Genomic DNA, 60869 nt, shown 5'->3' with positions numbered 1-60869 from the left:
TTGTAAGTTTTCTTGATTGTAAAAAAACAACCCGACAACAAAAATACCTAATAAAATTGTAGACATTTTTTTAATTTTCCTGGAGAAAAGAGAAAAAATTGTTTAGGGTTTATAATAGGAAAGTAGACAGTAGAGTTCGGAGAAATAAGTTGCATTGTCAAACTTCGGAATAAGCAATTTACGAAGCTTATCTTAGGCTCAAATAAATTACTCAAATAACAATCTGTAAGCGCAAGGATTGAATCTCTAATTTAAGGCTGGTACAAGCCTACATACAGAGCATACCTGCTGACTGATCATGCATTGAACACATCTGCATTGAACTGTTTAAAAATTGGTTAACTGTGGAAATACTGCTGCAAGTTAAAATCACTGAAACAGAACGTTTGTGGGGCATGGTGCTGCGAAACTTCATTAAATTAAAACCTTGGTTGTTGCAATTAGTGAAAAAAAGGCTTTCAGAGTGGTCATGGGATAGACAAAGTTGGTTAGTTGGTTTTGAATCTTTATCCTCGGACTGACAAAACCTTGATATGTTATTCCTGGTAGTTTCGCATACTTGTAGAGGCTCTTGACGAAGAACTGTTGAAGTGTTGTTGTTGGGGAATTATTCCATTCGTTAGATGCCGCTGAATGGAGAGCAGTCCTTAGCACGCGTTGCTCAAGCTCACACCCCGAGAGTCGAACCAGCGCCGCTTGATCTTGAAGCTTCTTCGTTCACGAAGTCACGCGCTAACCAACTGAGATATCAGTCGGACAAGTTTAGCAGTCTAGCTCATAAACCAAGACCAGGTTAAGTTCAGCGCCGGATTAACTATAGTAGCGGATGTAGCAGCTGCTACGGGCCCCGCGCTTCTCAAGGCCCCGCGCTTGGCCAGCAAAGCACTTTTTTTTGCAAAAAAATGTCGAACATGGCAAGTAATTTTTGGCTTGCAAACTGGAATGCCATAGGAGAACATTATAATTACAGAAATAAATTACTAGTCTCAACGGTTTTTTGGAATAGCTTCCTCGATTGCTTCCAGGCAACTCAAGCCTCTCTTCAAGCAAAGCAGCAAAATCTCAACATTGCTTCAGCGTTGTGTGCCAATGCCTCTTTGGCAGGATCTTTACAGACTTTCAGAGAACAATTTGCTAAGTTTGAGTGAGAGGCGCAGAAGCTGACTAAAGTGCCGGATTATTGACCAACAAGCACAAGAAGAATTGTCCGAAATCGAAGGCGCGATGAGGATGAAGGCAGTGGCCGTTCAGTTCCAGAATCAATCACCTAAAGACATATTCCGGGTGGAAGTTTTCCTTGGCTATTGGACAGCCTACAACCTGCCTGGATCAACGTCGCAAGGCATACACCCAATTGAACACACGGTTTAGTTTTTTTGCAAAATCTGCATGACCTAACACCTGCGCAGATCCAAGAAAGTGCTGACAGACTTTTAGAAGCACATTCCCAGGATTTGGAAGACGGATTGAAAGATGAACTACCTCAGTTTTCAGAATTTGTAAATCACATTGCTATTGATTGCTCCTCTCTAGAACTCAACTATTTCACTTTGATTAAAGAAAAAAATATTGACACCACGTTTCCTACCATTGACAATTTGTTGCGCATTTATCTATGTATGATGACAACTAATTGTACTGGAGAGAGATCATTTTCAATGTTTTAGTCTGCCCCGACAGCTCAGTTGGTTAGCGCGTGACTTCTTGAACGAAGAAGCTTCAAGATCAAACCGCGCTGGTTCGACTCTAAGCACAACGCACGTTAAGGACTGCTCTTCATTCAGTGGCATCTAATGGATGGAATAATTCCCCGGCAACAAGACTTCAACAATTGGAAACTTCACTCTGTCAATCTCGGTGACCGGCCTGCGTCACTGCGTCAGTGATTCAAAGCCTTTACAAGTATGCGAAACTGCCAGGATTAAGCTCTGCAAGAAGCTTTCCCAGTCCGAGGATAAAGATTCAATCAATCAATCAAAATTGAAGTTGATTAAAAACTATCTGCGAAACACGATAGGGCAAGAGCGGCTACACTATGTAACTCTTTTGAATATTGAAAATGACATTCTGAAGTCACTGAACTCATCTGAAATAATTGCCAAATTTGCAGAGATCAAAATGCGTCGAAAAGACCTTTGAATGATATTGTTGAAGTTGTATATTTCTCCTTGCCACTAAAACATTACATTAGACTTTTGTTATTTTTGTTGTTGTAGAATGTAGATCAAATCTATAAAATATTCAATTGCTCCCCGGGTATTATCTGTACATCAAATCAATCTGCTACAGGCCCGCACTTGGTTAATCCGGCACTGGTTAAGTCTGATAAAGATTGAGAAAAAAAAGAGAAACCATCAGACCAGACATGCCACTCTGTAATTCAGTCCAAAAGATATTTATTATTTTATCCTCACCGTGTTTATCACAGGCTTACTTTAACATTTTTGATGTTTTTATAGTAAAAATAAGCTTCTGGTATGTCTTCTCATCTAAACCTACAAACAAAAGTATTGGACAAACTACTCTCGCCAAATGATTTAAAAATATTGTTACAAGGCATAGAAATGTTCAAAACGAAAAAGGAAAATACAAAATGGAACGAAAATGCGTTTTCACCTGGATTTTCAGCTGAAACTGGGCAATACTGCTTCAGAAATTTGTGTCTAGAGGAAGGAAATGTTTTGGTTGCAAGCTATCCAAAAACTGGTAAGAAGATTAAGACTTAGGTGATGTTATATGCTACAACTACGCAACAACGCAACAATGCAATACGTGATGGGGAGATGGCGAGACCCCGGCTGAGAAGGGCACTACTTGTGGGTCGATCTATTGAAAGTTTTTTAGTTGAAGAGCTTAGTTTCGCTTGGGTATCGGCCTGCTCGTTTTTCAGTAGGCTTAAGTTAGAATGAAATGCAGCGTGCTGTCATTGAGCTGGCATAGCCACGATTTGAGTGATTTTAAGTAATCTGATTTAGAATAGTTCACGACACAGCCGTATCGCAATACAATACAATACAAGTTCCTTTTTAAAGTGTTTTGTAGACTTTTCAAATGGTTTAAGTTGGAATGTTTTTAACTCACTTAAACCCTAAAAGGCGGTTTTAATGCAGTTTAAGTGGTTTTAGCCTTAAAGTTTTGTTTAACTTTCATCTTAATCTGTAACAAAATTGTCTGATTTAAACGAAACATTTCTTTGTGAACAATGACAATAACTCTTTTTAAAAGTGTTTGATAAACCTTTCACCTCAGGCACAACTTGGACAACTGAAATAATACAACGCATCGTATGTGAAGAGAAGAAAGAGTATCAACTCGCTTCTATATTTCCTCCTCCAATTACATATCTTGAAGTAGCGCCAAGTGGGTACATTACAAAATATTGTACTGAATCTTATATAACTTTTGAAAGCTAAGGTTATGCAACTTAACCCCTTGACTTGAGTTTATAAATTTTTATTTATTTGCTAAAGGTTTGTAAGCAAATTGGAAAATTACCTTCAACAATATTTGGAGACGCGTCAGATATAATTAATATCCAATAAAAATAACTCAAACTGTGAAAACTGGTAGAAAATTTAGGTTTAGAGAAACCGTTTTTTTGTGAAAATTTTAACGTCAGTGCTGCAAGTTGAACTCACCGGAATGGAGGATGAGATTTAAAATTACAAAGCTTAAGAACAAAGCATAAATTGGCCTCAAAAGCGCGGTTGAAAACTGTTAATGATTGATGGCAACCTTTCTTTTCATATTTAACAACCATTTTGTTTTCAAATAATTAGGCTATGCTTGGGAGCAGTAGTTCTAAATCTAAACCATTCTTCTTGACGGTTCCATTTAAAATTACAAGTCAGTTTTCGCAACTCCTTCCAGAATGGCTGAAAAGTAACTGTCACCTACAAATAAAAGTGTTGGGTAAGAATCCTGCGAATAAGTACAGCTTTTCCTACGTCATTTAAAACCTAAATGAACCGAACTGATTCATCTAAATGATTCAGCAACCACGTACCCCTGGAAACATGTTTCTTACTCCTTGATAGTGTATGCACCCCTATTTAGGAATCTCTGATTTACTATTGAGGCTGTGGATTGTCTTTCAATGAACACATTGTAGAAGTATTTTGATATAGGCTCAAAGTTTGAAGTAATCAAAAAGATTCCTTTGAAACGGCGGGTTGCTGTGACTCATATGCAAGCTGATCTTGTCAATGTAGAAAAGTACACAAAGGAAAATGCAAAGGTGCAAATAATTTTTTGTTTGTTTGTTTATAGAGATTAGAAATTGGATATTTGCGACACTAGGAAAATGGCATTCTTTATACGTAAAGCGCAGGATTGATCGGTAAATTAAAACTAAACAATCAAGCTAAAGAGCTTTACCTGAAGATAGTTAATTAATACTTTTGAGAGGCCTGCATATCTGTAGAAAATGTCATGGAATGTTTGTAACTATTTAAACTAACAACATAGTATGTTAAAAGTCTTGGCCATACCCAGGGATTTATAGAATCCCTGGTCATACCACATTTATTTTCTTTTAACAAACACTAATACTACAGTATTTCAGATAGTTTATGTGCTTCGCAATCCAAAGGATCAGATGGTTTCTTATTATAAGTTTCTTCAAATCATACCTTCAGGCCAAGTAGAACCACTTTTATCAATGCGTAATTCCGGCTGGAATACATATTTTGAACACGTAGTTCAAGGTAAGGAGCATTTTTACAGGAAAAACTCCGCTTTTTTGGCCGCATTAACAAAATCAATTCTCAATTTTAGCTTGCCTTCATAATGAAGCTTTAAATTGCTTTAAAATTCATTTCATTACTAGGACAACCAATGGGTTTTCGAGCACTTTTACACTTTTACCACTCGAGAACTTTGGAAGATAAAATTTACTTTCATGTTATTGAAGGCCAGCTAATTTTTTTTTTATGCAAAATTGTTTTATAAATACAAAAGGAAGTTGCTTTGAAGTCCATAAGCTACCCGAAAGAAGCTTTAATAATTGGTAGAGTATACAGTATTGTTCGATAATTCGGTTTCATATGCAAGCGTTGCAAATTCTGACTCTCAAACCTGTGCTGTCAAATGATCGCTTGCTTATCGCAACTTGCACGCAAAACTTTGTCAATTGGAAAAAAAAATGTTCCTTCTGGTGTACCAGATAAACCAATAGCTGTTATAGTTTCTGATCTCTTCATTTGAAATATCTAAATTTAAAGGTAAGCTAGGTATGTTTGTCTCCTCAATAGGTGTCTTGACTTCACAAGGAAGGCGCTTCAAAGTCATTGGATTACAAGGCCATGTTTATTATGAACAGGGTGATCTAAATCTAAATACGATCATACATTACAATATATTAACAGTGATTAACTATTGTTACACTGTTGGTAGTCTAACAAAACGGCACACCCAGTTAAAGTTCTAAAATTTGACAAAAGGATAACAAAAGAACCTTATTTTTATTGATACAGATGCAGCACTTCACATTGCTTATAACAGCACAACATGTATTTATAATTTCAACGAGTTTTCGTTACATTACATAATACTGTAATTTAACAGGAGATTTACCAACGACCATGAAACCAGGAGATTGGTATCCTGACCACATACTCACATGGTACAAGCACAAAGGCAACAAGAATGTCCACTTCATCTACTATGAAGACATGATCATGGTGAGAGCACACTTTCTTCCAAAATGATGGTACTGGAATAGGCCTACCCTTGGTGGTTAGGAGTTAGGACACTGTGTTTCGAAATTTTGTAAAAGAAGCGTTACCACAGCAAACCTACCACAACAAACGTGCAGTTGTTACCACAGCGACCACAGCGAACCTGCAGCAATAAGCTGAAACAGGTTGTTTTTATCCACAGTTGTGTAATAAATTATTATATGATTGTACAGGATCTCGAAGGCGAAATCGAATCATTGGCGACGTTTTTGGATGCACCTGTAACTGATGAAAAAATAAAAACCATAGCAGATGCTTGCAGTTTTAAAAACATGAAAGAAACGCACTCAGCAGGAGAAACATATAAGTCATTCTTCATCAACATTAACTTGCAAAAAGGTGGGTTTAAACGCAGTATATGTTACTGTTGCTTTTAAGTCGAAGTTTGAATGGTTAGTGCAAAGAAAACAGAATGATAGCCTATTCATCTGAAAAAAAAAACGTTTTAATCCAACATTTAGCTGTTGCAAAGTAAATTGTTCACATAAAATTAATCAAAATAATTATAATAAATATCTTCTGTAAACGGTTGACCTTATTAAAAAATAAACTTTCCTTTGTTTTTGTATAACAACTGTACAAATCATATTTATTCTTCTTTTTCATGGCATGTTTTACTATCAATACAAAATTTTTATGGAATAGCAACCTATACTAGACAGTAAAATTCGTAATTTTTACATGAAATCAACGTCTACAGTAGTGATTCCCAACCGCGGCTCTCATTGACCCCTGAAAATCCCACAAAAAATATAAAAAATCTAATTATAATAATTAGGGCGATTACTTTTTGATTTGTCAAAATTATTTACTAAGTCAAAATTGTTAACAAACTGCATTGTCGTGGTGTCGTAGAGGTTGCACTGTCAGTGAACTTTTCATCTTACACCTTGTAGCCTACTTTATAGGCCTACTGTTGTGAATGGCCCATTGTCGGCTTATTGTGAATCATAAACCATTAAGTGAAATAATTAGGTTGATATGGTGTGGTGCTCAAAACGTGCTCAAAACGTCAAAACCTCAAAACGTGTAAAATTTCTGGTAGGTCCTTTAAAACAGACTGAGAAAAGCAGTAAGTTATTGCCGCTATAAAACTGTGATAGGATAATCAGCAATTCGCTTAAGTTTTAGTATATTCAACCAAAAATTATGTCAGATCAGCCTTCAAAAAAAAGCACGTACTCTTCAGCAGGAGAATCGGGTCTTTCAAAGCGCTTGGGAAGAAAAGTATTTTCAAATTGAGGTAGACAACAAAGCGCATTGCCTTCTATGTCCTGTGGTGATAAGTAGTGTAAAATCTGTTAACATCTACTGGCACTACAAGAGGCAAGAGGCACTACAAAACTCATTCTACAAAATATGATTGCTACCAAGGAGAATCAAGGAAAAGAAAGTTGGAATCTCTTAAGTCGGCACGGAATAAGCAAACAAATATGTTCAAGGTTAGTAATAAATCTGAAGGAAAACGCAGCTTGCAGGTGGTGTTACAACACATTTCCCAACGCTATCTGACCATCGAACCAATGGATCATTTGAAGCATACAGCAGACTTACCAGTAACTTGATTGATGAGTTCAACCGCCGCATTAACGGAATGAATTTATTTTTGCCAATGGTTAACGTGTTTGCAAATCCTATTGCAGTTAATGTGGCCACTGCTTCTGATAATTTCCAATTGGAGTTGCTAGACATGCAGTCAGATATCGAGCTCAAACAATTATTTCAAAGTGAAGACCTACTTGAATTTTGGAGTCGATCGAGTTCCAGAGAGGAAAGTATCCCAACTTGAAAACCAATGCCCAGAAAAACGCCTTTGTATTTGCATCAGCTTACGTATGTGAAGCACTTTTCAGGAAAATGATCAGAATCAAAATTAAATGTCGCAATCGGTTGACCGATGACCACCTCAAGCAGCTACTGCATCCTCTGCATTTGCGCCTCGCTTTGACAAACTTGGCTCAAAGCCAATGCCAAGTTGGACATTAAATTGATTTGTGTTATTTTTCTTGTTAGTGTTGCTATTCGTTGGTAGCTTTCATGCTTTAAAATTTTCGTTATAATTACTTAAATGTTTTCATGCGGCTCCATATGTACTCTGAAGTTTCAAATTCGGCTCCGACACCAAAAAAGGTTGGGAACCACTGGTCTACAGGATTTAAATTTGCTGTCTGGGAAGATAGCTGTTTCATATTCAAACTTCGGTGGTAATACTACGAGTCTAGCAAGACTGGTAGGCGTCGGAGGACGAGATTAAAGAACTGATTTGTTAAGTTCACTTAGTAGGCCTGCTAAAAAAACGGAAATATTGTGTTTCCTCACAGGTGGTGTTGGAGGGTGGAAGGATTTCTTTACTGTCAGTCAGTCTGAGAGGATTGACGCAATAATGGAAGAAAAGCTGAAAGATACCGATATCAAGTTTACTTACGAGCTTTGCCCATGTATATAGTTTACATCTTCATCGTCATGAATTGTTTTCTATCTTGATTACATGTATGCCTAGTAAAACTTGCAATATAAATAAGTCTTTAACCTGTTGCCTTATTCTTGCGATATTTTGGCATATCTTACTTGTCATTGTCATCTCTATTCTTCGTCACAATTACTTTACAACTTCAAATTTTTTTTCTGAAGAACTTTCAGCAAGTTTCTACAATTTTGCCTTGACATGTCCAAGTGTGACATGATATTAGTGAACGACGTATGTAAGTGTAGGCTACTACTGCACATTGCACAATGTACATAATGCATATGAGCAATATCTTTCAAATTGTTTTCTCTGAATGCCAGATGTGAAGAGGGGACATTTCATCTTTTGTGTTGGTGGCGTTATATTTTATATGCTTTGATTGATTGCATCTTTATCCTGGGACTGGAAAAGCTTCTTTGAGAGCTTAATTCTGGCAGTTTCGCACACTTGTAGAGGCTTTGAACCACTGACATAGGCTCGGTCACCGAGATTGACAGATCGAAGTGTTTCGATTGTTGAAGTGTTGTTGCAGGGAAATCTTCAGGCAGCCATGCAGTTAGCCATTCTGAAGCTCCATCGCTTAACAGGCTTGCTCGGGGCAGGCATTGTGAGCGTTGGAGGCTTAATGATCAAGGGTCAATGTTGGGACCGGGGAAACTTCTCTAGCACACGTCTGTCCGGTTGGCAATTATCGGGGTCATCACTCGCAAAAGCCAGATCGGCTTTCGTACCAGTGTTCCAGCGTGCGGAGAAGAAGCTCGCTGCACCCTTGGGATCGTGCAGTAGAGTGAGGTTATTATTGGCTGACCACGAGGCCAGGCTATCTCCGTTAGTGTTGGTAGTATTATAGCCCCAGTCAATGTGGTGATAATTAAAATCGCCAGCATAAAAGCTGGGTTGAGGGCACACTGGGATGACTGTTGGTGTTAAGCGTGAGGGTGGTGGCTTATAAACATTGATGATGTGATAGCCTGATATTTGTCTATGCATAGCCACTCTATTTCCGATTGGGCACTGGACTGATCTATTGGCGTCCAGCTCAGTTGCTCATGGACAAACGTGTCGAGGTCGTGTTTCCTGCTGATGGTTGCGCCTGCGAGTGTGAAGTTGGGTAATACCAACTTATCCATAGATGTGCAGTGGGTCTCATGGAGGAGAATAGCGAGGGCCTGATGTTTTGTGGCCAAGTACTCGATGATGCTGAGTTTGTTGGCCGTAATGCCCTCGGTGTTCAGCTGCAGGACGGATGGGTTGTCGGTACTTTTCGACAGAGGAGCTGCCTCGCCCTGAGAAGGGCGTTTCACTATCCACCCTGCGCTGAACCCGGGCCTGGTTTGCTCGGGTGTGACAAGTGCAGTGATGATAATCTTTTAGTCAAATCGTATTGGTAGGCTATTGAAGAAGTCGTTTGTACATTGCCAAATGGAAGTTCCGTTCTGTGTTACAAACTCAAAGTCGTGGCAAAACAATACGAAAAATAAATACATTTATCAGGATATCTAATCCTGCAAAAAATTTCTTTTTTAGGGTGATTGCTATTGCCTACAAAAACATTAAGTTACTAAAGTTTTGACTTTTTCCTTCGGCAAAATTGAAGGTTATTGGTATTTTAAAAATGCACGTTTGTGTCAAAATGATTGAAGTAGCTTATTTATGTTGTCAACTAGATTTGCAAGATAACATTATATTTTTTTTCTAATTTTTCGGACCTGCATTTTGTCGCAAGCTATTTCTTATGCATTGGAAGACTTCTCTTTTCAAATTTTGAAATACAGTAGCATTTTAGATGCGGTTTGCGGTTGACGGCGTGGCTACCAAAGCCATCTTTTGTAATTGATAGCCTACTCTACACAGCAAAAACAAAGCGCGCACAAACTACTGCAGACTGATAGACTACCTCACAATAAAGCATATAAAGATGTTTTTCCGAATCAAAGACCCAGAAAAGCATTTTTTTATATTAGTTCAGACGTCTGCAGACGTTGAACCAATGATAAAAGTGATTTTCTAATTTGAAACAAAGTGATTGCTGTTCCCAATGTGCAAACATTTTGATAAAAAGTAATCAAGTTTCGGCCAAAGCTTCCTTGTCCACTTAGGCTATTCTAGTCAATCGAAAATCGACTCTCGTTGCAAGTAACTTATCGACATTGATGGGTAGGCTCACACTGAAGTTGTTTTGTGTAAAGTCTTATTTGTCAAAAAGTCGAAATAAAAACACAAAAATGAAGTATATTTGCAAAGTATTATATTCTTAAATAAACCATAATTAAAAAAAAAATAGTTTGAACAGCTTCCATCTGACAGAAACTGTATCAATTGATATCATCGCAAGGGATCAAATAGCTATGAAAGTCACTTTGAGCAATTCTTTTTTATGATTTTCATTATGGAAACCAAGGTTAATCTCAACATACATACTTTTGTGTCAAACGATGAAAATTGTTTTTCCCTTGTTTATAGTTAGTTTTATGAAACAAGAAAAACGATCCGTATCAAGAGTAATTCACTTTAACATATTTCCCTTATTTTGTCAGATATGTATTTTTTTGTGCAACAATGCTTTATAAAATTTTATTGAGTATGTTTATAGCGTTTTGGATGCAGTCAGAGAATCCAACTTCGCGGTTGATAGCGTTACAACAAAAGCCAATCTTTTGTCACTGAAATGTATTCGAAAACAAAAAAGAACAAGAGCTGCTGACTGATAGATTACGTTACAAAAACAAGGCATTGAATTCAGATTGTTTCAAGCCAATTAAACAACTCTGCTTCAAATGACATAAACGTCCAAATTTTTTGAGAATAAGTTATAGGTTTACACAGTTTTGAGAAAAGTTTTTGTGAAAATAAGCTTTCAAAGACCAACATTTGAATAAAAAGATTGAATTTATTGAGTTGGTCCGAATAGTGTTTCTGCTAACATGTATCAAAACTTTTAAAACCTCGTCGAGAAAAAATAAGTTGGTTATCTCTCGAGCAATTGCAAAATTATCGTTTAGGCAAACACTCAGTGCTGATACCATATGTGCAATGTTTGTCAACGCACAACTTAGCTGCACGTGTTTTCTCCACAAAAGCAGAGCAGTTTAGATAGCTGATGTCAAGTTCTTTTCAGTATCCTCTAATACATCGGTTTTATAAAAACATTTCAACAACATCCATAAATATTTATGTGAATATAAGTGTACCGGTAAATGCAGAAGTTTATTGGCTGGTCAAGAACTCACTCTTTGGTGCTCTACGACGAGAAATCAACAAAAAGCTTTCCATATCAGTCGGTTTGTTTTATGAGATAAACTGAGTTTTGCAAAAAAAATTTTCTACTGCTCCTTGTTATAAGTTAGAAACAAAATGCACTGGCTATAAAAAAACAAAAACAATGTTAAATGGCATGTTTTTCAGCATGGCTTATCATCAGTGACGATCGGTGAGGGAAAGCAGTGCTTACCTGAGCAAAAACTATGCAAAATATAATGACTGAATTCTAGGTTTAACTTCTTATTATTTTTATCACGTCTATTTTAACTTGAAAATTACTGTGTTCGTGACTAGAATTACTCGTAACGCTTGTGAGTAGTCTAAGTCCTCACCAAACCGCATGTCTTGCCTATAAATGCTAATTAACGCAAACGCTCCTGTCAGAAACAACCACTGAGGCTCCAGGGAAGCAACTATCAAAGTTGCTTTCCCCACGTTCAAAAACGTCAAAAAACGCCTTCGTTTTATCCAATTATCACTCGTTTTGCAAAACGTCACCAGCTGCTTAGCCAATCAGATGTGTTATGGTTAGAGTTGCTTTCCCAGTGACGTCATGCGTTCAATCGCTAGACTAACTGGTCATACGCACAGAATGGTCTCTCGTCACTGTACACAGCACAGCATCATAATTGCGAAAAAATTGTTGCTGTTTTTTGATGTCACCTCGCCATGTACTTTTACTAGCTTTCATAGTTATGCCTTTGCCCTTTTTACATCGTTGATATAACGTTACTTCGCCAATGAACGTTCAGGTGCGGATGCAATATTTAGTTCGTTAAGCTTCTATACGCAGGAGGCAAACTTATCCATCTTTTTGTACAAATTGCTTGCGGTTGTAATGTTTAGGCCTAAGTGTTAGTTTTTGTAGCGTAGGCCTAACTGAATATCTGAGAATGAACATTCATGACGAATTAAATATTTAGACAACTATTAGGCTACTCCATGTCTAACACAGGATTTTGGTCCTGCAACGTTAAAATTAAGATTGTTTATGACTTCTAAACATTAAATGGATGCATGATCACGACATAGGCGAAGCACAATTTAACAGATATTCATTTTTGATTTGTTTTGGAAATGCTCTCAGAGCGCACCAAATTGGAAGTGTTTTTCAAAAATTTCTGGGGGAGGCCCCCCAGACCCCCCGCTAGAAGTGTTGCCTTCGGCAACGCCTTCGGGTTTCGCCCGACGGTTACGCCCTTCGTGCCTACTACCTTGCTGCAGAATATTTCCAAGTTGCTTTCCCAACGGTTTAAGCCACCGAACGTCACTACTTATCATATGTTCTTTGATAATTTCAAAGAAACTCACATGTAATCAAAAGATTAATCAAAGCAACTCAAACCTCTAGTTTGCAAACAAAGGTGTAGCCTAGGCCTAATCACTACGGTTGAATGCTTTACAACAAACACAAACTCACCAGATATCTGCGTCGTTGTTTCACGTAGGTATGGCGGCGCCCTGTAATCCTATATATTATCATTTGAAAACAAAAGAACTAGCTAGTAGCAAGTAAAAGTATCAGAGTAGCCTATGTTATGAAAATCATGTTATATCTCTAAAACTATTGACAATAGCAACGTCATTTAATGCAGAATAAATACCGTACTTGAATAATTTTTAGGAAAAGTCAAAAATTTCAAAGGTGTTGATTGTGTAAATCTTCAGTAATATTGCTTCGAAAAGCACCAAGACCCCACCGACCTCCCTCCCTCCCAACAGGACAAACGGTTAAACAAACAAGAAGTAAAACACTGCTATAGGGACTATAGGGCATTGGTAGGATTCAGCTTTTGGTTCTGCTAGGACTCAAGCCAGAACAGTGCCAACTGCCAAGGTAGCCTATTGCTATTCACCTGCTGGGGCTCAGCTTTTGGCTCAGCCAGAGCAGTGCCATTCAATCTGCTAAATCTCAGGTTTTGCAAGTTGTGTATTATTTATCATTTTGGCTAATCTGACAGTATACCCTGTGCTTTGTTTAGGAATACAGCACTGCAAGGGCTCAGCCAGAACATTGTCAAGGCACTGCTTTTCAATGTGCTAGAGCTCAGCTTTTGGCTCTGCTGGGGGTCAGCTTTTGACTCTGACAAGACTCAGCTTTTGGCTCTGCCAGCAGAGCAGATACTGATCGTATCTTCACCCACTACTTCCTGTTTCTGCACACCTATGTGTATGAATGTGTAGTTAGATTTTTTGTTACTGGGCGGTAACTGACTAAATGACAGGTTATGATCTTTCGCTACTTTTCGTGTCAATCCAACAAACAGCTGTAGCTTACAATTCGTTTTTTCTTTTAAAATTCTTTTACTCTGTTTGTTTATATATGGCGCTATTCAATCAAAATAAATTGACTTGACTTGTGGAGTAGAAAGTAGGGAGATGTGGGACCTTTCGGACACGGGGACCAATCGGACAGCGGCATATTTCTGATACCACGTGACCGTGACGCGCTCTTTTTCTTTTATGGATCCGAGATTTCATTCTTTATCACACCACATGTTTTTGTAAACATTAAGCAAGAGGTGTAAATTTGTAAAGAGAAAAGTGATTTTCACGCTTCAAAGTAAAAATAGTGAACCAGATACTTTTAGAGTTTTGAGGCACTTTTTAAATATTCTTGTAACTTTTTTTATGCTGTTTGGTTAAGTTTTGTTTAATGGTCACAGAAGGAATAGAGTTTAGATAAAAATGCCTTTCTCACTTCAGAAAAAATTGTAAGTTTGGTCAAAATGGAGGTCAAGGGACCTTTCGGACATGATAAAGAGACATTGTCCGAAAGGTCCCCACTGTTTCAAACGCTCCAATAAAAATAGATGCAAGAATGCAATAATTACAGATACTCCAGAAAAAGAAATTATTCTTTCACGTCGCAACAAGCTGCCGGCGAAACGCCCAAAAAGAGCTGTTTCTTCCACCAGCGAAAGTGATATATTTGTAGGCTACACTTATCATCGGACACTGTAAGTGACGATGATTCTATCTTAAGTGGAATAAGTGAAATCTCAGGTGATCCACCTTCTTTGGAGCACAAGGTGGAAGTTGGAGATGTTGCAGTCATTAAAGATTTTTCATCAGAGGGAAAACATAGAAATTTTATCGGAAAAATCTGTGCCGGACCTGATGAAGATGGTGGTTTTGAGGTAAATTTTGTGAAACGATCACAGAAGATCAAAGACAGCTTTCACTTTCCTGAATAAGTAGATGCAGCATCAGTTACGTTGAATAACATTGTTTAAGTGTTTCCCAAACCATCCCAGTTGCCACTACGAAACGACTACGTGAAGTTTTTAGGTTTGGGGCTGATCTGGCTTTGTATGGGTTGTAAATAAAATCGTGTTCTGAAGACGATTTTTATATAGCCAATCTTTACAGTTTTTGTAACTTCGACAATTGTTAAAGCTGTAAAAATATTATTTCATGATATTTTACTTCATTTTTTTATGTCCGGAAGGTCCCCACCCTGTGTCCGAAAGATCCCCACCGGTGGGGACCCTTCGGACATTTGAGTCATCTTTTTCATATGTAAATAAAATTACTGTTCTTATTGGGAACCGCTGTCTATGGGTCAGTATGAGTTCGTTATAAATGTAAGTAAACAAAAACTCATAAGAACATTCAACACCGCTTTGAAAATTAGAAATAATAGGAGTTAGGTCAATTTTGTCTGATAGGTCCCACATCTCCCAACGAAAGAAATGCAGAAACAGGGAATTTTTGGACAAAAAGCGGTCTGCGTTGTGGAGTGGAAATATTCACCTTTTAAGTACGTATTAAAAATTAATAATACAATCCTAAAAGGTGGAAATTTAGACCCCTTAAGGTGGATGATGCTGGGGTAGAAGTTTTCACTTCAGATTAAGGGTGGAATTTGACACCTTTTTTGGTGGAAATATCCACCTTATGAGTGTATAAGATGGAAAGCAAAAACCATCCCTAGAGGTGGAAATTTCCACACTTTAGGGTTGGTTTTGCTGAAGATTTTTATCATTGGTTAAGAATGGAATTATCTATCTATTTTAGTGAATATGTATATAGAGTAGAAAGCAGAGACCACGCCTAGGGATGGAAATTTATACACTTTTCACTTACAAGTGTGATCGGCTAGATTGAAGTGCATTTTGAAAATATTGGCTGATTGGTTGATAAAAGCACGCCTGAACATGTGGAACATGTCTGAACGTAATTTGAAAAAGCGCAAGTGGAGGATTTAGGCTACTACATTACATGAATGTAACTTAACTGAAAATACATAACCGTGAGTTTGTGTTTGCTAGTCAAAAACGATGTTTGCTTAAAACATTGTCGTCAAATTCAAAATCACAGTTAAAGTGTCGCAATGCAACTCAATAAAACTCCAATGAAAGTTTTCTTTAAATTATTTGCAGTCGCATAACCTTTTCTTGTGCTTCATAAAGCGTTGTCACTTGGAGACGTTGCTGCTCCACATGAGTAATATAAGTTTTATCAAAAGTGTGGTAGAAAGTACAAGGAAAGAAATCCTCAGATCGAGAAAATGATCAGGCAGCAAAAACACCAACTCACCGCCGCATAACCCGCAACGCTGCCGCAACAAAAGTGTTAAGTGAAACTATTCCAAAAATAAGCTCCCAAAGAAGCTTTTTCAGATTCCAGTCAGAGGATAACGATTCCCTCAATCAATTATTTTAGCTCAAACCACACCATAGGTGTACGGGAAGCATTCTTGCCCAAAGAATTCTTGCCCAAATATAATTAACTGCGCCTAAACAAAAGTAGGCTACACATCTAAGAAGAAGCAATAATATTACCACACTATATTCAGTTTGTGCAACAAGTAAACTGAAGCATCAAAACTTCCTAAATTTCTCATTTCCCTGAATTTGTTCCTAAGTAGGCATAAAAAACCCAATTAAGGGGCAAATTTCTTTAAAATGTATGTAGCCTACGTTACTGTGGGCTTGTAATAATTCTGTTACCGGTACGTAATAATCATATATAATTTAGAAGAATTTCCGTTTTTTATGCGGAAATTCAAGAGCAAAATGAGTGAATAGTTTATGCATTTCGCTGCACTCGTAAATAACGAAGTGAGGCCCATGGCTACAAAACTTTGGGTACCCCTGATCTAGATGTTGAAAGTTTAGTGAAGCGAAAGCTGCAAAGCGCTTTGTCAAGTCATGGTTATAAAGTTGTTCTTCGTCTCGAGTTTATGCGTGGCAGTGTTGACAGAGCATTGTTTTGAAGGCAAATGACTTGCAGTGCACAAACTGTCCTCAGAACATACAGGGCCAAGACAACGCAGTGCTCTAAAAAGTAGCCTACACAGCAGTCACTGTAAGAATAAATGCAATTGAGCAACACCGTCTGAACAATGCAACTGAAGCCTTGCATGTAAGTGCATCCTATAGTCATTGGCTATAGGCTGCGGTATTATGCAAACAAAACCGTCTGTACCAAACAACTCGAGATTTAGCTACGAATTAGACTGAAGTTTTGACTTTGCAGTTTAGATCAGCTGAAGCAGAAGCTGACATCATGATCGTGTGATTACCAGTGACGATCGGTGAGGGAAAGCAGTGCTTACCTGAGCGAAAACTATGCAAAGTATAATGACTGAATTCTAGGTTTAACTTCTTATTATTTTTATCATGTCTATTTTAACTTGAAAATTACTGTATTCGTGACTAGAATTACTCGTAACGCTAGTGAGTAGTCTAAATCCTCACCAAACCGCATGTCTTGCCTATAAATGCCAATTAACGCAAACGCTTCTGTCAGAAACAATCACTGAGGCTCCAAGGTAAGCAACTATCAAAGTTGCTTACCCAAATTCAAAAATGTCAAAAAACGCCTTCGTTTTATCCAATCATCACTCGTTTTGCAAAACGTCACCAGCTGCTTAGCCAATCAGATGTGTTATGGTGAGACCAGGTGAGTCTTGCTTTCCCAGTGACGTCAATGCATACATTCGCTACAGCGGCTAGACTACCTCGTCAGTATGGTGCTCGTCACGGTACACCGCACAAGCATCATAATGCCGAAATAATTGTTGCTGTTTTTTGGTGTCTCCTCGCCATGTACTGTACTTTAGCCTACTAGCTTTCATAGTCATGCCTTTGCCCTTTTTACAGCGTTGATGTAACGTTACTTCGCCAATGAACGTTCAGGTGCGGTGCAATATTTAGTTTGTTAAGCTTCTATACGCAGGAGGCAAACTTATCCAGCTTTTTGTACAAATTGCTTGCGGTTGTAATGTTTAGACCTAAGTGTTAGTTTTTGTAGTGTAGGCCTAACTGAATATCTCATAATGAGTATTCATGACGAATTAAATATTTAGACAACTATTATTCCATGTCTAACACTGGATTTTGGTCCTGCAACGTTAAAATTAAGATTGTTCATGACTTCTAAACATTAAATGGATGTATGATCACGACAAAGGCAAAGCACAATTTGACAGATTTTTATGTTTGATTTGTTTTGAAAATGCTCTCAGAGCGCACCAAATTGGAAGTGTTTTTCAAAAATTTCTGGGGGAGGCCCCCCAGACACCCCGCTGGAAGTGTTGCCTTCGGCAACACGCCTTCGGGCTTCGCCCGACGGTTACGCCCTTCGTGCCTAGGCCTACTACCTTGCTGCAGCATATTTACAAGTTGCTTTCCCAACGGTTTAAGCCACCGAACGTCACTGGTGATTACGTTTACTTTACATGCATGAATGGCAATAAAGTTACTTTGCTCAAAGCTGTCGTTTTCATGGTTTGTAAAACTATAACATAACTTAGTATGTTTTTTGTTTCCGCCATCATCATTTTTCAAACGTTTAAGATCTTGCGAAAGTTTCTAGCCTGGAAAAAAGAGGCACTTTCGCTAGGTCTCAATTGGAAATAACCCTGACAGCTAGTCACATTTTTGAGTTTTTTAGGTTACAAAAAAATCGTCCTACAGTCATCATCATTAAGTTCCTTAAATCAGGGACGCATATTGAAAACTGCAAAAGAACTTAATATAGGCCTAATACAAAAGAATTTAATGCAACTAATTAATCAATGTGGGCAAATGGCCAATATTATGTAGACCTACTTCACCAACGAAAACAAAAGAACTTAGCCTAATAATATTTATGAGCAAATAAATCAGGCCTAATAGTATTTTTTTGTGCTAACCCTTTGAGAGCCCTTGACGTTTCTCATACGTCATAAGAATGCATTATTTGTATGCCAAGGACGTATGTGATACGTCAAAATATGTAGTTAGTTGTATGCCAGGCTTTTTGTTTTTTTAAGATGGTTAGACGTTTCTGGTAGCCTACGTCCAAAGCAAATGCGAAATTCATGCTGAAGACAAATATTCACTGACGAGATACTTGATAAGGTTGAATTTTACCTCCCAAGTTTATAGCCATAGTACAGGAGCCAAAACAAAATAAATTGCTTTAATCTGTTTCAAAAGTTTATAACTTCTTTGATGATGAAATAAATCATGAGAGTGAAATATTAGGAGTAAATAGTAGTATTCCTCCAAATAAATGCCTTCACTATCAAAGTATGCTGAATAGTTAGAAAAAACAGAGTTTTTAGGGAAAAAAAGGCAAAATCATGACGTCATCAATGATAATTTTTTTTACAACGTCATACAAGCCATCGATGGCGCAAAACATATCCTTGACAGTTCCAAATCTATTTTGACAAAACAACCTAAACCAGCCTTTCAAAAATACGCCGAAATTCGTTTTTCATAAAAGTATCGATTTTGGTAAAATACCCTTGGCACAGAGGTAAACCCAATTGAAAAGAGCTGTGGATTCACACTTCATTTTAATGCTGGTACAAGTACAGAAACGGAACATATCTGCTTGCATTGAACATAACTATGTTTGGTTTCGCATGACTGCGGAAATACTAAGCTAATATCGCTAAACCGGAACGCCTTCTGCTGCAAAACCTATATTTCTTCCAGCGTCTCGTTTGTTCTTTCCAGGATTGTAATTGTCTTACTATTCTTTTTACGTTATTTTATTTTTATTTTCAATAACGTGGTCTGCTTGCTGACGGTAAGCGTGACTCTGTAAAATTAGCGCTTCTGCAGCATGCCTATGGCAATTATGTTAAAGAAAGCCAGGGGTTTTTGTGCTAAGACTTCACTATTCAATAAATTCAGATGATGCCAGGACGTCATTTAGTGAGGACGTGTGTGACATTGGATTTTTGAGCGTGACTGCACCAACGACCACAGTCCTTAGATGCCTTATAAAAATATTTTTTTCATCTCTGTCGTGAACTCACTTTGCATCATCAGAATAAACAATTGTAGGCTCACCAATATACAGTATATTAGGGTGGTCCTTAAAAACACGTTTATGGAATTTTGTAGGTGCCAGGTGTTTAAAGTGTTTTGTTCTGTCGAAAGCTTTCTCTAAAGTTATTATTATGTTTATAATGACATGTTCTATTCTCCGGTTAGGTAGGCCACATAAATCAGATCGGTTATCAGAGGTGTGAGCCTATTGGCGAGATTTTTACTGAGTATTTTGTAGTCAGTGTTGAGGAGAGAAATCGGTCTCCAGTTTTGAAGTTTTTTCTTTTTTACCTTTTTTGAAGATTACTTTTACTTTTGCTTCTCTCATTGAATGAGTCATTTTATTTCTCAGATAGCAGTTGGTAAACATTTTTAATATGTCATGTTTCAAGAAATGCCACACTTTTGGTAAAAAATTGAGCCGAGCCCGTCGGATCCTGGTGAGGAGTCTTTGTTTAAGGAATAAATAGCTGTTTTGACTTATGTTAATGTGATGAGCTGCTCTGTTCGTCCAGCATTTTCTTCATCGATTTTTGTATCTTCCAGTATATTTAGATAAATGTTGTCCTTGAGGTTGATATTATCTTTTACACCCCACCACGAGTGATAGAAGGTGTGGACTTCCTTACGTATTACTTTTTTCCAGTAAGAATTGTATCTTAGCGCTGTGTATTTCTGTAATGGAACTGCTTTTACAATTCTTCTCTTCTACTTTAAAGAAATTTTTAGTCGGTTCCTCATCGTTTACTGGGTTCGTTCTCGATCTGACTTGGGAGCCAGACATTTGGCAGTTTATAGCCTAATGTAGTAGAATTTGTTCACATTCTCCATTAATTCTTTTTGACGCTTCTCCAAGTTGTAATTTCGATGAGCTTCAATAATTTAGACCATGTTTTTTGCTTGGTGGTATTCCATTCGTCGCTTGAAAATGATGTCCTGCGGAAGTTCTATGACGATTTTTGAGCGTTTCTTTGCTTTGATCCCGCCATAAGAGCTTGTCGAGTGGTTCTGTTTGTGGTCTACAAAGTGCCCAATTGAGGGGTGAAATAATTTACGTTGTACCGGCTATAAAAAAACATTTAATGGTTTGTGTTTGAAATATAGTTTTGTAGAAACCTATCACTTGCCCCTGAAGTTTAACAACTTAGCCTACTCTACTAGTGAGGCAAAAGTAGAAAACGACACCTTGATTTCAATTTTAGTTTACAAATAAAGTAGTTAATTTACTCAAAAACAGTTTATGACTGTAAAAATAAGCTCTACGGCTCAACAGGCAAAGCTTCATTAAAATTGAAGATGCATTTCGACCAGGGGGAAAACAAAAAATGTTTAACTTTTTCTCCGGTTTACCCCTACTGTACTTCAAGTTCAGAAACTAAAGATATTATTTTGTTCGAAATAGTTATAGTTTGTCTAAAAATTGATTGAACAAATTTTATTTTTTACGTGTTTTGGCAGGTCTACTGTACATTTGTTTTGTTCTCATAGTCGTCTAAAAATAAGCTTCTGTGATGTCTTCTCATGTGAACTTACAAACTAAATTATTGGAAAAAATACTTTCGGATGATGATTTGAAAGTTTTGCTAAATGGGATAGAAAAATTCAGATCGGATAAGCAAAGTACCAAATGGAACGATCATGCTTTTTCACCAGGATTTTCGGCAGAAACTGGGAAGTACTGCTGTGAAAATTTGTGTCTAAAAGAAGGCAATGTTTTAGTTACAGGCTATCCAAAAACTGGTAAGAAAACAAAGAATTCGGTGAAATTATGTGCTGCAAGTAGGTTTACAACAGGAAATTATTTGTGTTGCAAGAAATGTAGGCTATGCATGGACAGAAGCCAATATAGGCTACTAGTGTAATATTGCAATCCTTACTTCATGAACTATAAAACCGCAGTTCTGTTATTGCTAATGTTAAATCAACACAGCCGCCTGAGGACTTTGCATCGATGAGTTTGCTAACCTTCTGGGTGGGGAACAGATGAATTCATTCAATAAGAGCTCCTAATTGGCAACGACGGTCTACCACAAAACAGAACCTCGATGTCTAAGGTGGTCTGACTACTCATCTTCTTTGCCGCAAAGTATTCACTTATGGTCGTTCGTTAAGCTTGTGAGGTGTGGTATCACCCCGACACAGGAAAAGGTGATCACCACATTGGAAGTGGATAAGACTAGACGCTTCAACAGGGTAGTGGATCACTTGTTTTTTTGATGCAAACTTCCTTAATGCTCGGATGTTCGACAGAAAGAGAGCGGAACTTACGGCTGATAAGGGTACCACGTATGAGTCGATCTGCTGGGATCTCTGAATGAGGGGCCTAAGGAGTCTAGTTTTAACTGGGTGTCGACACGCTTGTTTTTCGTCAAGATGCTGTGCAACATGCTGTTGTTGAGTTGGCATATAGCCACAGATCAACCTAAGTGATTTTAACTTTCAATAAATAAATAGTTTAATTTAGCCAGGACGCAATTCAATAACAATGAATTTTTTTGGAAGCTCTTATAGACTTTTCCATTCAGGTACAACTTGGACCAGTGAAATAATACAGCGCATCGTTTGTAAAGACGAAGAAGAATACCAACTCGCTTCTCTATTTCCTCATCCAACTACTATACTTGAAATAGCACCAAGTGAGTCCATTACACAGAATATCGTAGTCAGTTTTTCAATGGTTTTGGCAATTGAACGTATACGATTTGACCCGCGATTTTAATTTCCAAATTTATCCCTATTTACCAGAGATATGAAAGCAATACGCAAAAATAATAACGCAAGATTTAGAAATGACAGAAAATAAGAAAATATAAGTTTTAAGAGAATGTTTCTGAAATGATAAAGTTTTAACCACGGGAGGGAATTTCTAACTAGGCTACGTTAATTACCAAGAAAGGGGTACGCTAAACAAGTGTGGCCAGTTGTTTTTCTAATTTTAAACAGAAATGCTACTTCAAAGCGGTAGTCGCCCAAATCTTGTTCATTCAAAACTATACCAAAATTTGACGTTAAATAAATTTATTCAAAAACAAATTACATTCATCTCGTAATGATATTTGTAAACTTATTTAACCTGTAAGGAAACTACAAAGTTAGAAAATATTTGACTAAACCTCTAAAACTAAAAAAACTAATTTAAAAATGAAAACTACGTCTTAGGGCAGGTGTGTCCAAAATTTTTTTCCAAGCGGGCCAGATTTGATAATACGGAAGTGCCCGCGGGCCAACAGCTTCTAAAAATCTTATTTTACATAAAGAAAGATACATAGCCTATATTATATAGCAATATTGTGTTACTGCATTTAATGTCATTTTCATGCAACAAAGCAATATGCAGGTTAAACTATTTCATTGTATACATATTCCGAGATATGATGAGTTAGACTGTAGGCTATAGGTTATCTGCCTTTCCATTAGAAATTTGGACATCCAAAAACTTTGCAAAACAAAAACTGAGAAGGTCTGCAGCTCACAAAAATAAGTTGAACCGAAAAAGCTCAACACTTTTTTGCAAATTTTGCATTTCTTGAATTATTTTTATTTAACTGCTGGAAAAAGGCACGAGAGAAAGATGTTGCTGTCGGCATTACAAGGAAGCTCCGCTAGCTGCAGGGTGAACTGGAGCTGGTAATGACTTGAGTCTCATCCGGGTTCAAACAGAAATAAGTGAATAGCAATAAGTCTTTTAGATTTTCGGTACAATAAAACGGCCGTTAAATTTGCTAGCAAGAAAGTTGATGAATGCTCGACTGTCACTCATTATTACCATATTTTCCAGGCAATAATAGTTGATTTCGTAATTATGACCCAAGAATGATTCAAGCTTTTCTCGCCTGACTTTTGTCTGTAAGAAAATACTGTAAAACATGCAAGTTGAATTTGTATGGTCTGTGTGTCAACGGGCTAAAAATAACACATTGTGCTAAGAGATGGGGAGAATAAATCTACTTTCAACTTTAGACCTGATCTTAAAGTACAACAGTATATCCTAAGATCTCTGATATATATATTTTTTAAACTAGTGAATTTTTGTCTAAAAACCCTCCCTAGACTGAAAATTACAATTCTCGTAAAATTTTGTTGCATGGCATGAACGTCATTTTTTTTTTTAGATTTAATGTCAAATATTGTTTGCTATTGTACCGTACTAAATCGCGTTAAAAATGTTGCAGGACAGCTGTAAACAGTTTGTTTTTGGTCTTGGTTTCATCGTAGACACGGTAAAGTGGTCAATTCGATTCGTGCGCATGACCATGCGCATGCGCAAAAGCGTACCAAATATAGAAATATTCTGCATTGAGAAAGTTGGCAATCGCCGACTTGTCATTATAAACAATTCAAATGTGCATCTATTTATGGGGTCAAACTATAGTCAATATCCATAGCTGGCTGGTCTATGGGTATGGGTTTTAACTGGCTGGTCTTCCACAGTTGTACAGTACACAGGTTCACCAAATACTGTGGAGCCAAAGCTTCATATTTGGCTTGTGGATCAAAAAACAATCGGAGAAATACGGTAGGTTTCAAGCAAAACAGCTCATTTATGGATGTTGCCTTTTCTTGCCTGGAGTGCATTGTGAAGGTATTTACAGAAAGACGTTTTGAAAGTTCACTTTATAGTATTGGCGCCTTGTCTACTGTCTAGTGTCCTTTTGATAGAACTTTCTCCACAACCACTTCTCGTCGACCACCAGCCATTTGGCCCACAACAAGTTTACACTCAATATTGTCGTTGAAGCATCTTTAACAGTAAGTGTCAGCATGAGGTTTTCAATTGGTTGTTACGGCAAAAGCGTAGTACCAGAGGCAAGTCGATCCCCATAATGTCATTGTAGGGGAGGCGGCGTGTCGTATGTTGAGACGCCGCTTATACACAGCCATCGACAACATCCCTGGGCACGATGGTGGTGAGGGGTGACCAGGACACAAGTCTTTAATGCTTCACGTTCTGATTTATTCTGAGTCTAGATGTGAAGACGTAAAACAACACAGCAAGCATCATGTCAAGCGAAACATTAGACAGAAATAGAGCAGAGGTCGACCAATCCAACATTGAAATTAATCCATGACCCCTTCTCACCGGCTACTAAACTGAGACCAGCACCAACTAAAATATGGACGGAGATTTCAAATAGTTTTTACGAAAGGTCTTAAAATATACTGTTGTATCTTAAAACAGGGTTAAAGTTTAATTTTAAAACAATCCGATTAACCCCCCCCCCCCCTAATTGTGCAACAACAGGCGAGGGCCTTATGAAAACAAATAGCTGGCTAGATTTAGCCTGTGAGCCGGACTTTAGACACCCCGGATATAAAGTATCGTGTGTCAAGCAATAAATCTTGTTATTTTTTTCTAGTTCTTTATTATTATGCTTTGATGAGCTCGATTAATTTCAATGGGAAAATTTTGGGCTACTATTACTGTAAAATAACACTTTACCGGAGAAGTTTTAACAACATCTGGCAACACTAAAGCTTCCACAAATTCCTGGTTTCAACGTTGATGTTGCAGGTTTAACTCAGTAAAATTAAAGTGGAGATTTAAAAATATCAAAGCTTAAAAACAAAATTTTAATGAAGAACGAAACTACGGGTAAAAAGTCAATTATTAATGGCCCACTGCCTGCTGGTGTCCCAACTAGGAGAGTCATTCTTTTCATTACCACTAACCATGTTGAGTGAAAATCATTATTCTTTAAAGCAGTAATTCTCAACCTTTTTTTGCATGGCTAATTTTTATTATATCACACTTTTGTAGTTCACTATTTTTGCGCAAGGCCACCACTAAGCCCACAAAACAGAATTAGAATCGCATTATTAGATTGTGTTAATTAATAATTACAACACACGAATGAGAATCTTTCCGAAGATTCTATCCGGAGCCAGCACCCACGGATTGAAAACAGCTGCTCTCGAGACGGTTTATTGTTCTTCAATAAGCATAAGCTCTTTATTGATGTACCGATAGCCTTAAAGTTTGAAGTAATGAAAAAGATTCCTTTGAAACGGCGGGATGCTGCTGCGTCTTATATGCAAGCTGATCTAGTCAATGTGGAAAAGTACATAAAAGAAAATGCAAAGGTGCATGCAATTTTTTCTGTTTATAGAGATTAGCAATTGGACATTTGCGACATTAGGAAAATGGCATTATTTCTATGTTAAACGCGGATTGATTGCTAAGTTAAAAGAAAACAATCAAGCTAAAGAGCTTTACCTGAAGATAGTTAACACACTCGCTAACAGTGTGTGCACCCCCTAGTTAGGAGCCTCTGATTTACTTTTGAGGCTGTTGATTGTCCTTTTTCGAACACATTGTAGAAGATGTATGAAGGTGTATTTTGATATAGGCTCAAAGTTTGAAGTAATGGCAAAGGTTCCTTTGAAGCGTCGAGTTTCACAGACTCATATACAAGCTGGTCTTTTCAATGTGGAAATGTACACAAAGGCAAACGTGAAGGTGTGCTTGGACGTATATTATTATTATTTTTTATTATGATACCGTACGCAATTGGAGTTGTGACATTTGAAATGTGATTTTCTGTATCTTTTAAAAATGGATTGATCTCTTACTTGGAACAAAACAGTTTTACTTTTTGTCGTAATTAAACTAAAAAAATTTTCATGAGAAGTAATTAATTTACTACTTTTGAGTGACCAGCATAATTTTAAAATATCATGAGATGTTTCAGTTATAAATATGAAAACCAATTACACAGTATGCGACATACACTCGTCACACCACAATTGGTTTTAACAGAAGCTAACATTACTTCATAGCCATGCATTATTTCAGATAGTTTATATACTTCGCAATCCAAAGGATCAGATGGTTTCTTATTACAAGTTTCTCCAAGTCATACCTTCAGGCCAAAAAGAACCACTTCTGTCGATGCGTAACTCTGGTTGGGATAGATTTTTTGAACACGTAGTTCAAGGTAAGTAATGTTGCATGACGAGATGAGAAGGTTCACTTTTTTAACTACTCTAAAAAATCAATTTGGCAGTGTTTTACTTCTCTTTACAAGTTTATTTCAACCTTAAAGTGCTCTACAACTAATTTAGCTACCGTACTATTAATAGATAATAAACTATTTTTTTCTAATGTACCCTTTGACAAGTTTGAAGATAAAATTTATATCATGTTTAATTTAATGGAGACCACTAATTAGTGTGCTCTTATTTGCAAAAACAAAGGAACGCTGCTTTGAAACCCATAGGCTACACGAATGACGTCATGATACTAAAAAAAAGTAGAAGTGTTTGCTTTTCGACTGTTTTCGATCAACAATTTCAGATATTGTTGGAACAATTTCGAAAAGTTTCCCGGATGTTGTCTTTAGGAAATATGGGCTAACCAAAATTGGTTGTTTGTGTTATGCTTCCAAGTGTAGCGAATCCTGATTCACAGAAGTACGTGGTTGCAAACGTCACAATACTAATAATGATAATAATGCTTTGCTTCGTCGGTAAAGGTTAGCACATGACCATAAATTTAACAAAGCCCCGTTAACTCAGTGGTTACGCGTCCGGTTCAAGATCACGCGGCGTTAGGTTCGGTTTTCGGGGTGTGCGCTTGAACAACGCATTTCAGGTCTGCTCTCCATGCAGCGGCACCTAGTGAATGGAATAATTCTCCGGCAACAACACTTTAATAATATAGGAAAACTTCGCTCTGCCAGTTTACGTAACCGGCCCTGCGTCAAAGCCTCCACAAGTAGGCTATGTGAAACTACCAGAGATAAACTATCAAGGCTTTGTCAGTCCGAGAATAAAGATTCAAAAACTTGTTGGCGCTATGTTAATTCCAGATTAGAAAATGTATTTCAATTTTCTTGATTGTGAAATCATTGATTTCCGCTTTAAATATGATTCTAAACCTCAAGCTCAAAAGCTTTCAATTTCATCACGAACATCAATAACGGCTACACTTTGTCCTTGTATTTTACAAGTATACGTGGAGAACAGCTGATTCCCTTCAGGGCCGTTGACAGGATTTCTCGGGCCCGGTACCAATTTATTTTGGGCCCCCTTCATCGACAAAGTTATGAATATAAAGTTTGTGTACAAACTTTTATTGATGTCGTTTAAGCATGGTCATTTAACAAATCTTGCGCAATCTTAAAATCTCTTGAACCGCAAAACTTACTATCTCTATCTAGCGGTTGCTTTTTTGAACTTTTATTTGTCACATGGCGCTAGATTATTACTTCCCGATTCCATTGATATTTCACTGGTCATTCTAGGGTCACCAGAAGAGAATTGACAGCACTACAGACCGTCAGAAAGTTTTCAATTTCGGAAAGGTGTTTGGGCCTAGGTCAAGCATGCCATTTCAGTTTTTGAGTTTGAACAAATATTAGCCTGGTTATTTTGAAATTCGTGTTTCGGGTAATATTCGTGGTTAGGGAAATCACTATACTAGACTAAATTCTTATTTTACTGTTTGTTGGCAGAGGTGGCTATTTTACCACCAGAAAGCTGAAGTGGGCGCGGTACCCAGAAGGGGGCCCGGTACTTTACCATCTGACGGCTGAAAGGGCTGTTTTAACCTTTGATCGCAATTCCTTTAGATCTGATTATATTAAGATCTTGATAATGTTTGAAGTCGCGGAGAATTTTTTAAATTCGGGCCCTTTAAATATTCCGGGCTCGGGTCCAAAAGTATCACCTAGACCCCCTTGTCAACGCCCCTGATTCCCTTAAAGGGGAAAGGTTGCTTCCAAAAGAAATCTAGGGAGGGAAAAAAGGCTAACTACTCGCCTAGATCAGTGGTTCTCAGCAAGGGAGGCCATTGATCTAGCTGACGTACGCTATTTTCTAAACTGTCTAGTTATTTGGTTGTCTAGCTAACTTTAAAAAAAATCTAAAAGGCTAGCAAAAATTTGGACAGATAGCGCTCGCAGTGGCTTGCTCTAGCGAGGAAAGCAAAGTTGTCGGATAATCACTTTTGGCAGCACTGTCTCCAATGCCACCAGAGCACAAAATCGTTTAAATTTCTAAAGGTCTACTCAAGGGTAGGCTACTTGCCTATCAAAAATATTTTAAAAAAAAATGAGCTTTCTACATATTTCAGTTTTTCTTGTGATTATAAACTTTTTAGGTAATTTGTTTGAGGCAAAACGGATATCGATATATCAGTTGTAACGCAGCCTAAAAGAAACAGCTTTTTTTGGGGGGTAAAAGTTGTTTTCAAACAGATAGCTAGCTAGTTTGAAGACGTGAAACAGCAAAGGTACATCTGTCAAACACTGTTTGACAAACAGCTAATTTTATTCTTATTTGAATATTACTAGGCTATTGAAAAAGTTGGATTTATGGCGCGAAAGCATTCTTTAAAATAATTTTACTGATCACCAAACCTGACTGTTTTTATTCATAGATATTCATTCTAACAAGTTTACAAAAAATCGCTAAATCTTGACAATTAACTCACAAAATGAACTTAGAGGCAAAGCGATTATATGCTATGTTTGTTTTGCCCCATCTCCGGGCCAAAACGGACACCCAGAGTAAAAATTGTTTTTTTGTGAATAACAAAAAAAAAAATAATAAAAAACACATTAAGTTTCATGTTCTGAGCAGCTGTTGTTAAGTGACATGTTAATCCAAAAAACCCAATAAGTCTATGATGTTAAAGTTGTTTGCTCAAATAGAGCACTTTCAAGTTAGCATGTCCTTTTTGCCCGCTTTCCCATACTCGATAAAGAAAAAAAAATTGTTAACTCCATAGGGAACCAATGTGATACACGCCCATATGCTTTGTTCAACCCAGACAGCCACTTTTTCTGCTCCAGATTTGGTAGAGATCTGGTCAGATCCGTACCCGATTTAAAAAAAAAGATCTTGACCAGATGAAGTGGCTGTCTGGAAAATGTGTAGGCTATGCAGTGTTAATTCGCAGTTGTACGTTGCATTTGCGTGTTCACCTCTGCTGAAACACAACGGTTTCAATCAGATATATGAGCAGTGAGTGTGTCGTAGTAAACGTGTTGTTAGGGTTTATTGTATTTTAACTTTACAGTAAGCCTATAACCTAAACTAATTTACGCAGCATTGATATTTTACATGTGCAATTATTAACAATAATCTAATTATAGCAGTAGACATGGCTACCTAAAGATACGGCCTGATTTGTCACATTTTGCAGAAAATTTCGGTTTTGCTAACTTTGGGAGAATGTTTAAATAGATTTTTCTAAAAATTTATTTTTACACTTTCTTTACTGCTTTCCCTAGATTACACAAGAGGTTTTAACATCCTCATATGTTGAAAAACAAAAACAATTTGATTTCGAAGATTTTAGTCAGACTGTTAATTTTTCAATAACAGTCTGATTCAGCGTTTTTCTACTTTTATATCATTAGGAGACAGCAAAAAATAAAAAAAATCTCAAAAAATGTCAGTCAAACACTAGCAGTAGCGGTAATCAGAATCTGCAAAATGTGACAAATCAGGCCGCATCTCCAGGTGGCCGTGCAGTAGGCCAAATTAATGTTCTAGAATACAGCAAAAAAAGTTCTACTTTTTTAACCTAAGCGCAACAAACATTTCTAATTAGTGAAGGGTTGTATGCTGACCCAGACATATCTTGAGAAACCTTCGTTATCATTTACTTTACGGTAGTGTGTTAATTGAAAGCGATGGTCTGCAAGTTTTCACGTATCAGACTGCTCAAAACGTGAGATGCCCGTGGCCGTGCAGAATCACTTTTCTAGCAAAGCCTGCAGTTTTTAACTGACAAATGACAAAGTAAAAAATACATTTTAAGTTCTGTAGCTTAAATATATTGTTATTGTAAAAATATGTTATAAATTTGGCAGCGAAAATACACTAACCGGAAAAAGTATTCGCTATTTACTATACAGAAACGTAAGCTTACACAACCATCCAACATAGGGGATTTTCCATGGACCATGAAACCAGGACAATGGTATCCTGACCATATATTGACATGGTACAAGCATAAAGACAATAAGAATGTCTACTTCATTTACTATGAAGATATGATTAAGGTAAGTTCCCGTCATGTTTAAATTGCAAAAAATTGAACTAAGCTACAAACAAGCTTTCCACAACTGATCAATTTTATGACAGATCAATTCTTGAGTCTCTTGAAGTTTTTTCAATGTGATTTAACCGGTGTCCGACGTTTTCTTCGTAAACAGTTCTTCGTAAAGCAATTCTTCGTAAGCAATTTTTCGTAAAACAATTCTTCGTAAAGTTAAATCTTTGTAAAACAATTCTTCCCAAAGCATTTATTCGTGCATGCAATGGAGATTTGATGTATACGAAGAAATGCTTTACGAAAAATTCTTTTACGGATTTCATTTCACCAACAACTGTTTACGAACAATTGTTTTACGAAGAATTGCTTACGAAGAATTGCTTTACGAAGAACTGTTTACGAAGAATTCGCCTATAACCGATTTAACCAATCATGACCAGTTGCGAACATTGTAGGCCTACTGTAGAAAAACAACCTAACATCATCTGATAAAAACTTAACAAAAACTATGATATTATCAGTGTTGTCCGTTGACGCCGTCAACTTTTTGTTGACGCTGAGGCTAGCGCCGTCATTTCTTTTAATTGACGGAAGTGATAGCGCCGTCAACTATTTTGCCGATTTAATGCGTCAAGCGCTATGCGTCATTTTTTGTTATCTCGTTTCACAATGTATTTTGGCCAGCGCGACTCAAACGAATTACCGGCTTTCGCGTTGGTTGGAATGGCTACCTGGAATGCAAGCGGAAGAAGTTCGCCAAGTGGTGATCACTCATATCGTGAGCAGTAGCCTATCGAGAACGAGAGATCAGAGAGAGAAAGCGAAAGGTCAATGAATGTCATTGCGGAGGTTGAAGATACTTTATTTCAAGAGCTCTATGCCCCTGAAAAGGGCGATTTTGTTGCAGTGGACCTCGTCAAAAGATTTATATAATTATGCTAAAACCATCACACAGCACGCTTGGAACAGTGTTGCCTTTCAGAGTGAAGGTTTTCAAGGCTTGGTTTTGAAATACAACGCACCAATACCATTCAGCGCTGCTGTGGAACGCATGTTTTCGCTTGGAAAGGACATTATGCGTCCCAAACGCAGCACATTGTCAGACAAACGTTTTGAAATGCTTGTGTTTCTACAAGGAAATAACTAATAAGCTAAGCAGTTAATTACAATACAGTCTCAAAACATAATGCCTGCTCTTTATTCATAGCTATTGTTAGCCTAAACTTGGTTGAAATACTTCTGTTTCATAAGACCCTGGCTAAAATAGCGCTAGAAATTAGCGCAGACGCTGAGGCCGTCAATTTATTTAAGAGCTGACGCAGTACTTTACACCGTAAAGTTTTTAGGCAAGTCGCGCTGACACTGACGCAGTCAATTTATCTCATTGACGCGTGCAACACTGGATATTATTTTACCAAATGTCGGCTCAAGACCAAATAGACAAAATGAACTCCACCAATAAAAGATTTTTTTATCATTTTCAAGGGTCGCAAACTAGCCTATTTATAATTGAGCACTTACAAATCCTATTCAACGTAACTCATCATTATATGCTAATGCTAAAGCAAAAACTACCAGGTGACATCAACACATTTTTTTACTCATTTATAAAACTTTCCTTGCCTTGCATTTTTGTCTGTTATTTGACATTTTTGTCACTGCATTTGAGATATGTTACATTTCACTGTATGTGATAATGTTCGCAATGCTCATTCAAAGTTGCAATTGTTTAAATTGTTATGGTCTCATTTTTCCCAAGTCTCAATTCTGCTAATGATATGTTTTAAAAGTCTGGTATCCTTCTTATGTCCTATTCCACCCTCTTGAAGAGTGAAATGTAGTGTACAAAACAGACTTTTTAAAACTTCTTTTAAAAACTTTAGCTTATCTTGCAGTATTTTATGAAACAGTGACAGTACAATCTGATCCTAGGTTCTCTGATAAACGTACAAATCGTAGAATGTCTTTCTGTGGTTTTTAACAATTTACGTTCCTATTCAATCAGTGGTGGGATGGCGCAGCGGGTAAGAAGCTCGCTTTCTAATCATGCAATCCTGGTTCGACTCCCGGCTTATGCTGGTTGTGAAAAAAAAACACCGCTTACCTCTACCCAGGGTGTAATAGATTGGGTGGGCGTAATTGCTGAAGTAAAGGCGGCCGAGAGAAAGGAAATAACTGACCACCCTACTAACCTACTTTCGTTTGTGTCGAAGGCTTAGTATAATGAGAACCTTATCTTCTCATCCCCCGATGCTTGGATCAAGTATGGGACTCGCCTTTTTATGTTCCTATTCGTGGTAAGCTACTGAAAATGATCGATATTTTTAAATGAACTTAACTTTGTAGGATCTCGAAGGCCAAATCAAATCATTGGCAACGTTTTTGGACGCCCCAGTGACTGATGAAAAAATAAAAACTATAGCTGATGCTTGTAGTTTTAAAAGTATGAAAGAAACTTATTCAGCTGGAGAAACATTCAAGTCATTCTTTATGAACATAAACATGCAAAAAGGTGAGATTAAACAGTATTTTTTGTTGTTGCTTTAGAGTCCAACTCTGGTTGATTGGTTCAAAGAAAACAGAAAAATAGGCCTACACATTTAGAAAAAAATCCGAGACGCTTTGATCCAACATATAGCTTAAGATGGTCCTTATTTGCGATCTTTTAAATTTTTAAACGGGCGCCTTCTAAAATATTTCCGAATGAGTTAAAATGGAAACCTCAAGTTTTTATTCAATTAATCAACATCTAAGGTATGCTCAAAGACCTTGATTTTTCTCCGCATTTTGAATTGTTCGATTTCATTTCGAACATGTTTACCGTGCAGATATATGAATCGCCGTGGTGATTCCGCGGCTCTCGTTTCACCGTTACACTCTGAACTTCTTAGCCTTAACTTACTTCAAGCCCAGAAACGGGTTTTAGTATAATGTTTGCAGTTTTTATGAGGAACCTAGGATTTATCTTAATTTCCCAGCTTCATGTCTAAGTAATAAGCTTTATAACTTCTTTTATTAAAATCACTCAGACTGAAGCGCGTGTTCTCCGTATACTTGTCACAAATACAGTATATCTGGATTGTTGACAACGTCCTACATGTCATAGGCATATTTTATTAGCTGTGTATACAGTAGCTCAGAATAAAATTCCATGCAGAAAAGGGTATGCATAAGCAAGCAATGGCATACAATAAAATTTCGTTTGTACAAGTAACAATTTCAATAGGCCTGGTTTTCAATAAAAAGCTGCATTCATAACCACATGATTTTCAGGTTATTTCTTCGTGTGATGTACCACGATTTTCAACCTTTATCATTGAACTTTAAGTCTCTTTTTCATTCCTTCCAGTTTATTTTAACATCTCTCTCTCTCGTGTGTTTGTGAATTTACGATAACAATCAAGTGAATTGAACAAATGCAATTATGACATCACAATGAATCAGTGCTAAAATGAGTGATTTTACTAATAAAAAAGCTTTCGGGTAATGATTTCAAATATCCTTTGTCGAATACCTCGATAACTAGAGCCAGTTTGAAAACACTAAGTGCATTTTCGGAATCAGAAAGCTGATATATTCTGAAACGATTTTCACGCTTTGTGCCAAATGTTTTGTTAGCCGGTGAAGACTAAAGGACTGCAGTACTGCACATAAAATCAGAAAAGCAAACACAATTATCATCCAAGTAGTGGCTGGGCGCTGAAAGAAACTCCTTCATGTAACTAAACCTGAACTTGTTGAGAATCAGAAGGTCAGAGTATTGCGAACACGTGCAAAGAAATATTCATCATATTGTTATTTGAGAACATTTGATAACCGCTCATTTCTAGTAGTGTCATATTTTTGTTATTTTTTCAATGGGACCCAGCCACGTAAAATTTTGTTTGCATTGAGCATACCTTAATTGTCGTTTAAAACAAAAAATATTTCACACGAAGTGATTTTACATCAAGCGGAACCAATGTAAGGAACGCTTATACAATATTCTTCAACTGAAATTTTTAGCTACATAGGCCTATAAGGACCATCCTTAATCTAGCTGTTGCAAAGTAAATTGTTCATACAAAATTAAACAAAATAATGATAATAAATATGTACTGTAAACGGTTGACATAACATTACAACTTTTTATTTGGTTTTGTATAACAGCTGTTCAAATCATGTTTATACTCCTTTTGTTGACATATTTTACTATCAATGCAAAAATTGTCTGGAATAGCAGCCTACAGCAGTTTTATATTCGAATATCGGTGATGATAACACGCTATCCGTAAAATTGAAGACTGATTTGTTAATTTTACTTAGTAGACCTACTAGCAAAATTAAAGTATTGTGTTTACTCTCAGGTGGTGTTGGAGGGTGGAAGGATTTCTTTACTGTCAGTCAGTCTGAAAGGATTGACGCAATAATGGAAGAAAAGCTGAAAGATACCGATATCAAGTTTACTTACGAGCTTCACCCGTCCATATAGTTTTAATCTTCAACGTCATGAATTGTTTTGCATCTTGACTGCATATTATACACTATATCCTAGCTATATTTTGACATAACCATATGGCTATCTAGAGATATCTATATATCTAGAGATATCTATATATCTAGAGATGTCACATTCTGCAAAATTTTTCACGTTTTACCAACTATTGGTAACTGTCTGAATCAGGCATTAAAAAACAAAGACAATTTGATTCATAAAATTTTTGTGAGAATATTAATCACTCGAACCTAACTGGACGTTTTTCACCTTACTTTTTCTTTTTTTTACTGCTTTTCTAAAACAGCAAAAAGCTTTTATGTTATTACTAGTCAAGTAGTCAGCAAAGAGTAAACAAAAATTTTCCAAAATTTCAATCAGGCAGTAGCAGTAACGTTGGTCAAAATCTGTAAAATGTAACAAATTAGATTACATCTCTTTGTAGCCATGGCATAACTTGCTTGTCTTTTTTCATCTTTAGTTTTTGTCAAAATTACTCAAAGATTCTTTCTGAAAAATTTTCACCAAGCTTTTACTATTTTGCCTTGACAAGCCCAAGTGTCACATAACATTAGTGAACACTAACTCAGGATATTGAGGAGAGTTTCTCGGCAGAAAAGAAAGCGGGGGCTGTTTTTATCGACCTAACAGCAGCCTATGACACTGTTTGGCACCGTGGCCTGGTCTACAAGCTACTCCGCCTACTCCCTGACAGGCACATGGTCAAAATGATCATGGAACTCATCCACCAACAGGAGTGTTACCCTTACCACCGGAAGCGGAAAACCAAGTAGACTGCGGCGACTCAAAAACGGTGTCCCACAGGGATCAGTCTTGGCTCCCCTCCTCTTCAACGTCTATACGCACGACCTACCACCAACAACATCTGACAAATATGCATATGCTGATGACTTGGCCATCTTGTACTCTGCGAAAGACTGGCAATCATTACAAACGACGTTGAGCCAAGACATGACGACCATAACTGGATACCTTCATCAATGGAAACTGAAGCTCAGCGAAAGTAAAACTGTGACGGCAGCCTTCCATCTCAACAACAGGGAGGCAAAACGTGATCTGAAAGTGACCGTTAACGGCAAAATTCTGCCCCCCTGCCCAGAACCAACATACCTTGGGGTTACACTTGTCAGGTCACTCACATACCGTCACCATTTACAGTCACTACGCAAAAAGCTGACATCTCGAGTCGCCCTGTTGAGACGTCTGGCAGGCACAACTTGGGGTGCAGGTGCTGACACCTTGCGCACTGCAACCCTGGCTCTGGTTCACTCCACTGCTGAATACTGCACCCCTGCCTGGTGCCGCAGTGCCCACACCCGCCTCATCGACAGCCCAATCAACGACGCATTACGAACTGTGACTAGATGCCTGCGCCCAACTCCAACAGAGTATTTATCAATCCTTGCAGACATCCAACCTGCTGAACTCCGCCGGAAGGGAGCCATCATACACCTGGGTCGCCGGCGGGGGATCCTAACCACTTGCTTCATGCAAAACTCAACATCCCACCTCAGGAATACCCCCGGCAACTAAAGTCAAGACACCCCTTTTTGCCAGCTGCTGTTGAATTACTACATCCATTCAGCGATCATGCCATCAGCGCAGCACACTTCATGGAAGATACTTGGAATGCAGCATGGTGCGCCACCGACACCAAACTACATGGTTTTATACCCCACCCGGTGGCGCGCCCCCCTGGTATGGACCTGCCTCGGCCGACTTGGGTCAAGCTCAACAGAATCCGAACCGGAGTCGGTTGCTTCCATTCCAACATGCACAAGTGGGGTCTGGCTCTCTCATCGGCCTGCGAATGCGGCGCGGAGGAACAAACTGCTGGTCATGTCGTTCTCGAATGTCCCATCTACAAGGCACCAAATGGAACGCATGGAATAGCAACGCTGGTCGAAGCTACACTCACCTGGCTCTCCACCACCTGCCTTGAAATTTGATCTAGTCTCAAACGAAAGAGAGTGAACAACGCATGCAAGTGTTGTAAACTACTACATTGCGCATAAGCCTACGTGGAATAACTCTCAAATAATCCTCTCTAAATGCCAAATGTGAGCAGGAGACTTTTTATTTTTTGTGTTGGCGGCGCTTTATTTTGTATCCTAGCATCTCATACTTATATCTTCATCATTACCCGCCTCAGTGTATGCCTCTTTTGACATAAGTTTATCTTTGTTATTGTAATATACGAATAGGATTAAATTAGATAGGCTATCAACAACTTTATCAACATAAACATCTTAACAGAAGTTCTGACAAAACTGTGGTAGATGTCAATGTTTTTATTTTGGACTGAGAATATCTCGTCATATAAACTGCAAACGTTTTAAAGTTTTTGCTAACTATTCACTTAGTTAATCGACAATTAGTTTTCCCAGACTTCATAGGTGAATCAGTAGGCTAATCTGTGTTTCTGGTAAGCAGATTGAGGTTGGTGCATAAGGAAAGAATAACCTGCGGAATAATTTCATTTATCCACAGACTTAGTAAACCATTGGTTGATCTACTGTTGGTGTGTCCACTCTCCACTGTCCAGTAGCCTACTAAACGTGGTTACCCAAAAACGGATAAATATTGATGGTTTACTGTTGGACTTTTGCATGAGCTGCATTAGCATCAATGGCTTGACAAGGGCTAGATGTGTAGCAGAAAACATTTGCTATATTTGTTTATGTAATCCTGTACAATCCTATTAAATGTTATATTGCTACTGAGTTTTGTCTGCTTTGGCATGAAGAGGTAAGAAATGTCACACTGTTACGCATTTTAATCGAATAATATCTCAGTAGGGCTATCGTAGCCATTTTAACCCTAGTGGGTCTCGCGCTATTTGCATAACACTGATGTATCATTTTTTCACACAAACAAATGCAAAGTAAACTTGGTTCAGTTTTCAAGTTTTCCGATTGTTGAAGTGTTCTTGCCGGGGAATTATTCCTTTCACTAGGTGCCGCTAAATGGAAAGCAGTCCTGAAATGCTTTGCTCAAGTGCACATCCCGAGAGTCAAACCAGCGCCGCGTGATCTTGAGCCGAGCGCGTAGCCACTGAGCTAACGGGCCGGACAAGTATTTGTATGAGCACAAAGAGGATTTATTGCTTCACAGTAGTATGGATCGAAAGCAAAGTAATTCAAAATGTATGGGTTGAGTCCAACCGAAACTACTCTCTGGTCCAGTTAAACATGTGAAGCAGCCAAAGAGACTCTCTATATTTCTACGCAACAAATGATTTCCATAAGTCGTCATGATGTCTTCATTCTACCTACAACGTAGGCTACTCCAGTAACGGATCCAGTAAGGGGCACATGCCCCAGAAACAGAGAAATATACATATAAGCTACCAAATTTTTCTCCGTTTTTGCAAATCTTTTTCTCTTGCTTCGCTCGCTCTACATACTTCATTAACGTGATCAGGGGCACAGAAAAAGCGTGTTTTTAGATGTTTTTCAGATGTAGTCGGCCATATCATCTACTGTAAGCCTACTACATAAACAACGTGTGCTTTTATGACAGAGTGTTTCCAAAGCAAATATGAGTTTCTCCCGCAGTTGTAGAATTAGGATAACTTAAAAAGGAACTTTCTTGGTGTAAATCTCTGTAGTTCACAAAAAGAACGTCGGTCAAGCGATTGCACAAATTAACTGTTTCAGATTATTGCTGATCACGAAAATATACTTAAAAACTGTATTTAAACTGTGCAGTATTTTTTAAACACCAAGGACGTAACATCATGTAACAGACAATTAAATCATTTCCCTCACACTTTCTGTTTGTAAAGCATTTGACCATGTAACAGAGCGGACTTGGGCTATAGGTAGTAAATTTATATTATTTCACAATAACAACAATTTTACATTCACATGCAAAAACATGCAAAATGTATTTCTGGTAAAAACTGATCAGCTAATGTTGCATATACGCAAATAAAAATTACGATTGCAAGTAAACTAAGTTAGACACATAGGTATCAGTACAGCATATGCCTTCTTACCGGCAAGCAGTATAACTTCAGTTGGTAGCTCAGGCAGTCTTTATAAAGTTTGTGTTACACTTGGCTAGGCCTATACTGCACTTGTGACACATATACATATGACAAAGCAAGTCTTCCTTAGCTTAAAAAGCGTTATGCAGTCTTTGTTGCAAGAAGACAGGTTGAACAAAACAACTGAAACACTGCAAATTCTACTTATTTCAAGGTTGTCATGTTAGCTAGGAATGTGCAGTGACCACAACAAACCAATATTTGAATGTTGCTGAGGGCTTGTGGAATAACTTGTTATTAATGCAACAACAAGCTAAAAGCCATAACCTTTTGTCAACAATTGGAGAACACCGTTTCATAGATGACAGAAATAAATCTAACGTAGGTTGAGATTTGAGAACTGCGTGGATCCATTCCCAGACAAATACAATCTGTAGGCTACACAAAGCTGGTAAAGCCTAATCCCATATTAAATAGACATTGTTCAAGTTTAGCAGGTGTTTTAGTTGTTTTTTCCAAACTCTGCATACCGTGGAAAAAGCAAGCAACATATTGTAGCAATAGAAAACATGCAAAGTACATAAATGAGAGTAAGCCTACAAGCAACCATGATTGTTGCATGTTCGCATCGATTCAACTTAAAAACTATTAGGCCTAATAGGCTAAATTTAACATTGCTCAAATGCAAAGCGAGAGCTACAAATTATCTAAATCGAACCATCTTTCAACAATTGACAGCATGAAAACATAATAGGCCCTGTTTTTATAATTTTATGTTTAAACAAATCATTTTGGGAAACATTGTCAAAAAATGTTCGGCTTTCATAGTTTTACATCTATTCTATATGTTGTAGGCACGTGACAAAGATAAGTTGTCCTCACAAAAGTAAGCACTTTCAAATATTTAATAGTTTTTTTTTTAGAAAAGCAGCTTAGACATGGACAAGCATCTTTAGAACACCATAAGAAGTACAGCATACAACAATTGCGACTCCTTTGAACTTTGCAATGACTATATGTTCTCTGGACGTCTTCAACAAGCCAATATTATGCAAATCCACACATAAAGTACATCATGAACAACCATTCAGCAAGTGACGATATAAATTTCATTACAAGCAATTTTGGTGCCACTGCAACACTCTCGTCAAATCGGCTTTTCAGAATATTTTTGGGACTCATGTTGCCAACCTCCTCGTGGTAAGTCCTGGTATTTTACGAATATAAAGAAGATGGCAACAACCAGAGAAAAATGGAACTCACTGGGCAACCGAGGAGGTAAAAGGATAAACTAGGGACAGTACATTACGGGACGCGCAACTCCGTTGTTCCGCCAACATTAGAAGGGTCAATTTCCAATTTAACATTTTTTTTCGCTTTGCTGCTGGCTTGCTTTCAACTAAAAACCTTAAATTACTTTAAAACCAACTTCACTCTTCTTATATAACCCATAAAAAGTGCATTATGTTGTAAATTACAAAAAAACGTAACCCTTCTAGTGTTGCGAATAAGCCAAAAGCGGATGTAGTTTCGCATCCCTATGATCTACAATCCCTAGGATAAACCCTCGGCCCCGGTATCCAACGAGAGGAACTCACCCTCCTGGCTATTTAGAAAAAAGTTTGGGCTGGTTTCAATTCGATCCTCTGGTTTCAAATCAAGACCGTACTTAAAAAATATAGGCTACTACAGGTATATCCAAAAAGTACGCAATGTTTTTTTAAAGTTTCCAGATCCTTTGTAATGATTATAGGTCTTTAAAATCCTCTCGGACTCGGGTTCAAAAATGGGCCTCTTCTGGACCTCCTTGACAGAATATATAAAAAAGGTCACAAAACTCTTGCATTGCAAAGCATCAGATTATTTACAAGCCTTGACAAGATACGTTTTCATAAGAACACAACACTTTAAGCTTGAACAAGCCAAAAAATCTCACATTGGCAACAAAAGTTTACATAATTCATTCACACTCCTTTGCACGAGGAATTTATTTTGAACGTTTACGGGTATGTTGACACTACTATGGCTTAAGGGTACAACAGATTCATTTTTAATGCTTATTTTCTTTTAGCTACGTCAAAAAACATCAAAGTACATATAAATATAACCCGAAAATTCAAAGAAAGGCAAATGAAACACAACATGCAAAACAAAAAAAAAAAATGGAATGTGGAATGTTTTGAACCACTTTGTAAAAAAACATTAAAAAATTGTGAATTTTTTGTGTAGGAAAATAAGCACTTAGAGCTGTATGCAATATGGTTTATGATGTACCTGCTCAACATTGCTCTCTAGAGTAATTCGTAGGTCAAAAATTTACAATAAAAGGAATATGGCTTTACAACAAAAACAACCTTTGGGTCCATGTACGTGATAAGGTGCCTTACCAAGACACAACCATGAGTATCGAACCGAGGTCCTTCCAGCCGTCACCTATGTGCTCACCCATCACCAACACGTCTAATGTTGCTCTTCACTCATTATAGCAATTTATGGCAAGATTCGCTACTTTCTTCAAATCAGTTCAGCAGGCCATCCTACATGTTTCAGCTTAGAAGGCCATAGCTAAGAAGAATTGTAGAAGGGCAAAGAGCTCAGCCGAAGAAGGGCGGCAAGCATATCTCTCTAGAGGAGCGCACTGTTCATTATCATAAAATAAATCAAGGTTTACAAGCAAAGAGACGCCACTCCGCAATCTAAGGCATGCCTTCATCTATCTTACTGAGTGATGACACAGCAGCCACGTGGTCTTGAGCTGTATCGAACCGGGGCCCTAACGAACGTTAAACCAGGACTCTCGTTCAGCACTTTGCCGCTGTTTATTCAGGACCAACTGTTCAGGGTGTCGGATTGTTGTTTTCGAATAACAATTCTGGTAGTCTAGCCTACAGTTAATACAAATTTTCATAAAGTTGCTTCATGATGGTGTGCTTCAGCTACATTGTGTGTCTCTGGTTAAACGTCCACAATAGGGCAGAGTAACGCCTTCGTACAAAAAATACTAAACTATACTAAACCAAAAGTAGGTTGGAATGCTGTGAATTTACAATGTAGATGCAACGTTTTCTGACATCAAACCAGTGCAAACTTTGAGAAAATGTTCCTCTTATGACCGTAGAACAATTAAATGCAAAAACATCTACAACTGCGTAGGGTTATATGCAAATATTGTTTGAAAAAAAAACATTGTCGGAGTTTTAACTTCTAGTGATGTAAGTGATGGCTGCTTTGGCAACGGTAATATCTCCATTTCGACATCTTGATAGTAGGCTACTTGGATTTTAAAAGCGACTCGAGATTCTGCTTTGCATAATGTATCACGAGAATGCCAACGTTTTGAAGAGAAAATTGAAATCATTTAAATACAATAATGGCAAGTTCAAGCAGTAGCCTCTACTGTTCCTTGTTCTTGTAAACCATTGCCTTCCATCTTGTCTGTGGCTGGTTGAGAATCGGAGGGTTCATCTTCTTGCTTGTGGCCGTTTCCTTTCACAGTTTCATTTTCGTTGTTTGCTGCTGCATTAAAATGATTGCAGTAAATTTATCAGTTTTGCTGGACCTAATGATGATTGAAACGAAAGTTTATGGCAAATATTGGTGATCACTATTTTTACGTTTTCTTGTCACCAGATAGGCAAGTAAAGTAAATAAGTATACTATGCAAAAACATAGCCTACCCTGTATGTAAATTACGTAGAAAATAATTTACTAAACTCAATGCTTCAATCATTCTGTTTCGAAAAAGTCATACAGAAAGTGCAGTCAATGCATATAAAAATGTTCTCATTTGCGTCAGTCATCTACGTTTGGTTGATTTGAGGGTCGTATATTTACATGTAGGCCTAGTCTAGGTAAATTTCTATCATATTTGAGTTAGTTTACAAAAGTGGCCTTTCCGAAATGAAAAAATTAACTAAATTTTGTTTTTGCAATTTTATTGTATGTTTTATCACTTGGAGGTAAAATACCTCCAGATCACAAAAACCAATCAATCGTGATACATGACATCCACATTTTTGCAGCACAATCCACATACAGTCGCTAGAGAAGCAATTTTACTCTGAATGCTTAAAATTTCTGGCCCTTTATTTAATCAAATGTCGTTTCAGGAAGATAAAATATTATGTGCTATCACATAATCTGCACTGCTGTTTCAAAAAAATGCGCAGTTTCATACAAAAACATCTGGTTTTTAGTGCACGGTTTTGTATAAAACATAGATTTACTACCTAAATTGCTTATTTTTATGAAAATTTAGATTTCTTACTTGGATTGGCAGGTTGGTTGGCTTCATTCACAACTGGCTCTGTGTCTTTAGAATCGTCGATTCCCTTTTCCTTTGCTTTTTCTTGATAATTGGCAAGCTTGGCACTCTTTTTGGGCTTTTCCTTCGTAGTGTTCTCTGCAATGCATCAGAGATCTTTATCGTCTCGTTTGTAGCAAAAACGATTTATGAAAATAACTTTCGAATATGATGTGATATATGAATTGCATTTATTCAACTGCCAAAGTATTTTTCATTACATAATAATCTTTCGCAAACAAAAATTGTTCATCTATAATGGAATAATAGTGGTAGAATTTTCATTGCGGTATCGGTAAGCCTCAATCAATTTTTGCGAAGCAATCGTTTAAGAAAATTGACAAAAACGTTTTTAAATTACAGTTAACATGTCATAAAAAATTGACTAAAGTATAGACAAATCAAGACTTTCAGAAAAGTGTGCAAATTCGCATGTAGGCTAACACAAAAAAGTTTGTAAAAAGAAAACAAAAGTTGATATGCAGATACGGTTTGTAATTTTACTATTGAAGCAAAGTTAAGAATGGCTGCTTTTTCATAGCTAACCTGTTTTCTTTTTTGAGGTGAAGATGCCAAACATCTTTTTGAATGATAGTGTTCTTTTCTTCTTTCCTTTTTTCGTGTTCTCCTTGGTCTTTTCTGTTGTTTCTTCTTGAACGGCACCTTTGAAGACAGTAAATGACTTTTAATTGATTTAAAAAAATTCATTTTCAAAATTTTTGTACGTCAGTTAAGTACATCATCAACCGAAATCTAACAATTGGCATTGGCTGTTATTAGCTACTAATTTAATCAAACTAATAATCATAATCGGGCAACCCTGCTAAACCAGACTTTATAAAAAGAAACAAAACAAATAGATGTGACAATGGATCCCAGACAACGACTTGGTCTGGTCCAGATGGGGTATGGATTGGACCAGAACTTTACCAGATCTGGACCAGATGAGGTGATTATCTGAGATCATTATACTGTATTTAGGCTTCATTTTATTTTCCTGGATGTGACTGATCTAAAAATAGAGTATATACGTATCAATTACGATATAGAATGGGAAATAATAGCATAAGCTTATTAGAGTACATAAGCTTACGTGTAGAGATGTTCCGATAACAACCTGAGTCACATGTGTGTTTCAGGTGCTCAGGATTCCTCAACCATAAATAACCTTCCCAAAACTAAAATGAGACAAGATAAGTATCGAATCAATCACGATTATACTCAGGAGCGTTGACAGGGGATCCAGGCGGTACTTTCGGACAAAGGTCCGAAATAGTTTTAGGGACTAGGAACCTTTTTAAGGGTTCCAGAAACACGAAGACACCATCAGTACTTTTTCTTATAAATGTCATGATTTAAGACCCGAGGGTCTCATTGGTACCGGGTCTAAAATATTCGCTCAACGGCCCTGATTATACCATGAAGAATAAATCACAAAATATATGCTAATGTCTGTTAAACTCTGTTCTATTGTAATATCTCTGTTTTAAGAAGAAAAAAAAACACTGTAAAATTTTGATAAAACAAGTTATGTCATCGAACATTTGTTAGATTGGATTTTAAACAAGGAAAGATACCAAACTAGTGGTTGCAGCTGAATAATTTAAGTGTCGACAAGGTGATGCAGAAAAGATAAACAGTATTTAAACATGTGGCTCTACACTCAGCGAAAATATCGTTTACTTCACACCAAGTTTGCTTTAACGTTGAGGTTTGAGAAATAGGCTAGGCCTTACTTCAGAAAGCATCAACAACTGCAAACATACGAAGTTTTGTTCGATCGTATAGAACTACCCTCTTTTTCAATGCAATAAAGTTTCTAAGTTCGTTAATGACATAGCTAAATGTATACGGTACGTCATGTATAGAAATGCGGCTTAATATTGAAATTGAAATGTGTCCCAAATGTTATTAAATTAACACCTAACAAACATATTGGATTTTTGGATAAGATTTGAATCAGGCCACTGTTTGCAGGTAGGATCAGTGATTTCTCATAGAGCATCTTAAAAATTATATACAATGTTTATATTTTAAATTAGTAGCCTACAGCCGCTACAGGTCGTTATTTGTGGAGCTTCTGAAATTGTTACCTTTTAACTTTTTAAACATAATTTATGTTGTTGGTAGTAAAGCGAAAAAAATCAAGTGGCCAGTTAATGCAATCATTTAATCTCATTCAAAATTATCAATAACGTTGAAAACGGGCACTCTTATTATGTGGATGAATATGGTTATTCTCATTAATTTTAACTAGCCTTCTACTGTACATGCAGAGTAGGCCTACAAACATAAAAAAAAAACAAAAAAAAAATGGTGTGTTTAATCAGCCTGCTAGTGTCAGAGTAGGCCACAAACCGAATAGTTTAGATTAATTTTATTTTTTATTTTTGCAGGAAAAGTAGATTCATCCAATAAAGAATGTAAAGATTGAATAGCCTACCTGTTGAAGTTTGTGCTTGCTCGCTTGCATTTACAGAAGCTTCTTCATTGTTTGCCTCAGTTTCTTGTTGTGCACCATTTTCATCTTTTTCTTTGGCTTTAGTTGCATCAAGAGCTGTTGGTGTTTCTTCCAGTGCAGCAGCTGTTGGTTTTTCTTCCACTTCAGCAGCTATTGGAGGTTTTTCCTTTTCAATTGCCGTTGGAGATTCTTCCGTTTCAGTGGCTTCAGTCGCCGTTGGAGGTTGTTCCTTTTCATTTACTGCCAGAGGTGCTGTTTCTGTTACTGATGGAGGTTCTTCCGTTTCAGTTACCGCTGGAGGTTCTTCCGGTTCAGTTATCCTTGGAGGTTCTTCTGGTTCAGTTACCATTGGAGGTTCTTCTGGTTCAGTCGCTGTTGGGGGTTCTTCCGTTTCAGTCGCTGTTGGAGGTTCTTCCGTTTCAGTCGTTTTTGGAGGTTCTTCGGGTTCAGTCGCTGTTGGAGATTCTTCCGTTTCAGTCGCTGTTGGAAGTTCTTCCGTTTCAGTCGCTGTTGGAAGTTCTTCCGTTTCAGTCGTTTTTGGAGGTTCTTCGGGTTCAGTCGCTGTTGGAGATTCTTCCGTTTCAGTCGCTGTTGGAAGTTCTTCCGTTTCAGTCGCTGTTGGAGGTTCTTCCGTTTCAGTCGCTGTTGGGGATTCTTCCGGTTCAGTCGCTGTTGGAGGTTCTTCCGTTTCAGTCGCTGTTAGAGGTTCTTCCGTTTCAGTCGCTGTTGGAGGTTCTTCCGTTTCAGTCGCTGTTGGGGGTTCTTCCGGTTCAGTCGCTGTTGGGGGTTCTTCCGGTTCAGTCGCTGTTGGGGGTTCTTCCGTTTCAGTCGCTGTTGGAGGTTCTTCCGTTTCAGTCGCTGTTGGAGGTTCTTCCGTTTCAATCGCTGTTGGAAGTTCTTCCGTTTCAGTCGCTGTTGGAGATTCTTCCGTTTCAGTCGCTGTTGGAAGTTCTTCCGTTTCAGTCGCTGTTGGAGGTTCTTCCGTTTCAGTCGCTGTTGGAGGTTCTTCCGCTTCAGTCGCTGTTGGAGGTTCTTCCGTTTCAGTTACCGTTGGAGGTTCTTCTGGTTCAGTTACCGTTGGAGGTTCTTCTGGTTCAGTTACCTTTGGAGGTTCTTCTGGTTCAGTTACCTTTGCTAGTTCTTCCGTTTCAGTCGCTGTTGGAGATTTTTCCACTTCGGTTTCCGTTGGAGGTTCTTCCATTTCAGTCGCTGTTGGAGGTTCTTCTGTTTCAGTTGCTGTTGGAGGTTCTTCCGTTTCAGTCGCTGTTGGAGGTTCTTCCGTTTCAGTTGCTGTTGGAGGTTCTTCTGTTTTAGTTTTTGTGGGAGGATTTTCCACTTCAGTAGATTTTGGTGCTTCTGTTTCAGAGGATATCCCTTCTTCGCTTTTTCTTTCAACGGTTTCATCTTCCTTTTTAGCAGAAATTACTTCATCTGCCTTTGGGTCTTGTTCTTTCCCATCAGTTTGTTCAGTAACTTCCGAAGACTTGATGGAAGTTGCATCGGGAAGTGTGGTGGCCTCTACCACCCCATCCTCTTGTACATCGGCCATGGTGAGATGTCAGCGATAAGTTTAATGCCTATTCAGCAACTATTTAAAATAACCTGTTAATATAATTTCATATATACATCATCATTTGCAGAAATATATAATAGAAGATAATACTAATCAAACAACAAACACTATTAATGCTACAAAAAGTGCTCAATGTCAAGCAAATAGCCTAGCAGAGCGAATTATATCAAATATAGTTATTAAAATTACTCTCTAAAACCTCTACAGCCTGTTCCACCCCAAAAAAGGTGGATCATCAGAAGGTCCTTATTCAAATGGAATCAATTTGACCAATTCTATTTGAATAAGGTTTTAGAGAGTAATAACTATATTTAATGTAATATAGAAGATAACTCATGTCATGCACGGGCGACTTTGTTCCGATTTCAAAAGATTTTTGACCGCCCCACTCCCCATTATAAAAATTACATGAATGAAGAGGACGATGAAAAAGCTGACGTTGCTTTATGATTTTTAGACTTGTTAGTGCTCCTCCAACTTGCGATTAAATGTTGTTGGACGGAACTTACTCTGATGATGAATACCGGAATTGTTTTTTTTTGGTAGTTGTACATAAGCTGCTAGGAAGTAAATACAAAATGAAACAGTTCACCGAACATCTCATTAGAAAATTTGTTGCTATTTTGGATACTGCAGATCAAGCTTCTACAACATATCGGAAACGATAGCCAGATATTAGTGTTGTCGACGTTTCGTCAGTCAGCACTATTAACTTTCTCAGTACGCTAAAAGAGATGTAAGCTACCTGTTTGGCAATAATGCTGCACACCATAATAATAATTGACAAAATAAGTTCAAGATACACATTTTAAAAAGGCAAAGTTCCATCCTATTTGACTGACGGTGACAGATGAAGCATGAAAAATCAGTGCCGTCTGTGCAACTACAACGGTTTAACATCAACATACGTTGTATCAATGCAAAAAGAGACCGATGTGCTAAATAATGCGTAGAACTGGAGATAAGCTTCTGTTGCTTTCGCTTTGACATGAAATTGTTCACAATTATCTCAAACCTAGTCTATCAATAAACTACTTCCTGGCATGCTAAAAATGACTAATGTTCTCTGCTCACAATAAGCAGTTGAAAGAGAAAACGATCTACAAGCAGGCCTATATTTTATGAATAATAATCTCAACTTGTTGAACAGACAGAGCACAGAGATGCTGATTGACCTGCAGAGATCGGCTACAATACTAAAAAAAAATAAAAAGCTCAAAGTTACACTGTTACAGTTCAAGTGAGATTATCTAACTAAAACGCACATTAAAACATACGAAAGCAATTCAAATTCGTGTATCCTGCTGTTGAAACAATCTGCTCAGAACAAAGTTACTCAGACAGCTCAACCTCTAAAAGTCAGCACAAAAATCCATTTCATGTAACGTCGCAAACAATCAAACAAAGTGAACGTTACACGATCAGCTAACCAACTTGCGGTTGCTACATGCTTACTGGTTTTGAAATTCGCACAATATTTCTCCACTAAGCAAGAGCAAGCAAACATAGATTAGGAGGAGTTGTCTGGCAAAGGCTATTCTGAAAGTGAAATTTTTTTTTAGTCTTGAGCAAACATCGCTTGATGGAACATAATGACGTAGACGTGATGAGGTCTCTTAAAGTTATTTACTCAGCTACAATTGTCGGCAGCAGCTCGTGTCTGAGAAATCATAATTTCCAGAAAGCTTCTTTGTAAAATCCACAAACTATTGAATCAAACTCTGTCCACTAAGCCAGTAGGTGTGATCAACCTTTTTGCACAACGGGCGGATAAATAGAAGATTGACAAGCGTGGACTGCTGTAAACTCAACCACTTCAATACTTGTAAACCGGAACAAAAGTTATGTATTTATATTGTATTGTAGTTATTACCAATGAGTATTAGTCAGTTCGCCATAACAAGTACATAACCGCATATCGGCTATTGGCTTGTCAAATATGATAAGCCCAGGCCCGGATTTAGGGGGGGGGGCAGAGGGGGCAAGTGCCCCGGGCCCCCCGACTTTTGAAGGGCCCCCTACGTGGAAAAAATGTGTTTTTGTGTTGTTATTTTTCCTTTCAGTCTTTAAAGTTTCTGCAAAATGCTGTACAGTGCTGGTTTAATGGTACTGTAGACGTAGAGGTGGTTTTTCGCGCCGTTTAGAATCTAAAAAGTATCGCTTTTTCAAAAGTACTTTAACACACTTACCGTGAATATTTGATGATTTTTTTCATTTAATTATTCATTCGAATGATTTTACCTTTTTATAATGCATATTCGATATTGCGCCAAAGTAAATGCGTTTCTTTGAAAGTTTACAGTCCAGTTTTTTAATCAAATCTGGCAGCATGAATTCGCTTGCTAATTCATTTAACCTTTGAAGACCTAGTTTGATTGACAGAGAGTCAAAGTTTGCGAAGTAATTAAAATTAGTCCTCCTTCTACGTGAAAATGATGTTTGATCCACAAAACATTGTCGTATGGGCTACTCACTTGTAACAACTTGAAAAGGAAGTTTCAAGAAAATACTTTTGGATCATCTCTGGGCCCAAATTGTTTGATGGAGATGGTTTGCCAAATGTTTGACTTCAAATACCGGGCTGTGGATTTTCAAGAAAGAACAAAAGTTTCCGGCTCTATAATTATTTAGAAGTAGAGAACACAGCAAATCCAAAAAATCCCAAATCCTTTAGACTCCACATCCTGACAGAGCTGCGAAGTTGTGCTAAAAATGTCCAAGTTTGACAGCCACACCCACTGCACAATATTAAAAAGAGTGAATCTGTGTTTGCATCAGCCAAAATCATCACGATTCCTTCACTATCACTCCGCACAAACATACAAGAGGAAAGTTAAGTTTTGAAGTTTAGCTTGTCCACACGTGTACCTTGCATTCGGACTTTCTGATGTTAAGCATTTTTTTTTCTAGTATTTTCGTCTACTAGGACAAGCACTCCTCAGTCCTCACGGTACTTTTTTCAAAAAGGTGGTACGGTTGATAATGTGGTTTAAGTAGTGGTGTGCGTTTCTCAAATTTGAAACATTTTCACGAAAAGAACGCTTTCTCTTCTGATCCATGAGTGGTTCAGTTGCAGGATAGACTACCGGTAAAACTAAGTTAGCCAAAAAGATAGGTCACCGGTACGTCAGATGAACTATAACAGTTGTCTCATGATATTTCAAACATTTCTTGAGCACCTTCCACGACGTATTGTGACAGGGTCGTCGGACCACTCGGCATGCGACAACTCAGCAAGTGCTTCAACTCAGCAACTGCCAAGCCAGCAAATGATATTTACGTACTCACATCGGGCTTGCTTGGTCATCGCTTGTCAAACTCAATTTGCTGACTTGTGACACGCCAAGTTATGACTTGCTTAGTTGTTAGGCCTACTTAGTTTCATCATTTACCAACTTCAATCGCTTACTCAAATGTTGCTAGCTGAGTTGTCACTTGCTCATTTGTTGCTTGCTCAGTTCACAACTGTTGATTTATTGGAGACCTTAGTGCAGTGGTTCTTAACCTTTTGCCTTGTCGGCACCACCTTGAAATTACCAACCAGTTTTCGCACCTCCTCCTAGGATTGGCTGAAAAGTAATAGTCGCCTACACTTCGAAATTTTTTTGAAATCTGGTAAAACAATTTTGCTTCTTACGTCATATTATAACAAACCTTGATAATTCAGCATCCCCGCACCGCCTAGGCACAGGTCTCGCACCCCTTACTGGTGCGTGCCGTGCACCCCTGGTTAAGAATCCCTACTCTAGTGACAACACAATCAAGCACTTGGCAGGACAATGGAAAATGTTTTACAATGTAGGCTACAACCCAGACAGCAAAATCCGTTATTTTTACATTGAAGAACTTGAATCGGAGTCAATATGACGGATTTAGCTGTTTGGCAAGAATGGTCGGTCAGCAGCCGAAGAGCATAATCGCCGACCAACGAAATGTATAATTGCATACAAAATACACCACGCATCATACGTCGATGTAATGAAATTAATGCGCTTGTAATTTCATAGCAAAGAACCCTGGTGCCTACAATTAAAAGTGGATACGTTTTGAAGGCACTATCGAAAGAATATGTTGCCTACCCTACCCGAAATGTTAATCTACTGCAAACGCATGTAAGCATACAATTTTGAAACAAATATACTGTCATCATAAGCATTATAACTTAAGTTTTTACGAGAGAGGTAGGCATAGTAAAGTAGTCTAAGTACCCCCACTAACCGCACTTTTGGCGCAAAATATGCAGTATGCAAACCAACCAGCAAACTGTACGTGTTTTTGCAAAGATTCCTAGATCAATGTGAACAACGTATAGTTTTATGTTTGGAAACATTCTTCTCGTTTAGCTTGTGAGCTCTCGTCCCTGGATGCCATCTCATCCAAGATAAAAAGCTCAATACCAAAAATTGTACTTTCTTATAAGATAAATCAAAGATAAGATGAAACTTCAATCTAAAACAGGGGTCTTCAACTCAAAATACTTTGAAAACCAAATACATGGCGCTTGCGGCCCGCATTTTGAGACCCTCGATCTAAAAGATATTGCAGATACCTTGTACTCTAGTCTAAATCAGTCAACCGATTCAGCTGAGACTACCAGTAGTTGAGGTTTAGTTCGTAACTCATTTCACGCATCAGTGCACGTTTGTTTGCTTTTCGAAACCAGCGACTATTTGCGTTGTTTTACCGTTGCTTGATGTCGGTTGAATTGAATCAAACTCTCGTGACAACACACTTGTGTTTCCTCAAAACCACACTGACATCCAATCTGTACGCAGAAAACTAAAGGAACTAAGGAAGTGGAGTTCAGGCATCTTTAATTGTGAGTCGAAGTCGTGAGATACTATTTATGGATCATATCAGTGGCGTAGCCAAGAGGGGGGGGGGATTTTGGGGGTTACAACCCCCCATTTGGCACTCGTGTGACGTCACGATATTGAGAACGATGCTTTCAGCCTAAAAAAAATTGCCCAATTTTAAACAAAATTGCATTAAAAGAGCAAGTTTTGCCAATACCAAACATTTCAGCCAGATTAGCTTTATTTCCGAAAATGCCGAAGAAAACATGATCTTATCCTTTTGCTATGCCACCAGACACCACCATTTTACAGGAATATTCGTAACCACATTTTTGTTGAAAATGTTCTCAGAATGCACCAAATTCAAAGTAATTTTTCAAAATTTTCTGGGGGAGGCCCCCCAGAACCCCCGCCGCTGTGTCGTCAAAACCCCCCCTTTCAAAATTCCTGGCTACGCTACTGGATCATATACATTTCATTTTCAACAAACCCGATTGCACTTCTATCATCCAGACAGCAAATCAATGTAAGGAACGGTTGATTTGCTGTCAAGAAGTTATATCAACGGCGCAAATTACCAGATTTTGGGCAGAAAACAAGTCTTTGAAAACAGCAAAAGACTTCAACCAAACCGAATAGGCTATCCGCGAATAGGAATATCCGCTCTTTTACGGACAAGGTAATATAATGTAAAAGTGAAAAAGCGACCTTTCAGTTTCACCCTGTTTGAGTTTTACCACTTAGAGCAAAATTAAAAACGTTTAGCAGATAATCTTAAACATACTTTTATCTTCCTGTCTGTCAATTTCAAAATCAACCAAAAACAAGTTTGTGTCTTTCTATAGCCGACTTATATGTAAGAGTAGTTATGTTCTTACTATTTACAGCATAAGGAATTAATGGAAGTTAATGGCTTAATTCCCTGGCTAGTTCTTTACACCTATAAGTTTTCGGCTTAAGTTAAGCCGAAAACGTTCGACTGTTAAAACTATTTGTAAATAAATGCTCAACCCTGTTCTATTGTTGTGTCTTGCCTGTCTTTGGTAGAAGAAAGCTAACTCTCTCCCGAAACTATAATAAAAAATTGCCATTATATTGAAATGCACGTATCGCATCTAAAGTAGCTAACAAGAACCATTGTTCTCCCAAATCTATTTGCTTAAGAAATCTTGCTAACACCTCGATTGAATTTGCTCTACAGATAAAATGGCAAAGTAGTTTATCCTACCAACACGACTGCACGTTTTGCATTGCCACCGCAGATAAGATGAAACTAAAATACGCGATAAAAAAAAAGAATCAGTCTAACTGTGTGAGACAGCAAACTGCTTGCCACAGGCACGCCCTTTCTCACCCTGCTTGTTTTATTCCGATAGACCTAAAGACTGATTGCCACTGTGCTTGCAGCAGTTGAAGAGCAGCACGACGTAATTCTTCAAAAATGCGTAGCTTGTATTCTGTGACTCGCGGCTGGCATCAAATGACGTTTACTTTCCGGTGTTGATCGCCTAGCATTCAAAGGAAATCATGTTGGCCACTACGAAGGCAGAAGATTGAAAGGTAATGCTCTTACACAGTTGTTTTGTAACCGATTTGCAATTCAAACGTAATTGCAAGCTTTAAAGAGCAGGCTGATCATCAGAAACAAATATTCAGAGACTTTTTAACGTTTCGGTCACGCTTCTAAACGTTAAAACACGTGCAAATGCAAATAATTTCAACTGAAATATTCTAAATATATGCTTCTATAGCTTACGAGACAGACACACTCGAAAACAAGTACACGTGATAGAGTAAGCTAGGCTTGTAAATGCCAATACAAGCGTAAGCCGCAGGCAAAATTAGCCCATCCAACCATCCATTTTTTTGACAAAAAAAACCTGCCGGTTAGCTAAATAAAATAAACATTACTTTTTTTAAATATTTTTCTGTTTTAGTTCACAACTTCAACAGACTTTGTTAAAACAAAAAAAGTTTTCGGAAACAATGTCAATGGTGCAGTATTTTATTGCCTTTGTTTTTTTGTATATTATACTGTATCATTGTTTGGGAAGTAATAGGAAAATAGGACAGGGATATAATAGGCTAGTATTACTTTGCACACCTTTTTTTGATGCTTTTTTCAAGCGACGCTGAGTCGGCTTTCGTGGTATGTACGTGATCTTCTTCTTTCGTTTGAGACTAGATCAAATTTCAGGGCAGGTGGTGGAGAGCCAGGTGAGTGTAGCTTCGTCCAGCGTTGCTATACCATGCGTTCCATTTGGTGCCTTGTAGATGGGACATTCGAGAACGACACGGTCAGCAGTTTGTTCCTCCGCGCCGCATTCGCAGGCCGATGAGGGAGCCAGACCCCACTTGTGCATGTTGGAATGGAAGCGACCGACTCCGGTTCGGATTCTGTTGAGCTTGACCCAAGTCGGCCGAGGAAGGTCCATACCAGGGGGGCGCGCCACCGGGTGGGGCATAAAACCATGTAGTTTGGTGTCGGTGGCGCACCATGCTGCATTCCAAGTGTCTTCCATGAAGTGTGCTGCGCTGATGGCACGATCGCTGAATGGTTGTAGTAATTCAACAGCAGCTGGCACAAAGGGGTGTCTTGACTTTAGTTGCCGGGGAGATTCCTGAGGTGGGATGTTGAGTTTTGCATGAAGCAAGTGGTCAGGATCCCCCGCCCGGCGAGCCAGGTGTATGATGGCTCCCTTTCGGCGAAGCTCAGCAGGTTGGATGCCTGCAAGGATTGGTAAATACTCTGTTGGAGTTGGGCGCAGGCATCCAGTCACAATTCGCAATGCGTCGTTGATTGGGCTGTCGATGAGGCGGGTGTGGGCACTGCGGCACCAGGCAGGGGCGCAGTATTCAGCAGTGGAGTGAACCCTGACATGTACGTGATTAACGCATTTCAAAGGTGCTTTGTTCAGTGGCACCTACTGGACAAATTATTTACAAACAACAATACTTCAATAACCTAAACCGCGAGGAGCTCTCAAAGAAGCTTTGTCAATCCAAGCCATTTTATATTAGCATACCCGGATGTACACTTACACGTCATTATGTATTTTATTGAAATTGCCCCCTCTCCCTACGACAAGTTGCTGGATTCGCCCCTGGTCAATGGATAAAAATTCAACAACCAATCACCCTTGCAATTACGCGACGCCACAAAGGACAGCGAGATGAACTCGAAGATTGGTTTTCTTACCTTCCCATTCACTTAACTTAAATCTTCAGCAACGTGAGCTACATTAATCTGGATAAAACGATTTTTCACGACTTTGTTTCCTTGCAAAAGCCCAGTCGAAAAGAGGCATAATACTGCAGAGAAATTAGTTTGAAACGCGATATTTTGTTAGTCCATAGCTTTGATTCCAACAATCCCATGCAGACGTTGCACCAATGTAAAAAACGACTGATTTGCTGTCTGGAATGTGAGTTCAAATGAACTTTTTATGTCAAGCTATTTTCTCCGCAATGACGTCTCAGAGGAATGTGTTAGCTGCATTTTATGTTTTTCAATTAATCATTACAGGCTAGTTAGCTATGTTGCGTGCAGGGTTGCCAGATTGCTAAAACAAAAAAGGCCAAATGCATCCCCAAAAAAGGCCAAATTATAGAAAAAAAAGGCCAAACCTGAGGTTCTGTTCTCTTTGTTGAAATCAGTGGTGTTTTTGCACTTATTTTCAACAACAAATTAGAAAATATGTACCCAGTTTCTATTGTTCTACATGTTATCTGTTAAAGAAGAATATTGCTTAGTAAAATTCCTGAAAAAATGCAATCCATAAAATACAAACAGATAGGTGTGGAAACAATTACAATACAACTGAAATATGTATATAACCAGAGATGTACGTATATTATACGCCGCAAATTTTATGCTGCATACTTGCGGCGTATACTTTTTGTTTGCGCTAGCGCTTACGGCCACATTTTTTTGGATAGTTTGCGCTTGAGGCTACGCCGTAAAGTTTTCGCAGTTTTTGAGCGCATAGCGTCAACGCATACTTTTTAATGTATTTTTTTTGCTACAACACGCCAATACCTTCCAGCGCTGCAGTTGAAAGAATGTTTTCAATGGGCAAAGACGTATTGGAACCAAAACACAGCAAAATGCCAGATGAACACTTTCAGATGCTTGTGTTTCTATGTGGAAATTCAAAATAAAACTTGTTTGTTTCGAGTGGTTTATACCGTGTGAATGTTTGGCACCTAGCAAACAAAATGAGTTTACGCTAGTGTATGCGTTCAACCGAACACCACCAACTTTTTTTACAAGTTACGTTGACGCATACGGCGTATGGTTTTTCGAATGTTTGCGTTTACGCTGACGGCGTCAATATTTTTTGTATACGCGTACATCATTGTATATAACATTAAGCTAAGCATCATCCTGTTGCATTTATGTCCAACATCCTTCCACAATGAACACTCCTTATTCTAGGAATGCCAACGCCTCTGCCATTTCGTTACTGCTAGTTTCACCATAAACGATATCAGATGTGAAACGCCTTATCATTATGGCACTGGCATCAAAGTTTGTGCAACATGTTCCATTCAGCAGCATGTCCGTTCGTATTCGCAAAATCGCTTCCAAAAGCTCAGTCTGCATTTTGTTTCGTGGTTTTGTTTTTACTGCAGTAAGTAATGAAAAAATCCTCTCTACTACTGCATTACTGACAGGGATGCAGAGACATGTTAAAGCATAGCTAGCAAGGTCTTTGAAATGGGCATGATGTAAAACGCTACACCAAAACTTTTCACTGTTGCTAGGAATAACCAAAAGAACTATAAAAACCAAAAATAAAAAAGGCCAAACAAATGCCAATCGGGAAACTAAAAAAGGCCAAAAAAAGGCCAAGCGGCCAAACAAAAATTGTCCGGCCAAACACTTTTCAAAAAGGCCAAATTTCTGAAATTTGGCCGTAAAAAGGCCAATCTGGCAACCCTGGTTGCGTGTGCATTGCTTTTCCAGTTCTTGGCATGATGTCAATAGAAAACATGTCACCGTTGAAAAGTGCAATGTGCAGAACGTTTGTCATAATGGCCTGTCAAATGAAGCTACCTGACTGATCACTAAATGACGTCAATGCAAGTTACTGAGCAGAAGTGATGGGCGTCATTCTACATAATTATGTGGAATGTGGATGTAGGCTACGCAGCTACAAGCGCCTGAATGACCAGTAGCTTGCCAACGCGAAACCAGAAACAAAAGGTTCGAGTTGGCCTACTTTAATATTTTCGACTATTTGTTTTTGACGTAACATTCTTTGTAGGCCTATTCCAATTAGTTTCGAAAGAAAAGCGATTCCATTATTTTCAAATTTGAAAGAAAACAAAACTTACCCATTTTTTTCTTCTATTATTCTGATTTACAACATGCATGTAAAATATTAGCCCATATTTTGACGATGCTTTGCAAGTTGGAGCTCTTAAACTGACGACATCAAAAGTGGTTCTGTGTGATCTTTATGCATCCGTATAGTTTGTATTATTCCGATGTTTTGGATGTGGACACTGTACAGCCTTGCCTGATGCAAATAAATAAATCTAGGCTACTAACTTCGACTAAACTATGCAATATGCACAGGAGCGCGGAAGCGGGGGGGCAAATGCCCCCCTGCCCTCAATTTTCCTGCGGATGGGGGGCAATGGTGCCCTTTTAAGGTCATGTAAGCTGCTGTCCATATTGCAATAACAATTTCTGTTATTCGCTTTTAGCCTAATTAACTTATAATATTTCATTTTTGCCTCAAAACATAGCCGTACGAGCCAGGGGGGCAGGGGGGCAGCTGCCCTCCCTGTTGTTTCAAAACGTCGCAAATTCGGGCAAAATCTTGCAATTATTAGGGCAAAAATTGCTATATGAAAAACTACAAAGTTGCATGAATTAAGAAAAACTATAAATTAATATCTTTTACCTATCAAACTAAGTAGGCTACAGCCTCTTATTTGAGCAAGAAATGTGCCGCAAAATTTTCATTTAGCACACCCGCATTGATGTATTGTATTGCATGGTGATCAAACTGTAGTACGAAATGCATTGAACCAATTGCATCACGCCAATGTGGGCAGCCACTAAATTATGTCTCTATTACTTTTGTGAAACTGCCCAAATCAAAACGCAAAATTTGCTATAGCCTATAGCTAATTTTATTAATTTTCACAAATGCATCGCGTTGATTTGGGCAGCTGAAAACATGAAATTATCTGATGAAACTGCCCAAATTAACGTGAGGCAGTTTCCCCAAAATGAACAAATTCATTAATTTTTTCCATTTACATAACTGTATCGTTTAGATTTGGGCAACAAAAAATATGAAATTATCTGATCATAGTCTATTTATAAAACTGCCCAAATTGGCATGATGCAGTTGCCTCGGCATCAAAATTTACAAAGTCTTTAAGTTTTTCATAATATCTATAAATGCATCATCTTGATTTGGGCAACTACAAAATATGAATTTATATACTGTAAATCTGGTAAATACTTTTATAAAACAATTCGGGCGGAGAGGTTACAGTACTTTTTCAACCATAAACAAACATAGATTGAACAAAAACATGTTATACCTGTTAAATGTAATGCTAATGTTGTGGTGTTGCTTAGCTTTGTTTGGTTACTTTTATAAAACCACCCAAATTAAAATGATGCAGTTGCGCCCCAAAATAGAAAAAAATATTTAGTTTGTTTATGCAACTGTGTCATGTTAATTTCACCAACATTTAAAATGCTACTGCTGAAATAAATAATCTCTAACCAATCATAATATATTCATTTATTTCAAAGCTTTCCAAACTCAAAACCTGCCATGTAAGCTGGCAAAATATTTGCTTTGCAAGATCTTGTGTAAAACATGGCAGCTCCACATTTTTCATTAATATCTTGACTTCTGTTCTGTGGAGACAGATCCGGTTGTTTGCATTAACTTGACCTGCTTTTTCTGGTTGCAAAAAAATGTTGGCAAGCTGCATGCATAGAAAGTGTTTCTTGTGATGATGTAGAAAGCATATTTTTATAGTTTTTAGCTCAAGCATTCAACAGTTACTGCTACACGATGGCATGCATTGGTTATGTGTACCGTACTATAGTTTACTGCAGATGTATATTGTATAGCCCTTGGTTCTGATGTCAGCAGTTAGCAAGCGCCTGCAATACTGCAGAAATTTGACTATAAGAGCAACATACCTAAAACATTATATCTGGATGTGTAGCCTATGCCTATCTTAATTTTGATATTACCTCATTGGCATATTTTTATTCTATGGAGAATTAATTAAAGCACTTGAATGATGCTCAATGAGGCGTTTTAATGGGGTGTAAACCAATATTTGTTACTCCTACCTACCATGCCAAAGTGCAGAAGCATCGAGCAATGCACAAGCAAGGTATCTTCAAAGATAAATTCAGTTGTTCTATTTTGATTACTTTGAAAAGAAATTCCAGCTAGCTGGTGATCTTGTTATGTTAGTTTTTCACTGTTATCATGCACCGCATACATTATATTTGGGCAATTTCTATAAAAGCGTGCAGATTTGGGAAAATTTACGTTCTGCCCCTCCAAAATGGTTTGGTCTCGTACGCTATGCCTCAAAATAATATTCACGACACAAAATTCTGTATCCCAGTAGGTTACATCATGATGATGCCCTTCCTTGGCATTGTTCTTTATATACCGGACACTTATATCATTACTCGAAAATGAGCTGATAGATGAGCATTATCGCCAGGGCCGGATTAAGGGTACTGTAGGCCTAAGACTGTTTACTAGAGAAGGGCCTAATTTTGCAAACCAAGCTACAAAAAGTAATAAAAATACATAGCCTACATAAAAAATTGAAATTATTTACTGCAAAATAAAATAAACATAACAGAAAAATGGCTAATGATAGCGCATAATTGGTTTTGCAAACAAACACAATTTTTGTTGTCAAATTTGAAGCAGATAGAAAAGATTTTGGAAAGAAAGAAATGGATAGTATGGGTACCTATGGTAATACTTTACCAGAGTTTAATGACGCTCTAAACCAGGGGTTTTCAACCTTTTTTACACCGCAACCCCTTCAGAGCAATCAATGTAGTCTTGCCCCCCCCCCATAAAAGTATTCAACAAAAGCATATTTAATGCAAAATTTAACCAAATTTGATTGATGCCAACATCCAGTTAGGCTATGTTTAGTTTTGCTGTTCTAACGTAAACTTCCGAAACGAAAAACGTTTTTTGCGATGTTATCACGGCTTTTATTACATTTCCTCCGATTGTTATTTCCATTTTCTATCAAGCTTAGCTGGATAATAGAAGAAAAATAATGAGAATATTATAATCTACGTTTTCGCACTTTCACCGGTTGAATTTATTGCAATCTTTTATGGATTTATTTAAATCAATTTCAGAGAGATGGTTGGTGCGGTGGTGCCGCATATTTTTAACTATTAAGTTTGTCAATGCGTGCACCTGTTGCTGAAAGAACTTTCAAACAAATTATCCGACACTAATTTTTTTCAATG

The 60869-nt window shown here is 37.8% G+C and overlaps 3 protein-coding genes across 4 annotated transcripts; 2 read left to right on the top strand and 1 right to left on the bottom strand.

The window, feature by feature from the left end:
- Window positions 1-2540: 2540 nt before the first annotated feature.
- LOC145774296 (sulfotransferase 1B1-like) lies at window positions 2541-8455 on the top strand. Its single transcript, XM_082585502.1, has 7 exons — window positions 2541-2706; window positions 3250-3360; window positions 4128-4237; window positions 4565-4706; window positions 5566-5681; window positions 5912-6077; window positions 8060-8455. Exons 1-7 carry the CDS (start codon window positions 2565-2567, stop codon window positions 8182-8184), a joined length of 912 nt encoding a protein of 303 aa, XP_082441628.1. The 5' UTR covers window positions 2541-2564; the 3' UTR covers window positions 8185-8455.
- Window positions 8456-21240: 12785 nt separating this feature from the next.
- Window positions 21241-37965, top strand: LOC145776746 (sulfotransferase 6B1-like). Its single transcript, XM_082587976.1, has 7 exons — window positions 21241-21482; window positions 22268-22378; window positions 26090-26199; window positions 26536-26677; window positions 30639-30754; window positions 33094-33259; window positions 35094-37965. The coding sequence occupies exons 1-7, from the start codon at window positions 21254-21256 to the stop codon at window positions 35216-35218; spliced, it is 999 nt and encodes a 332-aa protein (XP_082444102.1). The 5' UTR covers window positions 21241-21253; the 3' UTR covers window positions 35219-37965.
- A 1095-nt stretch (window positions 37966-39060) lies between these two features.
- Window positions 39061-47555, bottom strand: LOC145769406 (uncharacterized). 2 transcript variants are annotated; one of them, XM_082581044.1, is made up of 4 exons: window positions 45980-47555; window positions 44083-44199; window positions 43501-43635; window positions 39061-42749 (listed from the first exon to the last, which is right to left on the bottom strand). In XM_082581044.1, exons 1-4 carry the CDS (start codon window positions 47544-47546, stop codon window positions 42613-42615), a joined length of 1956 nt encoding a protein of 651 aa, XP_082437170.1. In that variant the 5' UTR covers window positions 47547-47555; the 3' UTR covers window positions 39061-42612. The 2 variants fall into 2 exon arrangements, with proteins under 2 accessions (XP_082437170.1, XP_082437177.1); XM_082581051.1 differs by having other exon boundaries at window positions 39061-42746.
- Window positions 47556-60869: the final 13314 nt, after the last annotated feature.

The sequence above is a fragment of the Aplidium turbinatum genome, chromosome 1, assembly GCF_918807975.1.
Source record: "Aplidium turbinatum chromosome 1, kaAplTurb1.1, whole genome shotgun sequence".
In the NCBI taxonomy this organism is placed as follows: Eukaryota; Metazoa; Chordata; class Ascidiacea; order Aplousobranchia; family Polyclinidae; genus Aplidium; species Aplidium turbinatum.
The sequence above is the reverse complement of the archived record's forward strand: the minus strand, read 5'-3'. Positions and strand labels throughout refer to the sequence as shown.

Coding starts and splice junctions, on each gene's coding strand:
- LOC145774296 (XM_082585502.1), top strand. CDS start 2,565: ATGTTCAAAACGAAAAAGGAAAATACAAAATGGAACGAAAATGCGTTT. Junction 3,361..4,127: donor ATATCTTGAAGTAGCGCCAA/GTGGGTACATTA, acceptor ATTTTGATATAG/GCTCAAAGTTTGAAGTAATC. Junction 4,238..4,564: donor ACACAAAGGAAAATGCAAAG/GTGCAAATAATT, acceptor ACAGTATTTCAG/ATAGTTTATGTGCTTCGCAA.
- LOC145776746 (XM_082587976.1), top strand. CDS start 21,254: ATGTCTTCTCATGTGAACTTACAAACTAAATTATTGGAAAAAATACTT. Junction 26,678..30,638: donor TTTTGAACACGTAGTTCAAG/GTAAGTAATGTT, acceptor CATCCAACATAG/GGGATTTTCCATGGACCATG. Junction 30,755..33,093: donor ACTATGAAGATATGATTAAG/GTAAGTTCCCGT, acceptor TTAACTTTGTAG/GATCTCGAAGGCCAAATCAA.
- LOC145769406 (XM_082581044.1), bottom strand. CDS start 47,546: ATGGCCGATGTACAAGAGGATGGGGTGGTAGAGGCCACCACACTTCCC. Junction 44,200..45,979: donor GCAAGCACAAACTTCAACAG/GTAGGCTATTCA, acceptor CTGTCTTCAAAG/GTGCCGTTCAAGAAGAAACA. Junction 42,750..43,500: donor CAACCAACCTGCCAATCCAA/GTAAGAAATCTA, acceptor ATTTTAATGCAG/CAGCAAACAACGAAAATGAA.